The sequence below is a fragment of the Telopea speciosissima genome, chromosome 9 (assembly GCF_018873765.1).
Source record: "Telopea speciosissima isolate NSW1024214 ecotype Mountain lineage chromosome 9, Tspe_v1, whole genome shotgun sequence".
Lineage (NCBI taxonomy): Eukaryota > Viridiplantae > Streptophyta > Magnoliopsida > Proteales > Proteaceae > Telopea > Telopea speciosissima.
In genome coordinates this window covers 18,705,172-18,758,832 of record NC_057924.1, presented here as the reverse complement: position 1 = coordinate 18,758,832, position 53,661 = coordinate 18,705,172, and the positions used below count along the sequence as shown (strand labels likewise).

The window sequence follows — 53,661 nt, the reverse complement described above, 5'->3', positions numbered from 1 at the left end:
TTGACTGTAATTTTGTTTATGGCGCGGCTATCAATGCACATTCTATAAGATCTGTCCTTCTTAGGTGTCAACAATACTAGGATAGCACAAGGACTCATACTTTCAACAATGAACCCTATACGTAGCAGCTCATCTACTTGTCTTTTCAGCTCCGCATGCTCACTCAGACTAAGGCGATAAGTGGGCAAATTTGATAGCACCGATCTAGGCACTAAATCTATTACATGTTGGATGTCCCTCATGGGTGGTAACCCCTCAGGCAAGTCCTCCGGCACAAGGTCCTCAAAATCAATTAGCAATTCCTTTATAGGTTTAAGAACCTTCTTCTCTCTTGCTGATTCCACATCCGTTGAAACAATAGCTAGAATCAGACCTGTCTCTTCACTTGCGGCCAAGAACTCTCGATGGGGAAATGCCAAAGGGGAAGTGCCAAAATCTTCTTTCTAGCTTGCTGCCCCTTACTTTGGTGTGCCTCCTTCTTGAGTTCTTCTTTAGGTGGCTTGGTGATGGACTTCAATATTTACTGCCTCTTTAATTGGGCTGCACTCAACTTTGTTTTCATCATAGGAATGTTAAGGGGGTTTAATACCAATGGCTCTCTTTGATGTCAAAGAAGCATTGGTTCTTTGTGTCATGCCCCATCCCGATGTAAGATATTTTACCATAATAGGGGGTGATTAGGGCAACACGTGTCATCCCAATACCTACCAGGATCACAGATACAGTGTCCCGAGCCACAGTCCACCCTATCATCACCTTTTGATAACCAAAAGGAACGTACCAAATGGAATAAACCATTCCAAATACAAAGATAACAGAAGCGAAGTTAAATTAAATTATATGGAATTATAGAGCATCGGTTCTCTAATGATAACACATAATACAGTTTCAATATTTGTAACCATTCATTACTCTCCTTATAAATAAGCATACAGTTTATACATGATTATGGAATGAATACAGAAGTTAAATAATAAATAATTGCCCCAATGGCACCAATCTTGGGTATACACCTACATCCAAGTCGCAGCCACCGGCTCCACTTGATTAGCATCCAACGGTGCTCATCAAGAGTGGTACATCCTGCATATTAACTAAAAAGGGGTTGCGCAACGGGGTTAGCTACACTAGCTAGTGAGGCAGCAAAAGAAAATGCGCATACATCACACAATCAATATCAAACAGAATGATGCATGCTAATGTTAGATTCATTTTTCACCTAGCACACAATTCTATCGGTCAAGTATATGCTACTGTGATAACTCGGGAAACACTGAGGGTCACTTATCCTATCGCCCCAGTGAGACCTCAATTATCACGAAGGGACCTGCGTCGGTAGAAGCTATCATGACCACCGAGTTGAAAACCCCGATAGCCATCACTACCCCTGCCCTGGCCTCTCCCACCTCCACAGACCGCAGGTGCTCAGACTATCCAACACATAAACCCTTGTTGGCAAGGATCGTAGCATAAGGAAACAAGCATCCTAGCTGCAGATATACCATATGCAGGTCCTATCGTCCCGAGAGGTATTTTGGGTGCATCAACGTCCCATTCCATCTAGTACCCGGGTATCAACACGATACGACACATACAGATCAGGATGACATACAACAGTTTTCATAATTAAATAAATTGGGATTCTGATACCGGCACACCCGGCACCGTAGCCCGATACAATGGTGAGCATGCTATCACATTCACAACAGTTCACAAATGAATAAAATACAATGCGTACCATGCTTATAAATATATACTAGCATGCTTAAGATTTGATATTAATATATATTCAAACCCAACAAATCACCCAGAACCTACTCACCTAACACGGGCGCCACCACGTGTGGTTGACATGAATCTCATCTGGGCTCCCCGCCAACCATCAAGTTGGATAGCCTAGGAATACAAAAACAATCATTAAAGCATGCATACAAGGGTCCTATGCTAGGCCCATAGGGTTAAAATCAGATTTCAACCAAGACAGCGCGAGCGGACTCATGGGCGTTCTCAGCAGAGGTGAATCCGCCCCTGACTCCGTTCAGGCCAAAAAGTAAAAATAGAGCGAGCGAACCCACGAGCGAAACTTCTTATTTGAGTCCGGTGGTGCATCCATTTGACACCTAAGACACACTTAAAAGGGAGGGGATGATTGAGCGGATGTGCTTCTTGAGTCCGCCCCTGCATCCGTTCGATTTCCTAAGACAGACCCGAGAGCAACAGGTTTCGGGTGGAGGCAAAACAGAGTGAATCCGTGCCTTTGTCCGCTCAGGCCAACACACAGGGTTTATACTGGGCGGACTAATGGGTGGTACCATGATAAATGAATCCGATCGTTCGTCCGCCGACAGTCTCTTCTGAGATTGCAGAGGGCTTCAGCTCCCGCTTGTAGCTTGGAGCTCCTTAGCACCTCAGGGTCATGGGAGAGGTGTCTAAGCCCTCCTAGGGTCACTAGGTCCTATATTCACCTCATGGATCCATGATCCCATAGGGTTTGGGTCTCAATTGGTCCAAGGATTGGGGTTTTAAAGGTTCAAACCAGGGATTCATTGGCCATGGCTGCAATTGTAGCACTTAGAGGCGTAGGTCAGCATCCATTAGGGCTCCCGACTAGAGCCGAGCTTCACCTTGAGTCCCAAATGGAACCCTAGGTTAGCCCTAGCCCAAGAAACCATCAAAATCAAAGAGGAATGAGGGAGAGCTAAGTTTAGGGAGCTTACCTTGGTGAGCTTTCTTCTTCCAGGCACTCTCTCCATCTCTTCTCCACCTCTTTCTCGTCTCCCTTGGATCCGACTAGCTGGGGAGGAGGAGCGGAGCCGCCAGCCATCTTTGCATGGCTTCCACCTTTTTCCCTTCCCCTCCTATTCCTCTTCTACTTCTCCTTCTTCTTCCTTCCTGTTCCTCCTTCTCTTTTCTCTTGTCTCTTCTCCTCCACGGTTTATGGGAGAGGGGGAGATAAGTGAATGAGAGGGGTTTAGGTATCCTTTAAGGGGTTAGATGGGCTTTAGGGTGTGTTTGGTTTAGGTACCCCCAATCACTTAGTGGCCCTAGGTCTTTAAATGTGTTTTAGTTAGGTCTTAGGGCTTGTTTGGTCCAAGTTTTAGACCATTAGGTCCATTTAGTCAGTTAGCATTTGTTTGGGTTGCACCCTAAGTCCGTAGGACTTAATTATCCTCTAAGGTCTGTTTGGTTTAGATTAGGGTGTATAAAACCCATTAATTACTTAAGTTAGGCCTTATGGGCCCCACTTTATGGTCTAAATAATCCAATCAATGGTGAGGGTAGGGGTCCATATGGTCCAAGAGTCCAATTAGGGCGTCCGGGACACGGGTATGTGGGTCCCACAAAAAAATAAACTAAAAAAGCTGATGACAGCATGGGCAGATTATCGATCAGATTCATCAACAGTGGATCCGGTCGTGACTCCTGTGTTGCTGTCATGGCCCAAACTTCAAGGAAAGTTGCAGGGCTTTGACCCACACTTCCAAGACTTTGAGGGGGTTCTTTTTATAATAATTTAAGTTCAAGGTCATCAGTGTTGACCATAGCCATAAGGCATTACCCTTTGAGTAAGGTCTAAATTGCCCCGGGGTATTTGGGTATATTTGGGGTGCGGGTGTAACACTTTGTGCCTCCTATCAAAACATTATTATCGTACAGCCACGGGCATCCAAGCAGCAGATCAGTGAGCACCTGAAATTTTTAGAGGAACAGAGCAGCATTGGTTAACCTCTAAAGTGTCACTATTAAGTAAGAATACCTTATAGGGCTGTGAATGTGGTTCCACTTTGAGGTGCCCCTCCACCATAAAGGGTTGTGAAACAACATTCACATAGCTGCCACTGTCGACGATGACCTGCACTGTAGTTGGTCCGCTGGTCATAAGTGTGTAATACTTGCAGTGGTGCCTCCAGTCCTCACCCTTCTATTCAGCAACCAAAATCTCAGGGTTGTTCCCTATTGCTGAATAACAGTATTTGTTTTAATTACTTCTGTTAGGGCAATACTTAGCAACATAGCCTATACCATCACAGTGAAAGCAATGTGAAGAACTGTTCTCCCTATTAGTTATAGGAGCTTTGCCCTTCTCTTGTGCAGTGAAGTAGGTCGTGAAGGCTGTCCACTAGGCCGTGTGGGTGTGAAAGTTTTCTTTGCTTCAGTAGCTTGTGCATTGTAGCGCCTTGGGGTTGCCTTCAACAAATCTTTAGCTTCAAGGGCCTTCTCAAAACAATCATTGATGCCATTGATGGGCACTATTCCAATTTTGTCCCGTATTTCAATTTTAAGTACCAACTTAAAACGGGATAGCAACTGCTCGTCCTCCTCATCAACTCCAATGCGGGAAACCAAGTTATTGAACTTGTCCATGTACTCCTCAACTGACATGGTCCCCTGCCGAAGAGTGTTGAGTTGATCATGTAACCTTCTACGGAAGGTGGAAGGTAGGTATTTTGTCCTTAGATGGACCTTCATCTCCTCCCACGTAGTAGGCTCCATATGTTGGCGACGTAGTCTGAATTTGGTGTTCCTCCACCACTCCCTTGCTGGTCCAATCAGCCTTGTACAGACCAGCTTAAGCTTACGTTCCTCCGTCAATGTAAACCAGTCAAAGTAGTCGTCAAATGCACACAGCCAATCGTAAAACACAATAGGGTCAGGTTTCCAGTTGTAATCTCGTAGCTCCAGCTTGACCTTATGTTTGTCATCTCGCTGTCTAGCACCATAACTACCAGTTTCTTCATCATCTTGGTATTGGTTACGTGGTATTCTTTGGGGAAAACGAGGGTAGTTAGGACGAGGTGGGGATCTGCCTACAGTAGGCTGACTTGACTATTCTTTCATCTCATACATATCAGTTGTCAACTGTAGAGTAGTCCTCTTCAAGGTTGTCATATCTGCAGTCAACTATCAAATAGCTACAGCCAGCTCGTTATTAGTCAACGGAGCATGGGGAGGATTGTTGGAACTCTCCTCATCACCCATAGCTTTGATACCAAATAATGTAAGACCAATTCAGAAGGGAGTTAGTCTCAAATAACCCAGGAATAACCAACAATACAAAACTCAGATTAGGGGTTAAACCAAAAATTAGGGGGTTAAGAGTTTTGTCAAACCAGCCAATGGAAAGGGAGTAAAGGGGGAATTGAGGGAAGTGTAAGGTGAAGTGGAATGGAAGGAAAAGAGGAATAAAGTGGAGTAGGTGGTGTAATGGAATGGTAGTCAAAACCTAGCAAGGTTTGATGGATGGATATGGAGATACGTGGTTCAAATGTGGCAGCAACAAATCAAGTTGCATGTTCAACAGTAGCCTTTAATCGATTGATCATAACAGCAACAGCAACAACAACAATACTTTGGGCATTGGGAATGACAGCAGTAGCCTTCGGATGGTCTTCACAGTGGTTGTGATAGGCACAGAAACATAGCAGCACAAAGAGATCGATGGAAAGGAAGAGAAGATGGAGATTATAGAAATTAGAAGGTTGGGATAAATGAATTTAGCTCTCCCATCCACACTCCTTCATCCATTCAAGTCACACAAAACTTGAGAAGAAGACATACTTGCAGCCAAAGCTTTTCATTCAACTTGATAAATCGTGGGGTGGCTGAGAACAGCCTTACAATTAAAAAGGAGCAAAAAACTTGCTTCCCAAGAAAACAGAAATAGGGGCAAAACTTGCTTCCTAAGAAAAATAGAAATAGGGGCAAAACTTGCTTTCCAAGAAAAACAGAAATAGAAACTAAGTATTGACTAAATCTGTAGAAATTAGTAACTTTTGGCTCACATCTGTAGTATAAAAAGTGTCATAAAAATGACAATTATACCCCTACAACTCTGGGTTTGAGAGACCGGCAACTCCAGCCTAGTTGGGCTGGCCCAACTTAAAGTTGGTTGGCCCTATGGCCCATGGGGTTGGTCCACCGATTGGTGAAGTGAACCAGCCCTTCTCTCAAGACTCTTCCTTGAATATTTCTTGCCAAACAACTTGACTTCTGTATCACTAGTGCTGGTGTAGGGAGCAAGATTGCACCACAGTTGCACGAAGACATGACCTTACGCGATCGCTAGTGGAGAGGCGCTAGGGTTACTAGTGGCGGAGAAGACTACCAAACCCTAAATGTTTGAAGAGTATATATAGAGAACAACATTTTATATATACCTTCTCTCATAATCACTTGTTTCTCTCAACATTAATACCATGGGCCTCCTTGTATTTACTATGACAATCCCCTTTGGCGTATATGATTCCAATTCAATGGGGGTAGTCTATAGATCCCTCTTCCATATATATATATGGCAAAAGTTTTTCTGCTTTAGCAAAATAGAGGTGGTAAAAGAGTAATCAAGGGTTATAAATATCTTCCTAGTGGTGCGTCATAATACAAATGTATTCTCAAAAAAAAATTGGCAGAATGCACCTCAAAGTGCTCCAAACTCTCCAATTTTGCTTTTTTTCTTTACGATGACACATGAATCGCTATAACTTCTTGATTCGATACCAGATCGATGCAATTTCAATTGCGTTGGAAAGAAGACTTAATGAACTACAACTTTCCAATTCAGTGTTACTTCCAAATCTGCCATGTGCCTTTCACAAATCAGATCCAAAGTCGATACATTAGCATAAATCTATGAAATTTCCATTCAAAGTGCGAGTATCCTTCACCTGATGCTACCACATACTACAAATCATTGTATAGCAGTGTGATACAGTATGCTGCCACATGTTCGGATGCCTCAATATCATTGTTGGACTGACACTTGTCCAGTTCTCACTACCACTGCCTTGTATGCACTGTCTAACACTTCCAACTCTGCCAAACACCTGTATACACTGTACACCACTAGAAACCACTGTCAAACACCATCATACACTACTACACATTCCAAAAGCTTCACTATCACTGTTGCACTACCAAACTATCCATGATGCACTGTATTGCCACTGAATCCTCATTAAAACTAACCTATCTCAGTCATCTGCAGTTACTCTGACCTTGTTTGTTGACATTGCCATTTGTTCAATGGCCATCTGACTGCTGACACTACTGACTGTGTTGTCATGTCACACTACCATATGTCTGCTACACTAAAGCATTGTCCATATTCCACACTGGTCATATATCCACCAAAGACTCTTCCTCACCAACATCTATGACCACTGTGTGAGTATGTCTGAAACTGATTGCGTTGAGGACCATGACATTGTATGAGTGTGTTGATCATGACTGTTATATCCCCAATAAGGTGGAATAAAGAGGAAGAGGGAGTAGATGAAAGGCGGGGTTGAAGAAGAGGTTGCCAGTACCTGGTTTGCCACACGTTGGCAAACCATGGTACTGTAGAGAATGAATTTTGTCACCCTAGAGGATCCTCGATACGAAGAGGAATTTCAATCTGCCAGAGCGTTATGGCTTCCAAAGATCATATGGCAAAAAATGATCATTCTACCCTTAGGTTAATGTGGACAACTTAACCACTCCAGAATTGGCCGAAGCTTCTAGGGTAGATTCATTTATCATGTTGAGCTCGGATTTGGTGTAATGACAATGCCATTCGGCTACCATTTTATGTAAATTAGGGTTTTATAGAACCCCCCCTCATTGGGCATAGTTTTGACTATGTTCCCCAAAAAAATTGCGGTTGATTTTCATACCATTGAATATTACTTGAAAAGACCTTTCAAACAATATATGGATCGCCAAAATCCGATGATCAAATCTCTAGATATCACTCCTAGAAGTTTACAGTGAAAAAGACGCATAATGTTAATTTGTGGGAGCATATACACTAAAATGCACTGGCGAGCATAAGGCGCCGGTGCATGCTAACATGCATCGGTGCCAAATCCTATCATGCGCTGATGCATAATAGCATGCGCCAACATATGGGGTAAAATGAGCTGGCGTATGTGTGGCACTAACGCATGATTAATCGTGCTAGCACCAAACCCCCCATATGCGGGCGCAATATGGACCTACGTCGACGCATGAACCAAATTTTTTTTTTGTATATAGTCAACCCCCCTCAATTCAAAAGACGAATTCACTGATCCTCGATCTGGAGTCCTAGAAATTATGAGGAAAAGGAAAAGAGAAATTCTTTTGAAAGTGCTGGAAAAGTGAAAAAAGACGAAAATACCCTTGGACTTCGAATTTTGCTTGAAAATCAAAGGAAGCGCCGAAACTCGACATAACTAACTCTAGGAGCCTTCTTTGGCTAAAAGAGCTAACATCTTAGGTAATGATTACAAAAGTTTCTTTTTTTGTTTGAAATTTTTTTCGTCCCTTCCCTTCAATTTCCCTTGCAACCAAAGGGAGCCAAAACAAAACCCATATCTGCTTGCATAAATCACTAATCACATCTAGTTCTCCAGGATAGAAAAATAGGCACACTTAAACAGTAATATAAGGGAAAATGTTCTGTGTGTGTGTGTGGGGGGGGGGGGGGGCACACCTAGATACAGTGTGGGGGCGAAATGATCGCCCTACCCCCATGAAAGGTGGAAATCCCACCCCCACAGATACCACCAGACGTGCTCTCATTGGCTGTCGCGCGTGCACAGCCCCTACGCTCCCCTTAAAGATAAATAAATTCTGCAAGATAACCTTCCAATTGCAAATTACAAAATAAGTCTGGAACCCAAGAAAATGAAAATCTTAATAACTACAAGATAAGAACTATATTCTCCCACAAACAGTCCACTCCCTTATAGAAAAGCAGATCAAATAAAAAATAAAGAAAACCAACTTATGTGATGTGAAGTGCTATATGAAAATCCCTTTTCTCAATTGGAATATAAATGAGATCAGGAACGCCATCATTGGGGCAAACAATGCAATAGCTTTGGTTAGAACAAAGCCCAAAATAGCATAACCAAATGATTTCCCTTTTCTTATTAGCGCTTTATGGATAGACATTTTCAAAATTCGGTTTAAGGTCCCACCTTACCTTTCAAAAAAAAAAAACAGCCAGGAGCTCTCACAAATAGTTTTTGAGTACCAAGGATAAAAGCTAGCTGGATAAACAAGACACGGATAATTAAGATTAGGCCAAATGTTCTGTGTTGGGGGCGCAGGATGTGTGCCCAGACACATGGGGGTGGGCGAAATGATTGCTCCACCCCCCAAAATGACCGAAATGACTGCCCCATGTCTCTAGGTGCAGCCGGAGCTCCTAGGTAGAGAACAGTCACCCTTAAGATTCACAGTAATATCAATAACTTTATGAAAAACCAATAAGGTAAACCATATTCATTTATTCACTATGAAATTCCTTTCTTTTTAATTCTTTTAAGGAAAAAAAAATCCCCACAATGCTGGAGTAGGGATCTCTTCCCATGCTCTCACATAATGAGCCATTGGGCCTACACTAACATTCTCTCTCTTTAGATGAAATGTGTATCTCCTACTGAATGTGTCCGTCTCCCACCTCTCATTGGTGTAGTTTTCCACTATAGGGTCATGAAAACTCCCCCATCTCTCACATAATGATCCATAGGGTCTACACTATCATTCTTTCTCCTTAAATGAAATGTGTCTCCTACTGAATGGATCTATCTCCCGCCCTCTCATTGGTATAGTTTTCCACTATAGGGTCGTGGAAAACTTCCCCCCGCTTTAAGATTCCTTGCTCATTTACGGCATAAATGAAATGAGAGAGTCCAATCAAAGGAATGAAAATCATATCTAATATTTCCTAAAACATCTCTTGAATTCATTTTTTTCCCTTCTTGGTATTCCATGACATATATCACTCGCATGAGTTGGCCATGTAGATTTTTTATTGGTTTTCTTTTTTTTAATTATTTTTAATGTTGTTTCTCATGCCTATCTTCTTGTATGCTCCTCCTCAAACCAGGTCAAGGTGTCACGGTTTTAATTATCAACACCGATATTGTTTTGTCAACACAAGGCACACGACTACTTATGTACACATAAGATTGTTGCAATATAACAAGGATGGGGCATGATAAAACACCAAATCAAAAGGATAAAAGAAGAACCAAACATAGATAATTTGACATCACCCAAATAAGGTAGGTATACCTTTAACATGACTTGAGGAGTTCTTGATTGAACCTCTTTTCAGTCCTCTTGATTGTCAATCTGTAAATTCCTATTCCATTGCCATCTAAAAATCCTTGGTGGTTTATAGGTTTAGTGCTTACGTTTACTGAGAAGTGAGAAGTACTTGTGCCAGGCTTATAATGAGGAGAAAAAAAATTCATATTTTCTTTATATCTTACATGGTTGATTGAGGGGGAGGGGGAATCTGGGAAAGAATCCTCACAAATCTAGGAATTATATGATCGGCCAAACTACTAGATCTTTTCTTCCCCGAGAAAATAGCATCTACAAAAATTAATTGAAAGTTGTTCCTCGAATCTTTGTATTGCATTCAATAAAATAGTTTCTAATTTTTTTCTCCCCATTCTTATACAATTTTCTTGTGCTTTAAAGACGATTTCTGTAAAATATTATCCATTCACACAAGGGAGTGAACCTCCCAATTGCTCCTACAACACATTACACAACAAACTTATCTAACAAAGCCTTTATGTCTAATAAGATATCGAAAAAGAGCATCATGGGCAGTCAGCAAAAACTTCATCCCTTCAGAGATCCACTATCCAAATAGCATCCATTCTAACATCTACCATCTCAAAGTTCTAATGGTGGACCCTAAGTCTCCGGTCGCAAGCATTCACAAACCTTGGAAGCAAGCTGCTTCTGTGCAGGTGCATTTGTAATGGTCTTAACACATCAAAATTATGCTAAATCTCTTAAAGGCTGGTACCCTGGTTGAAGTTTCAGACTTGTTCAATGATATTAATACATCCTTCAGAGTCGCGTAATTCTATTCCTACATCCACTTACAACTTTTGCTATCCTATCTCTACATTGCAATTCGTTACACTTTGTTCGGCTGTTGGTACATCCACTCTTCTATCATACACAGCAATTAGCTACACTTTCCATTCATTCGCTACACTTCTCCAGCTGAACATGCCGGCAAAGCCTCTCAGGTTCTCCTCTCGTCCATAAAATCTTGAGGTCACCTCTCTTCTTCCCCAAGGTTACAAAGGTACCTGCATCAAACAGCAGAAAATTTTGATTTCCAACAGAAATGCAATAGCTAGATCAGCAGCAATCAAGAGTTCTGAGACCCAACAAATTATTTGCAGAAATTATGGTCTCTTGGAAATTAACTGAAAGTTCGAAAATCTATTTGGACTTACCAAGCATGAAAGGAACAATGTAAAGAAGAGCTGGCTGGCCGTGTCCATCCATCAAATTCAAAGCCACATACGTAATGAGGAGACCTGTAAATCCATGCATTTTGAAGTGTCATCCTACAAGCTGGTGAACAGAGCATTACAGAACCAAAAATCATAACAACATGCACCAAATGTGAAGCATATATCCTTTTCCCAGTCTAATAGAAAATTATTCCAACAGTAAGATGGCATTTTCATTCTGTGTCTCATTCTGTCTTTCCATTTTTCTCAGCTGTTCATGGACGAAGAGGGGAAAAAGAATAAAAATAAACGGCAGGTTTTCTTTTGGAAAAGAACCCACACATCAATAAATGCACGCAAAATCACCAGCTCTTTGGTTACCATTGGATAAGAATTCACCCAACAACAGTAACTCCCCCATTGGTAATCCATTGTGTATAAATCTAACGGTTCTGACTTCTGAGAAGGTTCATGGCCATCTGATTGAGTCCAACCCAAAGACACATCCCAAGCATTTGCATAGGATCCCTCAGAACATGGAGATGTTGAAGGCCTTTTTATGCCTCTGATTTGTATCATTTAGAACCTCGTTGATGATATAGATTCCTCTTGCAAACTGAAGGTTTGGAAAGTCTTCAATGTGAGCATAGAAACCCTTATGGTCTTCTAAGATCGTAAAAGAATTTCTAGAACACCAGCTTTGGTTGCCTATCACTTACTCGATATGTGGCAACACAGTACCAGATATTCCCATATTCATGCATTTCTAAAGGGATGGCGTTCACGAATTAGTGTAAACGACCAGTTAGCTACCAGTTTTGTACATAATATATGCACATTAGGGCTGTACTTCACAGTAATATTTATACTATACAGATGTTGAAAATTGTACAAATTTTTTATGCTATCTTTGTTTTTATTATCAAAACACACCCTCAAGCAGGAGAATCACATAAATGGGCTTATTTTAGTGGAAATAAGCCTTGGGCTGGATTATAGATGTGGTGGGCCTTTGGTCCAAGGGGTTTCCATTATGATTGGAATTTTCATTGCGATTGGCCACTTTGATGGACTTAAACTAAGGGTAGGAGTTAGGAATATGGGATTTATTTTATTAGTTAGTTTAGGAGTTGATTTGATTTTGACTATTAGTTGGTGTCCTGGAAATTACAGGAATTATGTTAGTACTATTCCAGTTTGGTTTATGATAATTTTTATAGAGTTCTAGCTGGGCGACAGGTCTGTTGAATTTTAATTTTGTTTTTCAGTCTCAGTATAGGATAAGGTATTAGTCAGTCCAATTCAGTGTCAAGTCTACATATACATGTATAGGCTCAGGCCTACCCCACGGTTTACGAATTGAAGTTCCAGTTTTCCAATAAACTTTAATGTGAGTCTTTGCAGAGTGGATTGGATCCACATTTGGATTCCTGTTTGACTTTATTACTTCTATCTTCTAGTTCAATTTTCAGGACAGTTTCATCATCTACTGGTTGTTTGGTGCACCCCTGTTTTCACCTCTATTTTCAGCTTGCTCGTTATGAGCATCTCTCTCAATTCTGCATGGTATCTTCTCATATTTAATATTCTAGTTACTGGTTGGATATTCTTTCTTGAATTCCAGTCTCTAAACTTGCATTAATTTGCTCAATTCTCAGTTCAAAATACCCTAGCCTGTTTTCCTAGTTTAACTAGGACTGCCTCATCACATCACTTTCCCATTTCAGTTTCCTGAGATCTTCTGCCTATCAGTAGGGCCACCAAATCTGAACACTCGACCAGATTATTAGACCATTCTGACTTTTCTATTTTCTTGTTATAAATTTTGGTATGAATTGGGGTGGATTCCTTTTGTTACCTATCCTGCAGGGAGCAAAAGATAAGGATTGGTCTTACTGAGGAGACTGACCTCGTAACAGAATTTTTAGTTTTTCCATATCTTCCCACACATAATTTCATTCCACTCAAATAGCACTTCAAATACAAATAGATACGATCAGCCCTAACTCACACTCACCATGACTACTAAGATAACAACCCACAACGTCTACTTTCTAAAGACTCGGTCAACCACTCAACCCTTCAAAAATATCTCCAACTCCACACTACCCATTAACGTCACTCTAAACTCACTAATATGCATGTCTCTAATTTTTAAAAAACTTTAAAATAAAAAAGTGGAACACGTAACAAATTACTGCTTAAGTTGCTTAGTTTTCTCTGTGTTGGAGATCCTGTGTTGCAAATCTCTTTCTAGTTTGGGATTAGATCCGCATTAACCCCTTTCTCTCAGCATACAATACTAGTTAGAGAGAGAGAGAGAGAGAGAGAGAGAGAGAGAGAGAGAGTTGAGATTACTATAGTGCACCAAGGAATTGCCGTCTAATGTCTGCCAATGTAAAATCCAAAGACGACATTAAATGTTATAACTTTATTAAGTAACAAATTCTACATCATAAATATGCTGTGCATGGGCCCTTATTTATCTATTTACCTTTTGAATAATATAACTGTTCAACCAATGGGTCCCAGAAAATTGTAATTAGGCCAACAATCAGCTTGAACATACACTACTCCAACCATGTGTTTCCCTTGATTTATTAGAATGGTCAATGAAATTGTGCTATATCACAAAAGCAGAAAAAGACGTACAGATCTTATGTTTAAAAATTTTTAATTGCACTGATTTTGATGCATCCAATCCTTTGATCAATCCAGCTGTAAGCTGTTAATAGAGGTTTCCATATGCACATCGTAGTCAACAGCCTTAATGCATTTCTGAAAAATACTACACAACAGAGGGATTCATCTTGTTGGATGGTTCTTACTTTCATTTTGGCTGACAATTTTATATTCTGTTACTGTTTCAAGGGTAAACTACACCAAAGGTGCCCAATATTTGATAAAAGTACATCTGGGGTGCCTCAATTTTTAAAAGGGATGTTTGGGGTTCCTTTGAACTTAATCCTAACCCAAACTAAATAGATTTCCAAATTTCCCCTCTCAACCCCATTCGCACCCTGACCGGCTGACCCCATATTCACCTCCCTTTTCGTTCTTACCTCTGCGGCTCTGCCACCACTTCCACCCCCGCCATTCTGCCCCACCCCCTTACAACTGACCACCCTCACCTAACCCCTTGTAGGCTTGTAGTGACCAGCGCCCACCCCTACCCCACCTGCAACACCCCTTTTCGAAGCTTGATTGGAGTAAATTTTGACAGCATTCGTGCGAGTGTCGGATTCATCTCCCGGACTCCCAAGTCATCGTTGAAGTCGTCATTGCTCAACACCCCCCCCTCTCTTTCTGTCCTACTTTACCTAATTCTTTCAGACAGGAAACTTAAGAATCAAATTAAGCTTTCTAGACGGTCTGGATTTGCAGAGAAACATCGAAAAACGGAACGAAAATGATCTCGGCTCATTGATTCTCTTAGATTTGATGGAAGGAGGGGAGACCGGTGGTGGCGGCAGCAGAGGTCCAGCTCCGTTTCTTCTGAAGACCTATGAGATGGTCGATGACTCGGCCACCGACGAAATCGTGTCATGAAGTGCTAACAAGAACAGCTTTATTGTCTGAAACCCACCTGATTTCGCTGCTCCTCTCCTCCCCACTTATTTCAAGCACAACAATTTCTCTAGCTTCATCAGGCAGCTCAACACCTATTTAAGATCTCTACATAATTGTCCTATATATATTTGTTTTCTTTTCCCTCTTATATCGCTTTCTGTTTAGATGCCATCGATTGCTTCTGAAATTTGTTCATCAAGGTGGGTGTTTCTGCTTAACCCACTTCATTTCCAATAGAGAAGAGAATTGAGCAATTTCGTTAAACAGAGTTTGTGTTCAGTCTCGAATCGATCAGAGGATGTGGAATGCTTTCTAGTGGTCTTGAGTTGAAGAAAGTGTCGGATGCAAACGAAGACTCAGACTTTCATAGGGGTAAGAATACAACCAAGGAGTAGAATTACTTGTTCGTTTGATGTTTACAGAGGAGAAAGAGACAACAATTTTTATGGATTCGAACAATAAAGAAGAGAAATTAATAAATAAAAGTGAAACACATTGAAGGCTAGGATAAAAATTTCATCCAGTCATGAGCGTAGGCTTAGGAACAAGGTCGGAGCCTTTGTTGGAAAACTCACATGGAGACGAGGAGGGGGTGGATTGGCCACATGGGAATGATGAGGATGTGGGGTGAGGTTTATAAATGAAAGGGGTGTGCTGGGGGCCAGGCAGGGGAGCATGGTGGTGGCGACGGCGGCGGTGATGGAGATGAAGGTAAAATGGGATCAGTCCTCAAGGGTGGGAGTGGAGTTGAAACTTGAAAGGGGTAAATTTGGAAATATTTTTAATTTAGAATAGGACTAAGTTTAAAGGAACCCCAAACAACCCTTTTAAAACTTGAGGCATCCCAGAAGTACTTTTATCAAATATTGGGCACCTCAGGTAAAATTTACCCTTGTTTCAAATAGATATCCACAGCAATACTGATGTTGGAATCAAGACAGCAAAGGAATAATAGTTGTGTTGTTTTCACATTTCATGGGGTTAATATTGCGATGTTAATCATCTTTAAGGGTTACTTAAGGTTACATTAGTTACTTTTTTCAGTAAGTTTGTAATGTAGTTCTGGTTTGATGACTCAAATCAGTAGCCAAACAAGATCTTTTCAAATCCAGATTTGGGGAGATTATTAATAACACAAAATCAGATGGATGGATGGGTCTCTAATCATGGAACTAAATCTCGGTTTTGCAAGAAACTGAGACAAGATATCATGCGACTTTAAAAAGTTCCATGTTTCAACCAAATTTCGCAAGTTTCGACCCGAACAAATATACAAGTGTCACTTATTATCCCCATCGAAACTTGAGGTGAGTATGTTTTTTTATATTTGTTACTTCATTTATTTAAGATATTATTCATAAGTAAGCAAATACCCTTTACTTGAATCCAATAAAAATAGTTAAAAAATAAAATTCCAAAAGGATAAAAAGTCAACCCCCTAGTTCAAGAACAAAATCTGGATTTTCGGCTGTAGGTGAAGTAGTCTCTTTCCCACGGTCGGAACTGCAAGAGCCAAAGAGCGAGTAAGGTCTACTCCACGTAGCCAAGTCTTGTCAAAGCCCAAGATTCAGGCGAGCAGCAAGTTAGCGAAGGAAGGGAAAAGATGGAAGAGAAAAGGCTATGGGAACTAGTGAAGAAAGCTCCAAGCCGGTATACAGCGAAAGCTTTGCAACAAATCCAAGATTGCTTAAATCTGATTTATATTGAAGGAGTCAAGCTCCGGTCAAACTTAATTTGGTGTGCGCGAATGCTGTTCAAAATCGCTCTGAATGAAAACATTTTTTTAGACATCAAAACAAATGAATATTTTACCACACTTTTGGTTTTTAGCAATGTTTTACCATATTAAGATTTATGAAACTTTTATCTTTGAGAAAAACTCAAGCATTAGACAGTTGAAATTGCACCTACCGCCGAAAATCCTGTTTTTGTCTTTGAACTGGGGGGTTGACTTTTTATCCTTTTAGAATTTGATTTTGTAACTATTTTTATTGGATTCAAAAAGGGGATATTTGCTTATTTATGAATAATATCTTAAGTAAATGAAGTAACAAATATAAAACCATTTACATGGGTCAAAAACCACAAGTACCATTTTAAGTGTTTTTTTTGTGTGTGTGTGAAAAGAGTTCATGCATTGTGTTTAGAATGACAAAAATAGGCTGTATACAAAAAATCTGATTAAAAAAAAAGCATTTCTGGGCCTCAAAACCACCAACTTAAGTTGGCTGGGAAAAATCACAGGTCTCGACCATATCTCGGTTTCTGGCTGGTCAAAACCCGAGTTTTAGAACCTTGTCTGTAATCAAGGTCGAGTGCAAGGAATATGGAGGTGAAGGTTTATTGAAAGTTTCAACTCAATCGAATGATTAGATCAGCAATTATAGATGATCCCTAGTAGCAATAGGAATATAGGATTACTGAATTAGGGGTAAAATAGCAATTTAACTACTGTAATTAGGGTTCAGAGGTTGAAGATAGGTTGCAAGTTTCAGACATGAAAATAACCTATAAACAGTAACTTAATAGGTTCAGCAAATCAGAGCTAGAATCAAATCAGTCTTTTGCTTGATTGCTTGAATAACATGTAAATTCAAGATTTAGTAAAAAATGTAGAAGTTGTGATTACTAGGAATAGAATTATAGAAAAGACAAACTGACAAAGTTAGATCACCTAAATAGGCTTATTGGGTTATATATGTGTTTGGCCTTCAGTCCAATGGTTTTCATTGTAATGGGCCACTTTAGTGGGCCTATAATATGGATATAAGCTAGGCATACAAGATTACTTAGTTAAGTGCCTTTATTTCTTTATTTTAATTGTTATTAAATTTTTTAGTTAGGCTGGATTAGGATTCTATAAGTCCAGCCCTGTTTTGAGTTAGTTTTCTTTATTATTTTCGTTTCCCACTTAGTTTAGGTTACCTTATTAGTTAAGGATTTGGTTAGGCCTTTCCTTTTCAGTGTAGTCTAATTTTGAGTCTTCTATATAAGTTTGTAAGTACACAAATTTGATAAATAAAGTTGCTGCTTTTGCTGCTCTTCTTCATGTTTGAAGATACCTTGTGTTTGATCAAGGAATCCCTTGTGTACGATCAAGGTCTAGGTTGGTGTTTGATCCAATCTAACCACCTTGCAGTGTGAAGCCCGAGTGTTACTTTCTGTTGTTATTATTCCATCATCTTCTTCCTTGATTAACAAGTCTTCTTCTATTTTCTTGCAACTAGATCCTATCTTTTAGAAGTTCATATGCAACACTTTTTTTGAGATTAAACAAATCAGCCATCTGATTTGACTGAAACTTTTAACTGAATCTTAAAAACCCTAACTTGAGATCTTGATTCAAGTTTCACTCAATTCTGACCAGCTGATTGGCTGCTGGAGTGAAATCTCTATTTTATCCTTTGCCTTGTTAAAACCCTGTTTTCAGATAAAAACAGTATGGATATAAAACATGTGACTGAGCTGCAAGGCAAGGGACAAGAGTGTGCCTCACAGGTCAGTCACAAGGTGCATGCCTGAGGCAAGAACCTTAATAACATTGATCCTTAGTGAAAAATATGTCTAAGGCTATAAGCTACAAGCATATACATGATGGAAACTCCTAGTTAGCTCCACGAGACCTTTTTAATAAGTTTCAAATGGTGTTTCTACGACTTAAAAGTTGGATACAATGCTTCTTTCGACATCTGAGGCATTAACGAAGATATAACTCACTTCTACCCAAGATCCCAGCATCACAATTCCATTTCTGTCCAAATTTCGGAGTAAATGGGCTTCTAAATGCAGTATGCCTAGAATGAGTTAGTTATCGGGCCATAAGCATTCATAGGTTTGGTTTTTATAGATTCAGCACCCAGTAATCAAACTACTTTGCCCCCGTTGTTAGATTTGCTTGAAGGGGGAATGAGATAACTGCATATAAACCATAGTTGTCACGGCGTCTAGGCAACCGAGACGTTGGAGGGGGTCCAGATGCAAGACGGCACCAACAAGGCGACCAAGGCACCTGGACGCCTAGGTGACGCCTTGACAACATAAACCTCTTCCAGCAATGCAAGTATCTGTCAAATAATGCATTATTCACATCAATATAATGGTCATTTATAGCTGCAATGGCAAGTAGAAGTCAAACTGTCTTAAATCATAGAGGAGTTAGAAGAGACACAGACGGAATAGCCCCACTGATCTTTCACGGATTCTCAACGCCCTAAAAGATTGATAAATTTTATTTAGGAGTTAGGCTCATAAGTGAAAACTTCGGAGAAACCTAGGATTTGTTCGTATCTTTATCTTCTCCTGATTCTTTTCCCCTAATCTCCATGTGCTCCTCCTCTTACCTGGGTGATAATTCAGTTTCATCTCTTCTACAAAATCTGATTTCTTTTTCTTCTCTAGTTCCACAAACAACAACTAGATTCCTAACCTGTATTTTTGTAGATCGGAACCACAATGCTTCTCTTCCATTCCTATGGTATTTTCCTTGCGCTCATAATCTTGTTAAACAGATTGGTTAACCAAGATAAACCACATAATCCTAAGCTCTTCCACACTTCTAACGGGACCCCATCTTGGCTTGGTGCCTTGCGTACTTTCAGCTTTCTCAAGGCTTCTCTAACTTCAGATGCCGAAACCTATCGCATATATCTATGGTGAGTGGTGTCTTGATGAGTAATGCAGTCTTCCGGGCCACTATTAATTGAAATGTCTCCATTTAGTAGGCTGCAGAAATACTCTTCCCATCTCTTCATAATGTCCTCACCCGTTACTAGCACTTTACCACTATCACTTTTAATAATCTAACATGGTCGAAGTCTCTACTCTTCCTTTCCCTCATTTTAGCTATTTAATAGATAGTTTTTTCTCCTTCCTTTGTGTTCAGGTGGTTATATAGATCTTAATACTTCTTTGCCCTTGCTTCCACAATCTTCTTAGCTTCATTTCTGGCCATATTATACTTTTTTGGATCCTCTACATCCTTAGTCCTTTACCAAGTCTTACAGCTAGCTTTCTTAGTCTATATGGCTGCTTGAACCTCATCATACCACCAACAAGACTCCCTAGTGGGATAACGCTTTCCTTTCAATTCCCTTAGGAAATCTTTAGCAACCTTAATACAAGTCATCATCTCATTCCACATAGTGCTAGTGTCTCCCTTAAGGACCCACTTTCCTTGTTTGGCCATTTTTTCAGTGAATGAATTCAAGGTAACCCCCTTTAAGCTCCACCACACCTTATCCTAGGGCAAATAAGTTCCCCTTTCTTACGATCCTGCAAAGTGAGGCATCTTTCCATGACCACTAGTCTATGTTGAGCGGATAGGCTCTCTTGCCTAGAATAACCTTACGGTCCTTCCATTGTGATCTATCAGAACTTTTAGTTAAGAAGAAATCAATTTGGCTACTATGACCCTCACTTTTATAGGTAACTATATGCTCCTCTGTATCTTCATTCCTCTCACCAAAAACCATAACCTCTATGTACACCTTCGTAGCCTTTACGGTCTCTCCCAACATGTCCATTCAGATCACCCCCTGTAATTATTTTTTCCCCTTGGTCAAAACCTTGCACTAAACCATTCACATGTTCCCAAAATTGTAACTTACTACTGTCATCCAATCCTACTTGGGGTGCATATGAGCTAATTATATTGACAACCTCCTTCCTCCAGCACAAGCTTGATGGATATAATCTTATCACCCAATCTTTGAACGTCCACCATATCATTCTTTAAGTCTTTATCCACTACTATTCCCACTCTGTTTCTATTACTTTAATCCCATGTATACCAAAGTTTAAAGTCGTCAACTCCTTAGCTTTGTTACCCTTCCATCTAGTCTCTTGAATACAGGCTGTGTATCAATCCATCTTCTTCTCATAACCTCTATTAATTCTAGACTCTTAATCTGAACACAGGCTGTATTAATCCATCTTCTTCTCATGACCTCTATTAATTCTAGACTCTTACCCGTTAAAGAACCAATGTTCCAAGATGCTAACCTAATCCTATGTTTTTGCTTTTGAACTGGCTTCTTTACCCGCACTCAATCACTCATCCTCCGTGTGAGAACCCTTGCCTACTTATCACCGCATCAGGGCCTGACACGGCGCTTACTGGGTACACCCTAGCATAAGGTCGATAGGACATAAACCTAATCACTAGATACACTCATAAAATAGGATCCATCTAAAAAGGAGATTGCCTTAGTATAACACGGTGCCGGCTGCCTACCTGACGCACTAAAGAATAAATATAAAAATAATATAATATAATATAATAGATTAGCAAACCCCAAATTCACAAATCAATTATTCTGTTCTTATATCCTAACTCTTGTTTAAAACTCATTTCAAATTGCATTTTACTTTCTCCAATACCTTAAGGCCATTGATTTCACCCCCTTGCTTTTCTATCATGTTTTATTATCCTTTGCCTTAATTTCTCGCTTCTAAGAGACCTATAACCATAGTTGTCCACCTAGGCGTCCAGGTGCCTTGATTGCCTTGTTGGTTTTGCCTTGCTTCCAAGCCTGCGCCAATGCCTTGGGTCGCCTAGACGCCGTGACAACTATGCATATAACCACATTTTTTTTTCTACTATTTAGGACTGCAAACTTGTAGGGTAAGATTCTCGCCGGGCCTTATTAATCACATATGGACCTAGATGGAGTGGTACAGGATTCAAGTCTCGAGTCGCAAGGTAGTTGGAAAAAGGCCTCAATGAGTTGAGTGGTGTACCTAAACCATATGCGACCATTGACCATAGGAAGTATCCAGCTCGAAGATTCTTCTTTGCCAGCCAATCATACCTGCAACAATGACCCATTATTAATTTAAACTAGAAGCAGATAATAATTGAACGACAAACACTAAAACAGCCAAAACACATTATTTGATTAATTTCCTTCAATTTGCATATAGAGATGAGGAGATTGAACAAGAATGAATATGTTGTTTTGCAAGAATAAGTGATGAATCCTTCCATATTAAAAACTAAACCTATGAGAGGACGCTGATTATGTTCTTTGAATATAACAGGGTCAGGATGCCATTTATACATGTTTCTATACAAGGCAGCTGGGCTGACAACAAAAAGAAAGAGATGGTTCTAGCTTCTACGTGTTTTCTTCACAAGCAAGGGTGGCACCAACATCAATCATCTAGAGGACACCTTATCAGGTGGACTGTCTAGAATTGCCATTTCAATCCTCACATACAGAAAAAAAAAACAGTGCTACTGGCATTAAAAGCATCATAAATGTTCAAGACAGGGTCCAGAGTTTCAACCTCAATGAAAAAGCAATTAGCAACCCTGGTATAAGGATGTCACCAAATCCAATAATGCTGTAACCACCCCAGGGATCAAACATGCGTGGGATCTTCAGTAACATTGGAATACCATCCTCACCACTTCTATCACCACGAGCAACCTACAGAGGAAATGAGCAATCAACATAACTAAATATCAAAATCCTTAAAAACCAGAAACTACGCAGCATTTTGCAAAAGGTTTTGAAGAATAACTCACCACAATCATTACACTTTCATGGAACATCATCGTAGAAGCAAACACCCAGAAGATGTCGTACAAGAAAGCACAACCGAGAAGCACTGTGCCCACCTGATTTCCACAGTAAGATTAGAAATCATGTAAAAGCAAACCAACTCAATTAAAAAACATCATCTTCAAAGTGCTTTGTGTGTGTATGTGAAGCCATAGTAAGTCTGAACCATCACCTTGAGATTAGGTACATGAACAATCTGAAGAACTGTAAGTATCAGTGCAATCCCCTGATTGAAATTGAAAAAAACAAAAGAGCACATTAGGAGCACGAAAAAAATTTCAGTCATGTAAGGGACAATTACATGAAACATAAATCTCAGTTTTGTTCATACTTTCTTCTATGTTCCCCAGAATAGATACAGATAATAACTTTGACATAAAATTGTGGCATATATGTCTTACTTTCCTCAAGTCCAGGACACTGGATGAATATAAGCACCCCAACCAGAATGCTGGATACTATCAATCTATTCTTTTCCCTTACTTTTTAAAGCAACTGATATGTTAATAATATGCACATCATTAAGCTTCTACTATTTTGTTGAGAAAAGGCTGTACACACTGCTGGTGTGTACTGCCTTTGTGCAGTCGCTCCCCCTAACATTCTCTCTCCTCCCTGACATGTTGGCCCCCCCCCCCCTGTATATGAATGTGAGGCACCCCCTCCCGTGCTTCCATTGGCCTGGCATGGGAGATTCCATCCCACACCGGTAGCGTGTAAATCTCTGCTCTATATTGTTCATAAAATTGCCTTCTTTTTTTTCATATACAAAACATATAAAAACTTATGTTTTGGGTTCTCGCACCACTTTGGTACTGGCGATGTCAATTAAGCTATTCAATGCAAATTTCTTGGCTTCCATAGATAATTTTCTATGGTGCATAATGACGCATTTAAGATTAATTCCTCTATTTGAATCTACACAGGCAAAAAATACTGTTCTCATGTTTATGCAACAGGTTCAATATGCTAAAAATAACTCGGAAAATTGATGTGGAGCTTATACAAGTTGAAATCATGAACATTCAATATTTCAATGGAACTCAGAGAAGTATAAATCAGCGAGAACCTAGATGATAAGTTAATAACAAGAAGAAGCATTAATCTTACAAGGATATCTTGACCTATCCAAGCAAAAGAGATGCGGCGATACACTGCCCAAGAAACAGCAAATGCTATGCAGAACGGAGTAACAGCCAACGTAAGGTAAGAAACAGCTCCAAAGAACGGCACTTTAATAAATGTTTCTCCAGCGCTTCTAAACCACCTGGAAGTTCATATGCTTAGTCACTTCCACAGTCAAATTTTTGTATAAGTTGATACAAGTGCTGACATCCAATAAAAGAGCACATCAAGCAAGTATATCTGACAGAAAACAATCTTTAAGCATAAATTCTTTCTTTTTTATTCTTTCCCAGTCTTCCTGGTTAATGATTTTACTGATGTAAGGAAAGACATTATACCATATACACAGAAGCTCACCATTGTTTGTAATTTAAGACAAAATTAACATATGTTCTTCAGATTGTTTAATGAACCAATGCAAAACTCTACCGATTATCTGAAACAATACTAAAATCCAAATTCAAATATAATAGGACCAGGCTCTTGAAATATCTATAAATATCCATTGAGCCAACATCAGATATCTCACTATGGCCCCATATAAGAATTAATAATGCCAACTATTGGGATATCCACGCATAAGGCAAAAAGAATAGTCCCACATCGGATATGAAAAGGGATGTGGGTGGGTTAATATGTACTTGGGCACCCTCTCCTTAACAGCTAGCTTTTGAGGATGAGACCCAAGTCCCTAACAAGTGGTATCAGAGCCAGGGCGTAGAAATTCCCGTTTGGCCGAGGGTTCTCGGTGTTTGATCTTAGGCTCCACGTCAGCTCCCGCATGGAGGGGGAGATCGGGATCTCAGGCTCCACGTGTTTGCCATCCGCGTGGAGGGGGAGATTGTTGGGATATCCACGCATAAGGCAAAAAAAATAGTCCCACATCGGATATGAAAGGGGATGTGAGTGGGTTAATAGGTACTTGGGCACCCTCTCCGTAACGGCTAGCTTTTGAGGATGAGACCTAAGTCCCTAACAAGTGGTATGTGTGTCTCGAATTCTTGGACCCGTTTCGAAGAATGACCCACTCCGACATTTTTTGGGGGTTTTTCGTTTTAGGGTTTCAGGGAGAGAGCAGCAACTCCGTTTTGGGTGTTCTTGAGAGCTCTCTATTGTAACTTTCTCCGATTTACATAGTGAAACAGCTTCGCCTTCACCTTCGCCTTCGCCTATGGATGTAGCACACCATACTGGTTTGTAACCACGTTAAATCTTTGTGTTATCTTGCTCTGTTTTTGTTTCTTTTCGTGTTTTGGTTGATGTTTTGCTCTAACAAACTGGTATCAAAGCCCTTGGTTGCTTCGATCACTGCATCCATGGCTCCTACATCAATGAAATATGATATTGACAAGTTCGATGGCAACATTAGCTTTAGCTTATGGCAGGTTCGGATGATGGCTGTTCTTACATAGCAAGACTTGAGGGAAGCCCTATTTGGGAAGGCGAAGAAACCTGCATCTATGTCCAAGGAGGAGTGGAACAAGATGGATATTAAAGCTCTTTCGGCTATCCAGTTATGTCTTTCAAATGATGTTTTGCAAGAAGTTCTCTCAGAGAAGACAGCTGCTGAGTTGTGGGCGAAGTTAGAGAACCTGTATCTCACCATATCTCTCACCAACAAGTTGGGATTAGAGCAACAGTTGTATACCCTTCGTATGGGTGAAGGTAGCTCACTTAAATCCCATATTTCTGATTTCAATTCTATTGTTACTGATTTAAAAGCAATAGATGTGAAGTTTGATGATGAAGATTTAGCCATGTTATTGTTATGTTCTCTGCCTCCATCATATAAGAATTTTAGGGACACCATGATTTATGGTAGGGAGACCATCTCTGTTGAGGATGTAAAAACGTATCTGCTAAGCAAGCAGAAAATTGATGATGAGTTGACATCAAGTAAATCTGAGGGTGTTCGTTTGGTGGTTAGGGGATAACTTTTGAAAGGGGTTCAAACAGTGACAAGAAGAAGGCTAAGTCAAAATCTAGGCATAAGAATTTGTCCTGCAACTACTGCAAGAAGAGGCACATTAAATCTGAATGTTACAAGCTTTTAAATAAGCAAAAGGCAAGTGATGGTGCCCAAAACCAACAGAAGAAAGAAAACTCTGTAGAGGCTCGTATTGTTGAAGATGAGCGCAAATCTGAGATGCTTTTGGTGACTGATGACAGAATCAGATCACAGGATGAATGGATTCTTGATTCTGGGTGTTCCTACCATATGTGTCCCAACCGTGAATGGTTCTCCACATATGAATTAATTCAAGGTGGAGTTGTGTTGATGGGAACCAATGCTTCTTGTTAAAACAGTTGGAAAGGGGACAGTCAGAATTAAGATGCATGATGGCATTATCAGAACCTTGTCTAATGTCAGGCATGTTCCTGACTTGAAGAAGAATCTCATCAGTTTAGGCACTCTTGATTCAAATGGGTGCAAATATACAGCTGAAGGTGGAGTCATGCGGATCAGCAAGGGTGCTCTCTTGTTGATGAAAGGAATGAAGATTGGCAGTTTGTATGTGTTGTTGCAGCAGCTTCATCATCTATGTCCGAGTCGGATGTCACAAATTTATGGCACATGAGGTTGGGCCATAGAGTGAAAGAGGGATGGCATCAATGAGTAAAAGGGGTCTATTATGTGGTCAGAGTACAGGTAAAATGGAGTTCTGTGAGCATTGTGTGTTTGGGAAGCAGAAGAGGGTCAGCTTCAGTACTGCTATTCAAAGGACCAAAGGAACTCTAGACCACATTCATTCAGATCTTTGGGGACCATGGTTCCCTCAAAGGGGAACAGTGCTAGATATCTGCTCACTTTCATTGATGATTTTTCTAGGAAGGTCTGGGTCTATTTCTTGAAGCACAAAAATGAAGTATTTGTCACTTTTAAGCAATGGAAAATTTTTCTTGAGAAGCAGACCGGGAAGCAAATTAAGAGGTTGAGAACCGACAACGGCCTAAAATTTTGTGAAGGTGATTTCAATGAGTTCTGCAAGAATGAGGGGATTGCAAGACACCACACAGTTGTGAAGACACCTCAACAAAATGGAGTGGTAGAACGTATGAACAGAACCTTGTTAGAAAAGGCAAGGTGTATGTTGTCAAATGCAGGATTGGGAAAGGAATTCTGGGCAGAAGCAGTAAACACAGCAACTTGGTTGGTAAATAGGTTTCCTTGCACAGCTATTGAGTGTAAGACTCCAGAGGAGGTTTGGTCAGGTAAGCCTGCCGACTACTCAAATGTAAATATTTTTGGATGTCCTGCTTATGCACATGTGAATGATGGGAAGTTGGAACCTAGGGCCAAGAAATGTATTTTTCTTGGATATGGATCTGGAGTGAAGGGATTCAGGTTGTGGTGTCCTGATCCAAAGTCTCCTAAATTTTTTATTAGCAGAGATGTTACTTTTGATGAGTCTGCTATGTTGCATCCTAGGAAAGAAAGTCATGTTCAGTATGATGAAAGCTAGAAAAATTCTGAGGAGAAGGTGGAGTTTGAAATTGATGGTCCATCTTCAAACAAAACACAACCTACTTTAGCTCAGTTGTTTCACTGAAGAAGATGAAGCTCAAGGGGATAAAAAAGAAGAGCGGTATAGCATTGCCAAGCATAGACCAAGGAGGAATATCAGACCACCACAAAAATATGGGCATGCTGAAATTGTTGCTTATGCATTGTCTGTTGCAGATACAATTGAAAATAGTGAGCCTGCAACATATTCTGAAGCTATCTCTTCAGTTGATTCCACCAAATGGTTGATTGCCATGAATGAGGAGATTGAATCTCTTCACAAAAATCAGACTTGGGAGCTTGTCAAGCCGCCAAGAGGGAAGAAAATTGTTGGCTGCAATGGGTCTTCAAGAAGAAGGAATCTACTTCAAGTGTTGAAGATGCTAGGTACAAGGCAAGATTGGTTGCAAAGGGCTACAGTCAGGTATATGGTGTTGATTTTAATGATGTTTTCTCACCTGTTGTTAACCATAGCTTTATTCGTGTTTTGCTTGCTTTAGTTGCCATGCATGATTTGGAGTTGGAGCAACTCGATGTGAAAACAACATTCTTGCATGGTGAATTGGAAGAACAAATTTATATGCATCAACCTGAGGGTTTTGTTACTGAGGGTAAGGAGGACCATGTATGCTTATTGAAGAAGTCCCTATATGGTTTGAAGCAGTCTCCTAGACAGTGGTATAGGAGGTTTGATTCTGTTAATGCAAGTTTTGATTACAATAGGTGCCAACATGACTGTTGTGTATATTTCAGAGAACTCTTGGATGGCTCATTCATATATTTGTTGCTATATAATGATGATATGTTGATTGCAGCTAAAGATATGAATGAGATTAACAGGTTGAAGCAACAGTTAAATTCTGAATTTGAGATGAAGGATTTGGGGGCAACAAGGAAGATTCTTGGTATGGAAATTAAGAGGGATAGAAAAGCAGGGAGGCTGTGGCTATCTCAACAGAAATACATTGAGAAGGTAATGGAGCGTTTTGGAATGAAAGATGCCAAACCTGTAAGTACTCCTATTGCATCTCATTTTAGACTTTCAACTGCTCTATCACCTCAGACAGATGAAGAGGTGAAGTACATGTCACATGTTCTATACACTAGTGCAGTTGGTTCCATTATGTATGCTATGGTTTGTACACATCCTGACATTTCACAAGCAGTCAGTGTGGTGAGCACCTGTCATGTCCAGGTAAAACTCACTGGGAAGCAGTGAAATGGATACTTAGATATTTGAAGGGGACCTCTGGTGTATGCTTGGAGTTTGGGAGGAATGGTGACAATTTATCTGGTTATGTTGATTCAGATTATGCAGGTGATCTTGACAAGAGGAGATCACTCACAAGTTATGTATTTACTCTTGGAGGATGTGCGGTTAGTTGGAAAGCTACTTTACAGGCTACAGTTGCATTATCTACTACTGAAGCAGAGTATATGGCAGTGACTGAGGCAGTTAAAGAAGCTATTTGGCATAGAGGTTTGTTGGGAGAGCTTAGCATGGATCATGATGTGACTGTTGTCCACTGTGATAGCCAGAGTGTTATTCACTTGACTAGAGATTAGATGTATCATGAGAGGACGAAGCACATTGATGTTCGGTATCATTTTGTTAGAGAGATAGTTGCTCAAGGCAATATCCAAGTGTTGAAGATTGGTACTGAAGACAATCCAGCTGATACGTTGACAAAGCCTTTATGTGCTGCCAAGTTCGAGCATTGCTGAACTTGATTGGTGTTTGCCGCTTTTGAGTTGAGCCCTTGGAAGGGCTATTGGAGAAGAAGTTTTTCAGCTATGTGTTTGCTTGTTGAAGGAAAATTCAAGCCAAGGTGGAGATTTGTTATGTGTGTCTCGAATTCTTGGACCCGATTCGAAGAATGACATGCTCCAACATTTTTTTAAGGCGACCCGAATGGAACTTTTTCTGAGATCTGTGATGGTAGCGGAGGGCTTGGGTGAAGCCCCCGCGGTACAGTTCGACCCGACCCGATGGATCAACCCGGATCCGATGGAGTATTATTTATGTTCTTTACCCGCTTTATTGTAAAGATAGTAAGATTTGGGGGGTTTTCGTTTTAGGGTTTTCGGGAGAGAGCAGCAGCGCCGTTTTGGGTGTTCTTGAGAGTTCTTCATTGTAACTTTCTCCGATTTACATAGTGAAACAGCTTCGCCTTCGCCCGTGGATGTAGCACACCATACTGGTGTGTGAACCACGTTAAATCTTTGTGTCATCTTGCTCTGTTTTTGTTTCTTTTCGTGTTTTGGTTGGTGTTTTGCTCTAACACCAACCAATACATAGGACTGTAGAACTTTAGCCCCTCCAAGCACAGACTGTTTAGTTATTGAGTAAATATACTAAGAAACAATTAAGAAAGTGGAGAGTTTATGATGCAAGGCATGCAAGGGATCACTTCCTACAAAAACATGGCTAAGAAATTGCATGGTGAGTATTCCACCAAAATTTCCAGCATAAGCATTAAAGCACTTGATAATAGGCATGCAAACTATCAACAAAGTCTCAAATCTGTGGCTCTAGTTTGAGATAGAATAGATTGTAAGACTAATTAAAGGCAAGAAAAGAAAAAAGAGAAACAGAAATAAAAGATGGCAAGTGACAGTAGATACTACTATGGAGGGATGACTGAAAGGCAAAAGACCATTTGGAACAGATAAAACACAAACACAGCAGAAGCCATTCGAAAAGGTGATGCATCCAAGCCCTAACTACCTACGCATATATCATGTTCTTTACAAGGGAGGGAACATTGTAGCTGGTTTGGCATCAGCTGATCACTGTTGTAATACAACAACAAATACATGAAAATGAAAGGAACAAGAGAAGACTTTAATACCTTGATAACAAAGCCACCAAGCAAGTTTGCAGGCCCTGGAAGCACAGGAAACTGAAAGATTCAGTCCTTTGAAAATAAGGACGTATAGCAAGAGCTGGTGTTCCAGCCCTCACTTCCATAATCATGCAAGAAAACTCTTAATATACAATAATGCATCTGCATGAACAAGTAATGACGACATTGTCTACTTCCCACACATGTCATATGCATAAAAGGAAGGAAAAGAACAAACACACCTCTACACCTCCAATACAAAATAGAACCACCAAAACCTCCATGAACCAGGAGGACATAAGCTTGTAAACCATAACCAAGAAGCATGAAGCAATCACAACAAAAAGGACTGCTGATGTTGAGGTAATGTCCACAACACCACTACCACCTGTGTCTTCATCATTTACAAATTCTTCTGTAGCATCCTACAAACACAAAACCAATTTATTTATCAAATCAACAAACCAAATAAATGAAAGATACACACCCTTCATAGGGGAAGAAAGATTCCTTGGAGAGTCACTCGTCTTATAGATTCCTTTGATATTTCGCTTCCAGCAAGGGATTATTTTACAATGGAACTTGAAGTCTGTAAATGAGATGGCTGATGAACAGGCAAAGCAGGAGGTTGTGCAGTCTAGAAACTGTTATGGGGGGATTCTGCTCCTTGATGAGTTGCTAGTGGGGCACAGGAGTTTCTTTCTTTGTTGTGATTTTTATATTAGTCATGGGTTGCCTTGTCTCTAAGGCTTCTTGCATCTTTATTTTTCTTTCTCCTTCAATAAATCGTTACTCATAAAAAAAGAATAAGCAAAAAAAAAAAAATTTTTTTTTTTTTTTGGGGGTGGGAGTGGGGGGAGGGGAGGGGAGGGGGTGGGGAGGGAGGAGGTGAACCTTCAATAGCTTATCATGCTCAATCATTGCTTCTCGGGTACTCCATGCAGACCAATATGATGCACACAAGATGGTACCAACTGCCATAAGCCATAAAAACACCTCTGCTATATCAACCAGAGGACGTTCTGGAGAGTATAGCTGCACAGAAACTGAGAAAACCTTGAAACATTAGAATATCTTGAAGCTAACAGCACCAAGAAAGAGAAAATGAAAGCAAATGAAATATCAGATAAGATATTATCAGGAAATGGAATAAGATCTATATCTTAAGAACAAATTATGAAGCCAAGCATCAAATAAGTGCTGAAAGAACAATAATTGAATTCTCCATGACCCCATGCAGAACTAGAGAAAGTTGTACCAGAGGAATTGCTTTTTAAACTGTTCTTCAAACTTGCACCCGCATCTTTTGGAAGCATCACTGCCGGTATATGTATATTGAGATCTGTTTCATTCGATTCACAGACCATCTTGTAGAGCTCTGCAGTAAAAAAGAAGAAAACAGCTTCAGCACTCAATCGGCACCAGAAAATCGTATAATGATGTGCGTTAATAGTATACTAGTAATTGTGGGAGGGGGCAAACCCGTATTTTCTTTTTCTTTTAATGGATAACGGTGAAAAAGACATGTAGGCTGATCGACTTATCAAGTTAATTGATGACAGAACACTTACAAAACCCCAATACAAATCAGATCATTACAGATAACCGAACAGATGAAACCCTAAAACCCCAAGATTAAAGCGTCTAAATCCCTGATTGATAAAAACAACCCGTAATATGGTAATAGAAGAACAGCCCAAATCTCCCTGTCAGCATATTGACCTGCTTGGCTTGGTGGCCTGCCACATTATTGATGGATTTATGCCTCCAATTGAACTTCATTAGGTCTAAGCCATAATTTTGCACTTCATGTTTTCCTTGAAGGAGCATGAGAATCTCTTCAGTTTCTTTTGAGGAGAGCTAAATAAGTCCCCCCAAAAAAAATTACAGCACTACAATCTTAGAAAGCTAACATCATTCAAATTCAAAGACACAAACACCGAGGAGCACGCAGTTTAACATTTTCAGTGAATTTGCAGTACATCTTTCCCCAACAGAAGAAAGGAGAATGTATGATAACTCGAAATTTGGGAGAAGGCAAGCATTAATATGTAAAGCCTAAAGGAAATTCAGGTTCATGAGTCGCAAAAGCGTAGGAGTCACCAAGTCCAAGTTAAGGTTTCAAAGGGGAAAGTTAAGAATAGTGATGACTTATAGTAGAAATTATTTTTGGATATTTATTCGCTGAAGCGTTGATCAACGGACTTAGATAGGTAAAAGTTGAAATAGGTTAGTCTTTGGTTTACTGACAAAAATTGATGGGATGAAATATGACGGGTCCTAGAGGTAGTCAATAAGGATTTTAGGAGGCTAGGGTTTAGGATTCTGGTATTAGGTTATGGAGAATTGAATGCGTATTCAAGTTGGGTCATGTGCAAAGAATTTCAAAAGGCAACACTAAATTGGGCAAAGAATATAAGAGGGGCGGGGGTCCTACATTATTTTCTCTTGTTCAATGGCTCAATGTCCATTTGCAGTTTTTACAGCATTTCTTAAAAAACAATGGCAAGAATATTCTTCTCATTCTTAAAAATGAAAAAAGTGTATTTATATATTGGGTGTCCACTGTCCACTCTCTTTTTAATTAGACCTCATTAGTCCCAAGTCCAACTGAACTATGATTTATTGTTTGCAAAGTCAAACAAGATCCAAACATAAAAACCTTATAAACTATTGCAAACCATTAAGTAGGAATCAAACGAGAAAACAAAGTCCCCAACTTAATCGAGCTTCAAATACGACTAAGAAACCCAAAAATTGTCAAAATACCCCTTCTAAAGGGGCCACAACATAAAGACAGAGAGGAATAACTGAAGACCAGTATCACATAAACACCTAATGAGCCTAGTAATAGGGTTTTCAATAACCAAAATAGCCAACAAAGTACATTAACGGTCCAAACTCTGCCTAGTGCTAATGATACCAACCCCTACATAAGATGATGTATATTAAATGTTGGGGGGAAATCTGAATATATGTATTGGCCACTTGACCCTGTCTTAGCTCAACCCAATAGAGCACATGACTTGGACTAATATTGGAAACAACAACATTTGATACGGTGTAACACACCCAAAAAAAAAAAAAGTACAAAACAAAGTGTTGGCTGAACCAAGAATGAGAGCATGGCTTGAGTGAATTGTTTCTTCACTCACAGCCCCTTCATTTATATCTTTTACTTATGAGCATAATTACAATACAGCTCCTGTATAGCCGACTATGCTTCTATCAGAGGAATAAACAAAGAACAAGAACAAAACACCTAAAATACCCTTATCAGGTTACATAACTCAACACTCCCCCTCAAGTTGGTGCATAAATGTCACACATGCCCAACTTGACTAGACTAGGGTGAAATAACTTTCCACTTAACCCTTTGGTGAACACATCTGCAAGTTGATCGTCGGATTTCACAAAGGATATACAAATCTACCCACTTTCTAACTTCTCCTTGATGAAGTGTCTGTCGATCTCCACATGCTTGGTACGGTCATGTTGCACTGGATTGTGAAGCAATGTTGATTGTTGCTTTGTTGTACAGTACAACATCATCGGATGATGAACAGAACAACCAATATCCTGGAGTAAACTTTGAAGCCACAAAAGTTCACATATGCCCTGGGCCATGGCACGGAATTCAGCTTCAACGCTAGACCTAGCCATCACATTTTGCATTTTACTTTGCCATCTGACAAAGTTATCTCCTAACATGAAAGAAAAACTCGTCCGAAACTTGTCGAAACCACCGAGTTAACTCGGTTTCGCAGGTTTCCGAGACGAGTTGAAGGGGGATTTTATAAAATTCTTGGATTCGACCGGGTTTCGATGGTTTCGACCGGGTTTCGACTGGTTTCGACCATATTTCGATGGTTTCGACACATATGCCCATCGAAACTAGGGGAAACTTGGCTCAAAACTAGGACAGACAGATATTTATGCCAAGAACCAGGACAGACACTCAATTATGTCTAATATCATTTAAGTAAATGTTTTTGTATTTGTATTTCATTTACTTAAGATATTATTCATAAATAAGCAAATACCCCCTATTTGAATCCAATAAAAATAGTTAAAAAAAGTCAACCCCTCAGTTCAAGAACAAAAACTGGAATTTCAACAGTAAGTGCAATTTTCAACTTTCTAATGCTGGGGTTTTTCTCAAATCTAAAAATTCCATAAATCTTAATATGGTAAAACATTGTTAAAAATCAAAAGTGCGGTAAAATATTCATTAGTTTTGATGTCCAAAAAAATATTTTCATTCAGAGCGATTTTGACAACATTCGCGCACACCAAATTAAGTTTGACCGGTACATAACTCCTTCAATATAAATCAGATTTAAGCAATCTTGGACTTGTTGGAAAGCTATCAAAACAAAGCTTTCTAACAAATCCAAGATTGCTTAAATCTCATTTATATTGAAGGAGTTATGTTCCGGTCAGACCTTATTTGATACCATGTCCAAGAACAATATACAGTATCAAACTTGGATCAAAACCACAAGTAATATTTTTAGTTTTCTCTATGTGAAACTAATGCATGGATTGGGTTTAAAATGTCAAAAATAGGCAGCACAACAAGAATCAGGGCAAAAAAACAACTTCTGGGCCTCGAAACCAAGGTTCGAGTTAGCCTGGAGAAAGTCCCAGGTTTCGACCGAGATATGTTCGAAACCGAGACGAACTCAGTTTCTGGCTGGTCGAAACCCGAGTTTTAGAACCTTGCCTCCTATAAAGGTACAATAGCCTGAAGTGGATTTTCTGTCTGGGTTACCACCCCAGTCAACATCTATGTACGCCTCAATGCAAAGGTGATCATATGGAGACAGGAGAATCCCTTTCCCTGGAGCTGACTTCAAATAGTGGAGAATACGAAAAACAGCAACCATATGGGTGGAGTAGGGATCATGCATGAACTGACTGACCAGACTAACAACAAATGCAATGTCTGGTCTGGTATGGAAGAGATAGATTAGTTTTCCCACCAACCTTTGATAGTGCCCCTTATGAACAGGATCACCATCCTTCTCTTGTAGACGAGTAGTAGCCTCCAAAGGGGTGTCACATGGGTGACATCCTAACAAACCAGTCTCTGAAAGTAAATCTAGAACATATTTTCTTTGGGAAAGAAATATGCCTTTGGGAGAACGAGCAACTTCAATCACAAGAAAATACCTAAGTTGTCCTAGATCTTTGATTTCAAATTCTCGTCCCAAGAAAGTTTTTAGGTAAGAGACTTCATCTGCATCATTGCCAGTGTGTCGTCGACATAGACTATGAGAAGAGTAACCTTATCACCATTCCGCTTGATGAACAAGGTGTTATTAGCATTGCTTTGTTTGTACCCCACAGAAATCATTGCCTTATAGAACCTGCCAAACCAAGCCCGAGGAGATTGCTTCAGCCCATATAATGCCCTCTTCATTCTGCAAACCTTCCCACGAGTCTTGTCATAAGAAAAACCTAGAGGGATCTCCATATAGGCTTCCTCCTCCAGCTCTCCATGAAGGAAAGCATTTTTAACATCCAATTGCTGCAAATCCCAGCCAAGATTGACAGCATAAGAAAGCAAGACCCGAACGGTGTTCAACTTTGCCACTTGGGCAAATATTTCCTGATAATCAATCCTATAGGTTCTAGTAAAGCAATCAATGAAAGAAACAAGCCATCTATGGCCAAAATAGAAACACAACGGACAGGGCCCCACACATCAGTATGAACTAAAGCAAAAGGAGAAGTGCTTCTGGAAGAGTAAGTAGAACGAACTACTTAGCCAAGACATAGGCTTCACATAAAAACTCATCCTTATTACAACTTTGAACTAACTGAGGAAACAAGAAAGCTAAAGTGCGAAGAGGACGGCGACCAAGCCGACGATGCCATAGATGGAGATTCGTAGAGGTTGCTGAATGTAACTGATAAGCCGAAGAGGAAGCAGATGGTGGAGTAAGCGGACCCATGTCGAGTATGTAGAGACCACCATGTACCTTACCATCCCCAATCGTGTGACCTTGCACCAGATCCTGTATGACACAATGAGAGGGAAAGAAAGTTATTTTGCAGTTCAAATCTCGAGTTAAACTACTAATGGAAAGAAGATTAGTAGGAAATTAAGGAACATACAAAACAGAATTTAGGGTAATGGTAGAAGAGCAATGAATGGAACCCTTTCCACGAATGGGAGAAAGGGAACCATTGGCTGCTCAAACAGTATCTTTTCCAGAACAAGGGAAATAATGATGAAACACATGAGAGGAACCAGTCATGTGGTCAGTGGCACCGGAGTCAATTATCCAAGGACTAGAGACAACCGATGCACACTCACTACCGACCAGAATACCTGAGGCAAAGTAAGAACCAGATGAGGCAGCAGGCACAGGTGCAGTAGAAGGTGCAACAGAAGATGGCTAGAGCATATGACGGAGGGCTAGTAGCTCATCCTGAGTAAAACCAGTGTCAACAGAGGGGACTGTACCAATAGGAGCAGCAGCTTCAGTCAGGTTTGCCTTCGGTTTGGGCTTCCCCTGACCTCATTTCGCCTCAAAATCAGCAGGTTTCTCATTAACTTCCAACACTGAGCCTTAGTGTAATAGGGCCTGCGGCAATGCTCACACTTGACAGGCTCTTTGGAGGCAGCATTACCACTGTCAGTAGTGGCAATAGAATCAAGGCTAACAGTGGTCTGTAGGGCAGACCGAGTAATAGTAGGAGCATGTAGCATCGCAGCCCGACTAGTCTCCTCAGTATGAATCATGGCAAAGGTCTACTCTAGTGTAGGGAAGGGAGACTGGTTCAACACTTGCATCCGAATAGGATCATACTCCACATTCAGACCAGCCAGGAAATCGTACACACGGATACTGTTAAGGTGTTGATGGTAGGTAGCAACATCAATAGGTGTAGAGGGCTGATAAGTGGAGTAATGTTCCAATTGCTGCCACAAGCTTTTGAGGGCAGCATAGTATGTAGAAACAGACAACTCCTTCTGAGTGAGATCATGAGCCTTCTTGCGAATCTCATACACTTGGGCAGCATTCCTAACACGCCCATAAGTCTCCTTGGCGGCACTCCAAATCTAATGAGTTGTCCCCAAAAGCATGAAGTTGTCGGACAGATCTGGTTGTATAAATTGCAACAAATAAGACATGACCATGGCATCATCGGACAGCCACTTCTCTTGCGGAGGCCCAGTTGTAGTTGGCATGGGGATAGTCCCAAGTATGTGAACAATCAGCCCTCGATCAGCAATGGTCAAATAGGTGGTCCGAGACCACTTAAGATAGTTGGAGCCATCGAGCTTGATTGGAGTTGAAAGTGGAAGAAGTTCTGTCCGGGGCTGTCCATCTTGCTCAGAGGGTGCACCAGTCCAACAAGGAAGGAAGACCCTATGTAATCAGTCAAGAGAACCAAAAACCTTAAGATCGATAAGAGAGACAATTGATCTCAAGAGAGGGAAAAAGGAATCTCCAATAAAACTCAGAATCTGAGGTTGAAACTATTGTTGAAGGAGACTCTTGATGGTAGAAATCAACTCTGAAAATAACAACACCAATCTAAAAAGGTGAGCTATAAGAGGCAATTATCAAACACCTGTTGGCCACTCTTGTATGCTGAAATTGATTCAGAGAAGGGAAATCTGAAAGAGACTCAAACAAAAAGGTTGGCAGAAATGGAGAGTGATTCTAAGGTAAAACAAACTCCTCCAAAAGAAAAAGCAACTGAAAGGAAGAAAGAAGCCTCCTAAACCATAAAAATCGATAAGTTTCAGGTTTTTAGAAAACCTTGAAATAAAGAGATCGTTTGGATTAAGAAGCTGTTCAGAGGAGTTCAATCTCAAGAAAGATGTTGCAAAGGAGGTGCAGGTGAAGTTCCAAAAAAGGGAAGAAGAGCGTACAAGAGAAAAAAGGCTAAGTCTTCAAGAATTTGGAAGTCTGCAATACCGCAGGAAAGGAGCAGCATCTATTGAGCAAAAAAAAAATTCAAATCATAAGAAAGACGGGAGGTAGGATAGAGGGCAGCAACTAGATCGAAAGATCACCTCAATAGTGCTGCCCTAAGGTGAAGAAGAGAAACCAAGAGAAGAAGGAGAGAAGAGATCGAAGGTAGAAGAAAGAGAAAGGAGAAGAGATGGAGGTTGTGGAAGCTTGGATCAGAATAGGGTTAGCTTTGATACCATGATAGCAGAACCAAGAATGAGAGAATGGCTTGAGTGAATTGTTTCTTCACTCACAGCCCCTTCATTTATATCTTTTACTTATGAGCATAATTACAATACTGCCCCTGTATAGCCGACCATGCTTATATCAGGGGAATAAACAATGAAAAAGAACAAAACACCCAAAATATCCTTATCGGCTTATATAACTCAACACAAAGTAAAGCCAGAAGTTTGGAAGTGTCCTCGAATTATAGAAGCACTTTTGAGTACCTCCAAAAAATAAACCCAATTAAGCAACATAGAAGAAAGGACATGGTGTTACCTGTCTTATAATTTATAATTAGGATTGCTGAAGCACCAGCAGCTTGTGCAACATTTGCCTTTTTTGTGAATTTGCAGTTACCTCGTTCAACCAGGATGACTTCTCCAGAGAGCTGCGGAAAAGGTCACGAATTCCAAACAATCAACCAGAGTTATAAAGTGATCAAATCTTACAGTTCACCATTCCCAAGAAGACATGCATTTCATGAATGTATATATGGATTTATACATGCCTGCGCCTCCAGTCTATCTGTCTATGAGCAAGTATATATGTATTTCTAGAATCCATACGTATAAAGATACAAAAAGAAAGGACAAACCTTATTCTTAGGTGTGCTACAACAATCTGGAGGATCCGAGAGGATAAGCTTAGTTTGATTTGCATGCTTCTCCTTCGACTCCATGGTGGTGCCGAATCGAGCACCAACACCTACAAACTCACTGCCTTGTTTACCATCCACCCAAGTTTGGACTTTAACCTAACAAACAGCAGGTAGTAGAATAAATGTTCACAAGAGAATAAACATTGAGGGAAAAGCAAGATTAACCAAAGCAGCGACTCGAATGAGATAAGTATAGTGGGCAAAGTTTATGGTGCGATGAGATAACATAGAAGAGAACTATGTATGCCCCTATGTAACAATCTTTGTAGGAAATCAAATACATTAGCTTCAAAAAGGGGAATTACAAATCACAATTTCTCTCAGCTCAAGTAGCCTAAACATATCACAATTTTCTTTCAAATTGCAGTTCCTATAAGGGAATTACACACCACAAATTCTAAAATCAAATAAAGATGCACATATACAACTAGAACCAAATAGCTGCAGAAACGGCAGATAACTTCGCCGTCCAGGAAAAAATAATTTTTTTGTGGGGAAGGGGAATACTAAGTGGAAACTATAAGAAGAAATTCAACCGAAACTCTATTTCATATCTCATCTTCAGAGAAAACAATTAGAAAGATGATGGATTCCAAGTCAAAGATTAACTACAAATAGCATCCACAGACAATTATAGAAAGACCAATTTCTTAAATTTGGACGAGTATTATCTTCAAGGCCATCATTTCATTATACACTCCATATTAGCTCAAAATGGAAAACCCAAAAAAGGAAATACTCGAACATAGAACGAGGAGAAATATACGGAACCCAGTTGACGTGGGTAGGAGAGAGAAAAGTAGTTGTGAAGAGTGAATTACCAAAACGAAGTTGTTGTTACAACCAGGCTTACTCGGAGCCTGATCGTCTTGTTGTACGATGTCCCCCGCATACACCGAATATGGAAGACTAACAAATACAAGCAGGGCAGCCAAAGAAACTGCCCGTAAGAATATCTGTAAATCCATCGAATTCTTTAGGTTGAGAACTCCTCTCCTCCTCTTGCGCTCCACAGGCCTAGATGTGCAGATTGGACTTTCCCTTCACAATTCACATCAGAACTGCAAGTCCAAGATAGAAACCATTTAGACAGAAACCATTTTCAAAAGTCTTCGAAGACACGCTTCGTTCATATCAGAGAAATTTATGCACTTAAATACTTTATACATTTTTAACCTTCCGAACACCAAACCCTCCCCCACGCCCGCCATCACCCACACTTTCCCAGTTTCCCTCCCTCCCCCCCCCCCCCCCAACCCCAACCCCAACCCCAACCCCGCCATCCCAAAAAGATATTTTATAAACGGAACCAAAAAGAAAAAAGGCTACCTGGTCGCATGGCTCCTGCACCAAGATGGCTAGATATAGTTCAACCCTATCCCATGGAAAGTACCACTCTATCCCCATGAAAAAACGAAAATCCTGCCCAAATCAATGCTTGCACGTGCACTCCTATTAGCCAAGGCGCACATGCAGGCTCAAGAGGCCCAAGCGATGTTCTCTTGCCTAAGAAAAAAAATACACAATTATATCAACAGTGACTCACATCAACGATGATTATTATTGATTATTATTATTATTATTATTATTATTATTATGAGAGCTTATTCTAGGCGCATAGCTCTTGCGCCAATGTGGGGGCCAATGAGAGTAGATTTAGGGGGAATCAGTTGGAATGGGTTTTTGAGTTTACTAGGGACTAAATGGTAAAAACACGTGATCATGTGTTTGGGCATAGGAATCTCGCGACCAGTTAGTATTATTTATTTCTTATTATTATTCAATCTCACTCGAAACAAAGTATCAGTATCTTGACGGGCAAAACCATGGTTTTAAGGGGTTGGGAATTGGGATCATAACAACCAAAAGTATCAAAAAACATGGGAGGACAAAATGGTAAAAAAATGAAGTATCAACATCTTGAGGGGCAAAAATATGTGTGCCTAAAACCATAACTTCAATGTCATGAATCTTTGAAATGTTCCCAAGTCAATATTAAGTTATGAATAAAATTGGAAATAAATTATTTTCACATTTTTCGAATAAACATGTGTGATTTCTGCCAAGATTTTACCATTGTTTAAAAAATAAGAAAAAATGTTATATTAAACCAGAAAACCCCCAACTTAAGGAAAAGATGATATAACCTTCTTGAAGGGAAAAATAAAAGGTTTGTGCGTGATCTTATCAAAGTTGATGAAAAAGAAGTTATAATTTTTCATTTTTTGTCCTTTGATTTAAGGATCGAGGTTTCCTCAACGCACAACAAAGGAGGAATTACGTCATTAATAGGCATCATTGGCCTTGGATGGGTGTCAAGGACAGTTGAGGGAATTTGAGACCTCTAACAAATAAGGGTAATAATACAGACCCCAGATGGATAGGTGTTTCTTGCACCCTATATCTCTTTCGGGCAAAAGATCACTCTGCCTGGTCTTATAGTTCCTGCATCAATGCAATGTCCAATGAGAATGCATACAAGGGCATCAACATGGATGGGATTTTGATTTCATAAGTGTGGGATGGTAAAATCACATATCCTATGTTTGGGCACAAGAACCATGCGACTAGGCAACATTCTTTTTCTCATCTCTTTATTCGGATTGAGATCGTTTGCATCCTATGGTTGAGCAGCCATTGTGCTGAAGACCGCCACATGGATTCCATGCTCATTCAATGGTTTGTAGAATCCAACCATTTCAAAATTCAAAATTACCGCTCAAATTTAAAAAATGTTAGGCCGTCGAGGAGCTCATCTACCAACCATTGGATCGGCATGGAATCTACATGGCGGCCTGGGAGTTGAGCGCAAAATGATGGCCGCTCAACCCCAGGCCGTAGACGAGCTCGATCGTTCTTCATCCTTAGGGGAAGAGAATTGCTATGACGTTGGAGGACTATTTTCCTCTCACATGGATTCTTTATTATTTTATCTCTCTTGCTCTTGCCATGTGGGACTCATGTGAATGATACTGTTCTCTACACTGCCATTGATAGGGCATGCAAATTCCCTCTTTGTAATTCTCAGTGTCTAATACCAAATTAAACACCACCTACCATGAGATAGGTCAGCTAATCTAACCCACTTTTAGTATTAGTCAAAATTTTATGGGTTTTTGGAGCATTGGCTGAAATAATGTCATCAAATCCCCATATGGATCCGGGGATCCACCAACGCAATACTAGGTTATAGAAGAATCGTTATCGTCTCCTATTCGCTGCCCGAACAAGATCGTCCTGTCCCCTCACATGGGGGAGCAAAATGACGCCCTAACCCTCTGCCTGAACACACTGCCCAAGGGAGGTTAAGTCATCATTTGGCACCCCATATGAGGGTCTTGTTTGGGCAGCAAACAAGAGAGGATAAAAATTATTATAAAAGGTCAACGATATTTTAAAACATTTAAAAAATAAAATTCTCTATTGATGACAATCATACGAATATCACTTCCACAAGTTGAGTCTTGGGCTAAATCCTCATAGAAAAACTCTTAACCGCAATTATTATAAGGGCAAAGGGTAGTCATGACTCATGCCCCATTGGGAGAACAGGATTGAGGTGATGGTCCAATGTTTTAAGAATCGGGATCGAATCGACTGATGTAATTGGAATTGACCGAGGTCAACCTGGATTTTGACCAATTTGGATTGCTCGATTCATATTGAATTTCTAGGGTTAAGATATGTTTTGATCGATTTCTAACCGATCTAGACCGATTCCTATTTAGATCGGATTAGAATTGGTACGAATCTCGATTCTGTTCTTGTAAACCAAAATTGTGTAGTCACAAGTCCCATTACAATCTTTCACATATTTTCTTAAATTATCACATGAAGTATTTAACAAACATGTAATGTAGACAATACCATATTTATTATTTTATTTTATTTTTTGGTAGAAAACGCATTTATTATTTTATAACATCTGATTGAAATATGGGAGAAGGTTTTCCAAGATCGATGTAAGAAGAAATTTGTGTGTTACATCAATGAAGGTTTAGAAAATATGAGAGAATGTCAATGTGGACTCCACGTCTTATTATGTAAAAGGACGTGTATTGAAATTTGCATTCTAACGACAAAATCAAGGAAAATACACAAACCCATAAAATTCCACATAAATCATCATGTTGCATCAGGAAATCGTACAGGGGTCCCTCGAGTGTCGTAACCTGCAAAAGGACCAGGATGACAAAGGAAGGTTCCAGCCAGGGACTCTCCGATGCCTAAGTTAGATCTCTCTGAGTAAACAGATGAATGATAGAATTCAAGATGGGATCATGGAGTAGAATACCTTCCCTTTTATAGTAGAGTGTGGCGGTGTGGACAGTCCCAATTGACGGAGAGTAGTCTTTGTAGTTGATAGAGTCCCTAAGTAGCAGGGTTCTTTCCTGAGTGGTTATCCTTCTATGGGAGGTGGTGTCTCGATAGAGTTGAGGTTTCCGATAGGTAGATGTTGATGTGTGCAGATAGAACATTAGGTGTTTGTGTATATCTGGGACTATAGGCGGCGGTCTAGAACCTAGAGTCCTTGTTCGACCATGCTTGCTCGTTCGAAGGTGATTCGCATCCATTATCCGTACCGGGGGTTCATGTTCAATTGACGTCCTGCGATCCGCGCCAGGGGGTTCATACCCGATTGACGCCCTTCGATCAGTGCTCAGGGTTCACGCCCGATGGACGCCCTTCGATCCTCGCCCAAGGTTCACTCCCAATGGATGCCCTTCGATCCGTGCCCGGGGTTCACGCCCTACGACATCCTTCAATCCGCGCCAGGGGTGACCCGTTCGATCTAATTCGCGCCTGGGGTGGTTCGTGTCCATGCTTAGCTTTCCTCTGGTTCTGACGTGGCCCATCTCCTTGGGTTGGGGACACTCGGCGTCTTTTGAATGGTCCAATTTTTATTGGGGTTCATCATTTGGCCCCCACTCTCTTGGGTCAGGATGTCCAAGAGAGCAGATTTTGTCCTTTTACCCTCTCAGGGGGTTTATTGCGGATTCTTCTTATTGGAGGATGCACCTGCAGATCATTTGGTGTAGGGGGAGAGGTTGTAGGTTCAAACCTCTCCTCTCACACCTTTTTGTCTTTTCTTTCTTTTTTGTAAATATATCCCTTTTCCTTCCCCATTCCTTTTTCACTTTTTCATTTCTCACTTTTGCTTTTTGCTTTTTCACTTTTCTTTCTTGGGATCTTCTCCCTTCCTTGCACTTGGTAGTTGCTTCTTGGTGCCCCCCAAGTGTTTGGCTTTAGGTGGCAAAGACTAGGGTGGTCTACTATTAGCTTTGGCCTTTGGGTTGGCTTACCTTGTGTACTAGCCTTGTGCTTTCTTGGTTATGTCTTCATGTTGTACCTGTGGGGTTCTCTTGTGCTTGGTCTTTCATTTATGACTTGAGCTCTGACCTCGTATCCGCGTCCTTGGTGGGAACCCCGCCCTGGGTCTGCGCCCTGGTGCCCTCGATCCATGCCTGGCGATACTCTGTCGATCCACGCCTGGGTGACGTCCATCGATCGACGCTCGCTCGCACTTCATTCTGCTCGACCCTCGTTCATGCCCAGGCGACGCCCCCGATCGGCGCCCATGACCCCATTCACCGCTTGGCGTCCACGACCTCTCAATCCATTCGGCGCCTGTGGCCTCTCTTCAATTGGTGCCCGGGACCCCGCATTGGATCGGCGCCCTTCAACCCCTCTTCATTCGATGCCCTTAGCTTCTCATTCGATCGGTGCCTGTGGTGCCTCGTTCCTCGATCCACGCCCGGTGACACCTCATTCGGTGATCCGTGCCCAAAGGCGCTCATTCAATGATTCATGCCCGTGAGCTCTCATTCGATCGGGGCTCGTGGTTCATCCTTTAATGATTGGTGCCCATGGCCTCTCATTCGATGATTGGCGCTCGTGACACCCTCATTCGATCGGCGCCTATGGTCAGTCGTTCGATGATTGACCCCCATGGCCCGCTGTTCGACGATTGGTGCTCGTGACCTGCGTTCGACGATTAGTGCCCATGACCTATGGTTAGACGTTCAGTGCCCGTGGTTTGACGATCAACGCTCGTGACCCGCTTTCCACGATCAGTGCCCGTGACCTGTGGTTCGATGATCAGCGCTCTTGACCCACGTTCCACAATCAGCGCCGGTGACCTCGTTCGATGATCAGCGCCCTATATGGATTCGTTCCCTTGATCAGCGCCCGTGACCTATGGTTTGACGATCAGTGCCTGTGACCCGCGATTCGACGATCAGCACCCATGACCTACGTTCCACAATCAGCGCCCGATATGGATTCGTTCCCTTCCTTCTCTTTCTCTCTCTCCTTTTTTTTTTTTTTTTTACTCGTTGATGGTTGTAGGTTGGCCATCTCCTTCTTGTGTCGATTACTTGACGTCAGGAGGACATCGTTTTGAGTAAGTTGCTTGCCTTATATTCATGTCTTCATCCAGCGATTCTGATCTTGCCACCATTATGGTTGGGTCTTCTGGGGAGCCCTCGTTAGGGTCTTCTTCCCCTGTAGACACTATCCCTTCACTGCCCTCCCCTACTACTAGTGAGGAGGATGGGGCCACTAGTGACTCTGGCCCTAGTGGAGGACCCAGTACTTTGCCTATTGCAGACCCTATTAGTAAATTATCTCAGATTTTCAGTGTTGTTACTACCTCAGACCTGGTTTCTCTTCGCCGAGGGTTTCATATACCTCCCGAGATGGTGATTCGTGCCCCTAGACCTAGTGATCGGGCTTTCTCACACCGAGCGGATGAGATCTGTCTCTACCACATCTTCTTCTCCTACGGTCTTCGGTTCCCTATGGCTCATTTTATTGAGTTGGTGCTAGATCATTGGTGCCTCACCCCTGGGCAGGTATTGCCCAACTCCTGGAGGATTATCCTGGGTTTTTATATATTCTTTGCCCGGATGGGTCACGCCGCCACTATTCCCCTGTTCTTGTATTTCTACATGTTGAAGAAGGGGGAAGGTGAATGCTACCATTTCTCACGTCGCATCCTTAGGCCGCATCTCTCTGAGCATGACCTTCTCGAGGGGATCACCAGTTCGGTGAAGCATTTGAGCGATCGCTTCTTCTTTGCCAAGGTCCCCTATGGCTCACTGCGGACTACCTGGGAGGACATTGATATCAAGAGGGTGAACCGCAGTCTCGGGTTGAGTGACTTCGACAGCGAGTCCCTCAGGCGGTGTCAAGGACGTGAGCCATCCAACGTCCAGGAGTTGGACTCCGAGGCATTCCTGTTTCTTTGGAAGCTGAGTCCTGGTAAGATGTTTGGTTCTGTGCTTGATACCTGTACTTGTGTTCTTGTTTTGGAATCTCAATGGCTTGATTTATTGTTGTTGTTGTGCAGTGGCCCTTCGACCGGATATTAATGTCTTCCGCGCTAACCTGGGAAGAGGGCTGCTCAGGGTGGTTCATCTTCTGGTGAGGATGTTTTCATGGCTTCTAGACCTTCCCCTGCTGCAGCTGCTGGTGTCAAGCGAAAGGGGGGGGTCCTGACGCACCTAGTGCTATGAGGAGTGGTCCGCGAGTTATCCTCCCGAGATCGAGGCCTGCTGCTGATGCCCCAAGGCCTTCCGTTCCCCCTGCTACTGTAGTTCAGGGGGTGGCTTCTTCTTTTGCGGGTACGCCTGCTGATCCGCCGACTCTATCTACTGCCGACCAGTCGACTTCATCTACTTTGGTGCTTCCCTGGGAGCTTCAGGAGGGTGCAGTTTTGACTCGTCCTGGTGTACCTTGTGAGTGGCTGGACCTGGGGAGGCTTCGAGCGAAGTGTACGACCCTGCAGGGGATGAGTGACTCACTTCTGGTGCACTCTCTTTATCAGGACATGGCTTCGATAAGTCATATTTCTCCATTTTTTGTTTTCAATGTCATTATGTGATAGGCTTCTGATGCTCTTGTCGTTAATAGGTCCAACATCGCACTATCGAGGCGGTACTCCATCTCGAGCAGAAAGCATTCCAGGAGATCCAGCAGACTTGCAAGTTGCATAGCATAGAGAGGGAGCTCCAGGAGCACCGAGTCACCCAAGAGGAGGCCGCCGTTCGGGTGAGGAGAATGGCTGATGAACTCAGGGTTATGTTTTCCCGGAGCGTGGCTAGGGAGGCTGAGAGTTCAGCCAGGATCCGTGCAATGGAGGAGGAGCTCCGTGATTTGAGGCAGAGTTAGCCGAGGTTGGCAGGCGAGCTGTGGCAGAGTACTAGAAGTCTTCGGAGCTCATGGATTGGTTCTATAAGGAGAACCAGAGGATATATGATGCGGGGATTCAGGACTTGGCAGCCTACGTTCTTGAGGAGACTCCTGGTTATGACTTCTCACGGTTTACAAGTGTTGCGGCATTGCCCTCAGTCATTGCTGTGGCCACCGATGTTCCTGAGGGGGAGAGTACTGTGGCGCCCGAGAAGGGGGTTACTCGGCCTGATGAGGGCGTTGTTCCTGCATAGGAGGGCGTGGCATGCCCACCTGAGGCTAAGATGGCTTCTCCTCCTGAGGAGGATGTGACTCCCCCAGCGGAGGTCTCTTGCTCTTTTGTGCATATGGTATGTTGGACTTATGGATTCTGAACTCTGAGTTGTAATTACTGTGACCTTCTTTTCTGATTATGTGTAGTTAACTTCTTACCTTCTTCGCGTACTATTTCTTGTGGTTGATGTGTATGGTCTATCTTCGGTACTCATTTGATCCTGGTGGCTTATTGCTTTAATGGTTCTTGGACCTTAGTGGTCTTCGGACCTCGGTGGTCTACGGACCTCGGTGGCATTGCACCTTGGTCTACGGACCTTGGTGGCATTACGCCTTGGTGGTCTACGGACCTTGGTGACATCTCGCCTCGGGTGGTCTACAGACTTTGGTGGTCTACGGACCTTGGTGGCATTGCGTGTTACATCTGTGCCCAAACCCTGATCGAACTCCGAATGTAGGTCCGGAACCCGATGGATCCTGGGTCTTACCCACTAGCAACAGGTGGTGCACAGACCCGGTGATCATTTTTTAGGGGGAAACTCCAGTGATGTCATACCTACCGATCCGGAGGTAGCTACCAGACTTGTGTTGCTGTTCCATACACAAATTGATGGACAACCTAAGGTACAACCCCTACTTAACCGAAATAGGAATAAATTCATTTTTAAATATTTAAATGGGATTTAATGGCCATAAATTATACAAAGACAATGCCCTAAGCATGGCATAGGTCTCGGTGGGGCTCGAATGCAGAAGTAGCAGGGTTTTACCTATTGGTCCATCCATACTGGTCTATTGGATCAACCAGTGGATCAACCAGTACTGCAATACTGCTCAGGTTTCATCTCAGGTGCGTGGGTCCCACTATCTCGCACCTCGGGTCACCTCTCCGTACTCAAAATGACCCATGGAAATATTGCCCTAACAATGTGACCCTGTGGGCCCACTTTGGAGCCATTTGCATTTAAGAATGAGTTCTTAGAATACATTCTCACTAAAAATCAGATTCAACCAAACAAGCCTTAGTGGCTGGACATAAAAATAAGCCATCCTTAGACCAAAATCTCCCCCGCTGAATTCGTTGAAGAGAAAGAAGAGAAGGAGAAGGAGAGAGTGAAGGGAAGAAGAAGAAGGTGGAGCTAGGACTCATCGTTGAGCTTGGACCCTTCAAGGTAAGCCTAACCCAGCCCTTCCCTGTTGCCTCCTAGCCATTTCCATGGCTGCAACCCTGATCTACTTTCTGTTATGGCTGCACAACCATGTACCCATGAGTTCTTTGATAAAAACCATGCCTTGCTAACCTTAGATGCATGAATCCTGCATGCACATGTAAATCTGCCATGCTTGGCTTATTATCTACCCTTTTTCATAATGATTATATGCTGTGCCTACAAATTTCAGACTTAGTTGATCAATTGCCATGCCATATTGCATGCTTAGATCATGAGAATAAGTGTTGGACATGCTTGCTTTAGATGCATGTTGATATTTGGCTCTGTTCTCTGAAACAGAATTGTTTTAGCATAGTTATAACCTGCTCATTTAGGATTTCTGCTATTTTCTTGCATACAAAGCCATGCATGCTGTCCATAATAGCCAAAAGCTCCAAATTCTCATGCATGTTGATATTTACCTTAGAATCATGTTGAATACCTTCATTGTAACCTGCTGGTACCTCCTGATCATCCATGTAAACCACTGATCCAAGGATCTAAGCCAAAATAGCCTTAACTTTTAAATTTTTGAGCTGTACCAATCGACCACTGCAGGAAACTGAAACCTGTGCTACTCCTAGCTTACCTCTTGGTCTGTAATGCCCCGCATGAGGCCTTGCATGTCATCCTAGCTGAAATCCATGCTTTGTACCTGTGTTTAGAGCTAATCTGACATCTTGAGACGGGTTTTGGGCAACCAAACTCGTATTTGGCATAGAAGCATAACCCAAATCATTGATGGAACTACTACAGTACCATCTAATACCCCTGGTGTGAACCCCTTCCATATCTGTGACTAAAACCCCCACTGGTCTATTGCTACTGGTCCATTGGATAGACCAGTACCAATCAACCACTATAGGATATTGAAGCCTGTGCAGTCCTTAACCTACCCCAAGGTCTGAAACTCCTTTCCTAGGCCTTTGGGTATAAACCTTAGCCTAAAGCTCATTAACTCAGCCCTGTGCCTACACTTGGAGCTATGGGTTGATTGCCACTGGTCCATTGGATAGGCCAGTCCAATCAACTAGTGTAAACCATTGATGAAGAACTTGACCCTAGCCTTTGTAGTTACTTAGAACAGTACTTGGGCACCTTTTGGGTCTAAAACCATAAACCCCTTTTGATTTTTGGCCACAGCAACCTACTTGTCAATTGCCACTGGTCCATTAGATAGACCAGTGCCAATCGACCACTACTGCTGACATGGTAGTTCTGTGTCCTATTTTGGTCTGGAAGTTAGACTACGTTCACCCCTAGACTTTTAGGGTAAAATGGTGTATTAATATAATTCCTCTAATTTATTTACTTAGGCTGTGCTTGTTTGACCGACAACGCACATCCAGGCACTTCTGGGGATCAGCAGTTTTCAGAACCAGTAGTATACAATCAAGGTGAGTGGATATTGGATCATCCTTGTAGGTGTAACCTTGTGAACATATCGAAGATAACAAAATTAATTTTATTATTAATATCTGTATTATATTATTACTTATTTACTTTTGAACAGTGAAATTTCAGTTGTAACTGTGGATTATGATTATGAGCATGTTGATAAAATGATTGATGACTAAAATGCATGCTATGTGAACTGTTAGATTAGATGCCGTAATAGACGGCATGGAAATGAAAGGCATGGTGAGCCGTAGTATGGGCTGCGGGAGCACCGTGCTTTTTATACTGGAAATGAGGTTTGTGGTAGCCCATAGAATGGGATACGGTTGACACCACTTAACTCATACTTATCATGTAGATCATTGGGCTAGGCAAACATACCCTTATGCTATAACCCTTCCCAACAGGGGTGCAGGTGTTGGGTGATCATAGCCTCCTGAATAGCCGAGGGCAGCAGAAGCCAGGTTAGGTCGTCGTGGTTAACTTGGGGTCTGCCAAGGAAGGGAGTCGGTGCTCCCGGACCAGCATAGGTTCCACCCGCAATGATTGAGGTAGCAACCGAAGATCGATAAGGGAACGATTGAGATTGTTGCCCGAGTCATTGCAAGTAGCATAAACCTAGTGACTTAGTTGTGATGCTAGGTGGACTAGAATAAAAAAATTGAACCCAACATGTAGATTGATGATTGTGATGGTTGTACCTGCTTGCATGATTTATTATTCATTCGTTGGGCTCGGTAGAGCTCACCCCTCGTGGATTGTTTCTTTTAGATGATTTTACAGGTGGACATCTCCCTAAGTGGGAGGATCATTACGGATAATTTGGTGATGGTGATCGTGACTATTCAAGTGTGGACCCCTACAGAGGTGATCCCTCTGATGCGGGTGCACAGGATTAGGTTGGAGGAGCTTATCTGATGGCGGTTGTCTTTTTTTTATGTTCATAGAACATTCTTTTTGTGGATAACCGATTGGCCTTTTTTTTTTTTGTATAGCTTACAGATGCAGCTTTTTTGTATTTTGTTATATGATGCTGGGCTATAAAAAAGGCCATGTATGTATCCGGGTTGTGGGTTGACATCCGGGTTACCCGCCCGACCCGCCTAGGGGCTGGTTCAGGGTGTGAAATTGTGCTTTGGTGGTCTACGGACCTTCGTGGCATTACGCCTTGGTGGTCTACAGACCTTGGTGACATCTCGCCTTGGGTGGTCTACGGACTGCGGTGGCCTTGCGCCTTGGTCTACGGACCTTGGTGGCATTGCGCATTGGTGGTCTACGGACCTTGGTGACATTATGCCTTGGTGGTCTACAGACCTTGGTGGCATTGTGCCTTGGTGATCTATGGACCTCGGTGTGGTGGAAGTGATTCGATTGATGAGCAGTATGAGTATATCCAAAATCAACTATTTACTTCAAATAAAATTTCAAATTATCCTTGAAAACTATAATGCAATCTACTGTGTACCATGGCTGACATCTGACTATGCTACTACTACTGTTGTATTACTACTACTACTATTACTACTGGTGACTTTGCTGCTACTACTGGTGGTACTGTTGCTGCTACTGGCAGTACTTCTTCAGTGTTCTGAGTTCCAGGTACAGTCTACCTTCTTGCCCCCCGGAGTTTTCAAGCTGTAGGTCCCTGGACGTATCTACTTGGAAACTATGTACGGTCCTTCCCAGTTAGCCGATAACTTCCCTTCCTTCAGTGGCTGCGATACACTTGCCCTTCTTAGGACTAGGTCTACCTGGTGGAATAGCCTTTCTCTTACTCTAGCATTGTAGTACTTGGCTGTTCTCTACTGATATGTCACGTTCCTTAGGAGTGCCTTCTCACGGACTTCATCTATGAAGTCCAGGTTCGCTCGTAGTCTATCATCATAGGTGCGCTCGTTGAAGTGCAGTACCCTGTGGGACATGGCGAGGACTTCTACTGGTGCCAATGCCTCTGTGCCGTATGCTAGGCTGAATGGGCTTTCTCCTGTGGGCATCCTTACTTTGGTTCGGTATGCCCACAGGACACTTGGTAATTCCTCGACCCACTTCCCTTTGACTCCTTTTAGCCTCTTCTTGATTCCATCTAGCAATGTTCTGTTTGTCACCTCCACCTGAGCAGTGGCCTGTGGGTAGGCTACCGAAACAGGCCGATAGTCAATGTTGTAGCTTTGACAAAAGGCTCTGAATTTGGGGTTGTTGAATTGCTTTCCATTGTGTGAGACTAGAATCCTTGGTACCCCAAACCTGTAGATGACGTCGTCCCAGAGGAACTTCTCTATTTCATTCTCTGTGATTTTGGCCAATGGCATTGTCTCGACCCATTTGGTGAAGTAGTCTATGGCGACCACCAAGTATTTGCGGTTCCCTGATGCAGTTGTGAAATCGTCTAGGATGTCTACCCCCCAAATGACAAAGGGAATGGGGTTGAGGATCGATGTCAATTTGGTGGTGGGTAGATGGGGTACTGGGGCGAACAATTGATATTGCTCGCAAGCCTTGACATACTGTATTGCTTCCTCTTGCATTCGTGACCAGTAGAACCCCTGACGGAGGACCTTGTAGGCTAGAGCTCGTCCTCTCGTGTGGCTTCTGCATATTCCTTCATGGACCTCTGCTAGGGCATACTTGGCTCCCTTGGGTCCTAGGCACCGGAGTAGTGGTGCTGTGACCCCCCTCTTGTATAGTACGCCGTCTAGGATGGTGTACTTTGCAACTCTCATCCTTATTTTTCTCGCCTCGACTTTGTTTTTCGGTAGGATGTCATTCTATAGGTAGTCCAGTATAGGGTCCATCCAGCTAGGCCCCTCCTCAATCTCATTAACCTGCTTCTCCTAGTATGTCAACTCATGCAGTATTTCGACGTAGACGGCACTAGCCAGGTTTTAAAGCTCATCATTAGCTAGCCTAGACAGGGCGTCGGCGGTGGCATTCTCGATCTTGGGAACCTGAACGATCTCGAACTTCTTGAACCCTTCGATCAATGCCCGAGCATGTGCTAGGTATGACGCCATTCGCTCGACCTTCGCCTCATACTCTCCATTTACCTGGTTCACTATAAGTTGGGAATCACTCCGGATGGATAGATGTGTGATTTGAATGGCTTTACCCACCCGAATTCCAGCCAGTAATGCCTCGTACTTTGCTTCATTATTGGATGCTGGGAAGGTGAATCGAAGAGCATACTAGATTCAAAATCCTTCGGGGCTGGTGAGTATGAAGCCAACCCCACTTCCTGCTGCATTACTCGAACCATCTACGTACATCTCCCATGATCCTCGATCATACTCCTCTGGTTCTGCCGCTTTTTGGTCGCCTTCAGGTAGGGTGCATTTGGCGACGAAGTCTGCCAGTGCCTGGCCTTTGATGGCCGTTCGACGTTGGAACCTAATGCCATGTTTACTCAACTCTACTGCCCAGGCAATCAACCATTCGGAGACGTCTGATTTGTGTAGCACCTTCTTCAATGGTAGATCGGTGAGTACTGTGATTGTGTGGGTTTGGAAGTATGGTCGGAGCTTCCTAGCCGCGATCACCAGCGCGTGGTCTACCGTCTCGATCCTTGTGTACCTGGTCTCTGCGTCAATCAAGACATGACTGATATAGTAGATGGGCCTCTGTACCCTTGCTTCTTCCTTCAACAATACTGCGCTCACTACGACTGGGGTTACATCCAGGTAGATCTGCAGCTCTTCATTAGGTTCTGGTCGCTCGAGCAGTGGTGGGTTCTCCAGGTACTCTTTCAACTCCTCAAATGCTTTCTGACGCTCCTCAGTGTTGATCTAATGGCATTGTTGTTAATGTTGGCAACTTGGTGGACAACAGTAGTGTAAGGAATGTGCTAAGCTTGTCTGCAAGTTGGGAATAAGGAACACC

The 53,661-nt window shown here is 41.7% G+C and overlaps 1 protein-coding gene across 2 annotated transcripts; it reads right to left on the bottom strand.

Moving 5' to 3' along the window:
• Positions 1-10,776: 10,776 nt before the first annotated feature.
• Positions 10,777-39,802, bottom strand: LOC122639757 (signal peptide peptidase-like 2). Of its 2 annotated transcripts, none has more exons than XM_043832700.1 (14): positions 39,535-39,802; positions 38,648-38,809; positions 38,332-38,440; positions 31,110-31,229; positions 30,746-30,897; positions 30,094-30,276; positions 29,858-29,892; positions 23,486-23,642; positions 22,548-22,601; positions 22,339-22,431; positions 22,098-22,240; positions 21,549-21,619; positions 11,241-11,324; positions 10,777-11,090 (listed from the first exon to the last, which is right to left on the bottom strand). In XM_043832700.1, the coding sequence occupies exons 1-14, from the start codon at positions 39,679-39,681 to the stop codon at positions 10,981-10,983; spliced, it is 1,620 nt and encodes a 539-aa protein (XP_043688635.1). In that variant the 5' UTR covers positions 39,682-39,802; the 3' UTR covers positions 10,777-10,980. The 2 variants fall into 2 exon arrangements, with proteins under 2 accessions (XP_043688635.1, XP_043688634.1); XM_043832699.1 differs by having other exon boundaries at positions 38,332-38,443; positions 38,651-38,809.
• Positions 39,803-53,661: the final 13,859 nt, after the last annotated feature.

Bases quoted from the DNA above. Each gene is read 5' to 3' on its own strand.
- LOC122639757 (XM_043832700.1), bottom strand. From the start codon at position 39,681: ATGGATTTACAGATATTCTTACGGGCAGTTTCTTTGGCTGCCCTGCTT. The intron at 38,810-39,534 runs GTAATTCACTCT...GCTGTTTGTTAG, and splicing joins GTAACAACAACTTCGTTTTG to GTTAAAGTCCAAACTTGGGT. The intron at 22,241-22,338 runs GTGAGTTATTCT...TTTCCTCTGTAG, and splicing joins ATGAAAGTGTAATGATTGTG to GTTGCTCGTGGTGATAGAAG.